This window comes from Bombina bombina, chromosome 3 (assembly GCF_027579735.1).
Source record: "Bombina bombina isolate aBomBom1 chromosome 3, aBomBom1.pri, whole genome shotgun sequence".
Classification (NCBI taxonomy): domain Eukaryota; kingdom Metazoa; phylum Chordata; class Amphibia; order Anura; family Bombinatoridae; genus Bombina; species Bombina bombina.
Window position 1 is genome coordinate 1,274,133,304 of NC_069501.1, and position 62,619 is coordinate 1,274,195,922.

At 42.2% G+C, this 62,619-nt stretch overlaps 1 protein-coding gene across 1 annotated transcript; it reads left to right on the forward strand.

Moving 5' to 3' along the window:
- Window positions 1–5,298: 5,298 nt before the first annotated feature.
- On the forward strand, window positions 5,299–48,722 carry RRM1 (ribonucleotide reductase catalytic subunit M1). Its single transcript, XM_053705664.1, has 19 exons — window positions 5,299–5,529; window positions 11,215–11,303; window positions 11,841–12,018; window positions 14,128–14,228; window positions 14,572–14,631; window positions 14,780–14,819; window positions 28,599–28,761; window positions 29,559–29,700; window positions 31,598–31,681; window positions 32,476–32,637; window positions 32,837–32,916; window positions 33,067–33,268; window positions 33,593–33,742; window positions 33,993–34,214; window positions 34,378–34,454; window positions 45,674–45,809; window positions 45,906–46,002; window positions 47,974–48,083; window positions 48,549–48,722. Exons 1-19 carry the CDS (start codon window positions 5,511–5,513, stop codon window positions 48,720–48,722), a joined length of 2,286 nt encoding a protein of 761 aa, XP_053561639.1. The 5' UTR covers window positions 5,299–5,510.
- Window positions 48,723–62,619: the final 13,897 nt, after the last annotated feature.

Sequence of the window (62,619 nt, forward strand, 5' to 3'; positions counted from 1 at the left end):
TATATATATATATATATATTAGCTAATATAGAAGTTTACAGGTTATTAGGGCTTCTGTGGTTTACACACTGTACATATATATATATTAGCTAATATAGAAGTTTACAGGTTATAATGGCTTCTGTGGTTTACACACTGTTCATATATATATATATATATATATTAGCTAATATAGAAGTTTACAGGTTATCAGGCCTTCTGTGGTTTACACACTGTACATATATATATTAGCTAATATAGAAGTTTACAGGTTATTAGGGCTTCTGTTGTTTACACACTGTACATATATATATATATATATATTAGCTAATATAGAAGTTTACAGGTTATTAGGGCTTCTGTGGTTTACACACTGTACATATATATATATATATATATATATATATATATATATATATATATATATATATATATATATATATATATATATATATATATATTAGCTAATATAGAAGTTTACAGGTTATTAGGGCTTCTGTGGTTTACACACTGTACATATATATATATTAGCTAATATAGAAGTTTACAGGTTATTTGGGCTTCTGTGGTTTACACACTGTACATATATATACAGGGAGTGCAGAATTATTAGGCAAGTTGTATTTTTGAGGATTAATTTTATTATTGAACAATAACCATGTTCTCAATGAACCCAAAAAACTCATTAATATCAAAGCTGAATAGTTTTGGAAGTAGTTTTTAGTTTGTTTTTAGTTATAGCTATTTTAGGGGGATATCTGTGTGTGCAGTTGACTATTACTGTGCATAATTATTAGGCAACTTAACAAAAAACAAATATATACCCATTTCAATTATTTATTTTTACCAGTGAAACCAATATAACATCTCAACATTCACAAATATACATTTCTGACATTCAAAAACAAAACAAAAACAAATCAGTGACCAATATAGCCACCTTTCTTTGCAAAGACACTCAAAAGCCTGCCATCCATGGATTCTGTCAGTGTTTTGATCTGTTCACCATCAACATTGCGTGCAGCAGCAACCACAGCCTCCCAGACACTGTTCAGAGAGGTGTACTGTTTTCCCTCCTTGTAAATCTCACATTTGATGATGGACCACAGGTTCTCAATGGGGTTCAGATCAGGTGAACAAGGAGGCCATGTCATTAGATTTTCTTCTTTTATACCCTTTCTTGCCAGCCACGCTGTGGAGTACTTGGACGCGTGTGATGGAGCATTGTCCTGCATGAAAATCATGTTTTTCTTGAAGGATGCAGACTTCTTCCTGTACCACTGCTTGAAGAAGGTGTCTTCCAGAAACTGGCAGTAGGACTGGGAGTTGAGCTTGACTCCATCCTCAACCCGAAAAGGCCCCACAAGCTCATCTTTGATGATACCAGCCCAAACCAGTACTCCACCTCCACCTTGCTGGCGTCTGAGTCGGACTGGAGCTCTCTGCCCTTTACCAATCCAGCCACGGGCCCATCAAGCTGGCCCATCAAGACTCACTCTCATTTCATCAGTCCATAAAACCTTAGAAAAATCAGTCTTGAGATATTTCTTGGCCTAGTCTTGACGTTTCAGCTTGTGTGTGTTGTTCAGTGGTGGTCGTCTTTCAGCCTTTCTTACCTTGGCCATGTCTCTGAGTATTGCACACCTTGTGCTTTTGGGCACTCCAGTGATGTTGCAGCTCTGAAATATGGCCCAACTGGTGGCAAGTGGCATCTTGGCAGCTGCACGCTTGACTTTTCTCAGTTCATGGGCAGTTATTTTGCGCCTTGGTTTTTCCACATGCTTCTTGCGACCCTGTTGACTATTTTGAATGAAACGCTTGATTGTTTGATGATCACGCTTCAGAAGCTTTGCAATTTTAAGAGTGCTGCATCCCTCTGCAAGATATCTCACTATTTTTGACTTTTCTGAGCCTGTCAAGTCCTTCTTTTGACCCATTTTGCCAAAGGAAAGGAAGTTGCCTAATAATTATGCACACCTGATATAGGGTGTTGATGTCATTAGACCACACCCCTTCTCATTACAGAGATGCACATCACCTAATATGCTTAATTGGTAGTAGGCTTTCGAGCCTATACAGCTTGTAGTAAGACAACATGCATAAAGAGGATGATGTGGTCAAAATACTAATTTGCCTAATAATTCTGCACTCCCTGTATATATATATATATATTAGCTAATATAGAAGTTTACAGGTTATCGGGGCTTCTTTTGTTTACACACTGTACATATATATATATATTAGCTAATTTAGAAGTTTACAGGTTATTAGGGCTTCTGTGGTTTACACACTGTACATATATATATATTAGCTAATATAGAAGTTTACAGGTTATTTGGGCTTCTGTGGTTTACACACTGTACATATATATATATATATATATATATATATATATATATATATATATATATATATATATATATATATATATTAGCTAATATAGAAGTTTACAGGTTATCGGGGCTTCTTTTGTTTACACACTGTACATATATATATATATATATATATATATATATTAGCTAATATAGAAGTTTACAGGCTATTAGGGCTTCTGTTGTTTACACACTGTACATATATATATATATATTAGCTAATATAGAAGTTTACAGGTTATCAGGGCTTCTGTGGTTTACACACTGTACATATATATTAGCTAATATAGAAGTTTACAGGTTATTAGGGCTTCTGTGGTTTACACACTGTACATATATATATATATATATATATATATATATATATATATATATATATATTAGCTAATATAGAAGTTTACAGGTTATTAGGGCTTCTGTGGTTTACACACTGTACATATATATATATTAGCTAATATAGAAGTTTACAGGTTATTTGGGCTTCTGTGGTTTACACACTGTACATATATATATATATATATATATATATATATATATATATATATATATATATATATATATATATATATATATATTAGCTAATATAGAAGTTTACAGGTTATCGGGGCTTCTTTTGTTTACACACTGTACATATATATATATATTAGCTAATTTAGAAGTTTACAGGTTATTAGGGCTTCTGTGGTTTACACACTGTACATATATATATATTAGCTAATATAGAAGTTTACAGGTTATTTGGGCTTCTGTGGTTTACACACTGTACATATATATATATATATATATATATATATATATATATATATATATATTAGCTAATATAGAAGTTTACAGGTTATCGGGGCTTCTTTTGTTTACACACTGTACATATATATATATATTAGCTAATATAGAAGTTTACAGGTTATTTGGGCTTCTGTGGTTTACACACTGTACATATATATATATATATATATATATATTAGCTAATATAGAAGTTTACAGGTTATCGGGGCTTCTTTTGTTTACACACTGTACATATATATATATATATATTAGCTAATATAGAAGTTTACAGGCTATTAGGGCTTCTGTGGTTTACACACTGTACATATATATATATATATATTAACTAATATAGAAGTTTACAGGTTATTTGGGCTTCTTTTGTTTACACACTGTACATATATATATATATATATATATTAGCTAATATAGAAGTTTACAGGTTATCAGGGCTTCTGTGGTTTACACACTGTACATATATATATATTAGCTAATATAGAAGTTTACAGGTTATTAGGGCTTCTGTGGTTTACACACTGTACATATATATATATTAGCTAATATAGAAGTTTACAGGTTATTTGGGCTTCTGTGGTTTACACACTGTACATATATATATATATTAGCTAATATAGAAGTTTACAGGTTATTAGGGCTTCTGTGGTTTACACACTGTACATATATATATATATATATATATATATATATATATATATATATATATATATATATATATTAGCTAATATAGAAGTTTACAGGTTATTTGGGCTTCTGTGGTTTACACACTGTACATATATATATATATTAGCTAATTTAGAAGTTTACAGGCTATTAGGGCTTCTGTTGTTTACACACTGTACATATATATATATATATTATCTAATATAGACGTTTACAGGTTATTTGGGCTTCTGTGGTTTACACACTGTACATATATATATATATTAGCTAATTTAGAAGTTTACAGGCTATTAGGGCTTCTGTGGTTTACACACTGTACATATATATATATATATATTATCTAATATAGACGTTTACAGGTTATTTGGGCTTCTGTGGTTTACACACTGTACATATATATATATATTAGCTAATTTAGAAGTTTACAGGCTATTAGGGCTTCTGTGGTTTACACACTGTACATATATATATATATTATCTAATATAGACGTTTACAGGTTATTTGGGCTTCTGTGGTTTACACACTGTACATATATATATATATATTAGCTAATATAGACGTTTACAGGTTATCAGGGCTTCTGTGGTTTACACACTGTACATATATATATATATTAGCTAATATAGAAGTTTACAGGTTATCAGGGCTTCTGTGGTTTACACACTGTACATATATATATATATTAGCTAATATAGAAGTTTACAGGTTATCAGGGCTTCTGTGGTTTACACACTGTACATATATATATATATATATATATATATATATATATATATATATATATATATATATATATATATATATATATATATTAGCTAATATAGAAGTTTACAGGTTATTTGGGCTTCTTTTGTTTACACACTGTACATATATATATATATATTAGCTAATATAGACGTTTACAGGTTATCAGGGCTTCTGTGGTTTACACACTGTACATATATATATATATTAGCTAATATAGAAGTTTACAGGTTATCAGGGCTTCTGTGGTTTACACACTGTACATATATATATATATATTAGCTAATATAGAAGTTTACAGGTTATCAGGGCTTCTGTGGTTTACACACTGTACATATATATATATATATATATATATATATATATATATATATATATATATATATATATATATATTAGCTAATATAGAAGTTTACAGGTTATTTGGGCTTCTTTTGTTTACACACTGTACATATATATATATATATTAGCTAATATAGAAGTTTACAGGTTATTTGGGCTTCTTTTGTTTACACACTGTACATATATATATATATTAGCTAATATAGAAGTTTACAGGTTATTTGGGCTTCTTTTGTTTACACACTGTACATATATATATATATATATATATATATATATATTAGCTAATATAGAAGTTTGCAGGTTATCGGGGCTTCTGTTGTTTACAAATGATCCTGTAACATGAGACAACTAAAGGGCGTCTGAGGTAACCAGCTGATGACAGAACAGTCATGCGCAGTGCAGCCTCTCAGCAGCGTAGGCCTCACGTAATGCGCCGCTATCGCTAAGGCGCTATAGTTACAGTGTTGACCCGCCCTGATGACGTCACGGCTGGAGTTCTTTGGCGCCGAATTTAATTGGTGTATATTCGCGCACTTTTTGTTAAGTTGTTTGAGAATCCGGCGGGACCCGGACAGCAGCACAGACAGCAAGACCCGGCCTGAGACCCTCATACAGCCGCCACTATGCACGTCATCAAGAGAGGTGACTGGTTCTCTGTCAGGGTCATTATGTAGTAACTGTCACCTAGTGTGCTCCTCTCATCCCTCAATATGCGAGTGACTGTCACCTCTATTCATTTAGTTTCTAATTCCTCTGTATCCCCCCCCCGCGTCCTCTGTATCCCCCCGTGTCCTCTGTATCCCCTTAGTCTGCAGTAGATCCCCGTGTCCTCTGTACCCCCTTAGTCTGCAGTAGATCCCCGTGTCCTCTGTATCCCCTTAGTCTGCAGTAGATCCCCGTGTCCTCTGTACCCCCTTAGTCTGCAGTAGATCCCCGTGTCCTCTGTATCCCCTTAGTCTGCAGCAGACCCCCCCTGTGTCCTCTGTATCCCCTTAGTCTGCAGCAGACCCCCGTGTCCTCTGTATCCCCTTAGTCTGCAGCAGACCCCCGTGTCCTCTGTATCCCCTTAGTCTGCAGCAGACCCCCGTGTCCTCTGTATCCCCTTAGTCTGCAGCAGACCCCCGTGTCCTCTGTATCCCCTTAGTCTGCAGCAGACCCCCGTGTCCTCTGTATCCCCTTAGTCTGCAGCAGACCCCCCCTGTGTCCTCTGTATCCCCTTAGTCTGCAGCAGACCCCCATGTCCTCTGTATCCCCTTAGTCTGCAGCAGACCCCCCGTGTCCTCTCTATCCCCTTAGTCTGCAGCAGACCCCCCGTGTCCTCTCTATCCCCTTAGTCTGCAGCAGACCCCCGTGTCCTCTGTATCCCCTTAGTCTGCAGCAGACCCCCCCGTGTCCTCTGTATCCCCTTAGTCTGCAGCAGACCCCCCTGTGTCCTCTGTATCCCCTTAGTCTGCAGCAGACCCCCGTGTCCTCTGTATCCCCTTAGTCTGCAGCAGACCCCCGTGTCCTCTGTATCCCCTTAGTCTGCAGCAGACCCCCCCGTGTCCTCTGTATCCCCTTAGTCTGCAGCAGACCCCCCCGTGTCCTCTGTATCCCCTTAGTCTGCAGCAGACCCCCCGTGTCCTCTGTATCCCCTTAGTCTGCAGCAGACCCCCCGTGTCCTCTGTATCCCCTTAGTCTGCAGCAGACCCCCGTGTCCTCTGTATCCCCTTAGTCTGCAGCAGACCCCCCCCGTGTCCTCTGTATCCCCTTAGTCTGCAGCAGACCCCCCCCGTGTCCTCTGTATCCTCTGTATCCCCTTAGTCTGCAGCAGACCCCCGTGTCCTCTGTATCCCCTTAGTCTGCAGCAGACCCCCCCGTGTCCTCTGTATCCCCTTAGTCTGCAGCAGACCCCCCCTGTGTCCTCTGTATCCCCTTAGTCTGCAGCAGACCCCCCTGTGTCCTCTGTATCCCCTTAGTCTGCAGCAGACCCCCCCTGTGTCCTCTGTATCCCCTTAGTCTGCAGCAGACCCCCCCCCGTGTCCTCTGTATCCCCTTAGTCTGCAGCAGACCCCCGTGTCCTCTGTATCCCCTTAGTCTGCAGCAGACCCCTGTGTCCTCTGTACCCCCTTAGTCTGCAGCAGACCCCTGTGTCCTCTGTACCCCCTTAGTCTGCAGCAGACCCCCGTGTCCTCTGTACCCCCTTAGTCTGCAGCAGACCCCACCTGTGTCCGCTGTATCCCCTTAGTCTGCAGCAGACCCCCCCTGTGTCCTCTGTATCCCCTTAGTCTGCAGCAGACCCCCGTGTCCTCTGTATCCCCTTAGTCTGCAGCAGACCCCCGTGTCCTCTGTATCCCCTTAGTCTGCAGCAGACGACCCCCCGTGTCCTCTGTATCCCCTTAGTCTGCAGCAGACGACCCCCGTGTCCTCTGTATCCCCTTAGTCTGCAGCAGACGACCCCCGTGTCCTCTGTATCCCCTTAGTCTGCAGCAGACGACCCCCGTGTCCTCTGTATCCCCTTAGTCTGCAGCAGACGACCCCCCGTGTCCTCTGTATCCCCTTAGTCTGCAGCAGACGACCCCCGTGTCCTCTGTATCCCCTTAGTCTGCAGCAGACGACCCCCGTGTCCTCTGTATCCCCTTAGTCTGCAGCAGACGACCCCCGTGTCCTCTGTATCCCCTTAGTCTGCAGCAGACGACCCCCGTGTCCTCTGTATCCCCTTAGTCTGCAGCAGACGACCCCCGTGTCCTCTGTATCCCCTTAGTCTGCAGCAGACGACCCCCGTGTCCTCTGTATCCCCTTAGTCTGCAGCAGACGACCCCCGTGTCCTCTGTATCCCCTTAGTCTGCAGCAGACGACCCCCGTGTCCTCTGTATCCCCTTAGTCTGCAGCAGACGACCCCCGTGTCCTCTGTATCCCCTTAGTCTGCAGCAGACGACCCCCGTGTCCTCTGTATCCCCTTAGTCTGCAGCAGACGACCCCCGTGTCCTCTGTATCCCCTTAGTCTGCAGCAGACGACCCCCGTGTCCTCTGTATCCCCTTAGTCTGCAGCAGACGACCCCCGTGTCCTCTGTATCCCCTTAGTCTGCAGCAGACGACCCCCGTGTCCTCTGTATCCCCTTAGTCTGCAGCAGACGACCCCCGTGTCCTCTGTATCCCCTTAGTCTGCAGCAGACGACCCCCGTGTCCTCTGTATCCCCTTAGTCTGCAGCAGACGACCCCCGTGTCCTCTGTATCCCCTTAGTCTGCAGCAGACGACCCCCGTGTCCTCTGTATCCCCTTAGTCTGCAGCAGACGACCCCCGTGTCCTCTGTATCCCCTTAGTCTGCAGCAGACGACCCCCGTGTCCTCTGTATCCCCTTAGTCTGCAGCAGACGACCCCCGTGTCCTCTGTATCCCCTTAGTCTGCAGCAGACGACCCCCGTGTCCTCTGTATCCCCTTAGTCTGCAGCAGACGACCCCCGTGTCCTCTGTATCCCCTTAGTCTGCAGCAGACGACCCCCGTGTCCTCTGTATCCCCTTAGTCTGCAGCAGACGACCCCCGTGTCCTCTGTATCCCCTTAGTCTGCAGCAGACGACCCCCGTGTCCTCTGTATCCCCTTAGTCTGCAGCAGACGACCCCCGTGTCCTCTGTATCCCCTTAGTCTGCAGCAGACGACCCCCGTGTCCTCTGTATCCCCTTAGTCTGCAGCAGACGACCCCCGTGTCCTCTGTATCCCCTTAGTCTGCAGCAGACGACCCCCGTGTCCTCTGTATCCCCTTAGTCTGCAGCAGACGACCCCCGTGTCCTCTGTATCCCCTTAGTCTGCAGCAGACGACCCCCGTGTCCTCTGTATCCCCTTAGTCTGCAGCAGACGACCCCCGTGTCCTCTGTATCCCCTTAGTCTGCAGCAGACGACCCCCGTGTCCTCTGTATCCCCTTAGTCTGCAGCAGACGACCCCCGTGTCCTCTGTATCCCCTTAGTCTGCAGCAGACGACCCCCGTGTCCTCTGTATCCCCTTAGTCTGCAGCAGACGACCCCCGTGTCCTCTGTATCCCCTTAGTCTGCAGCAGACGACCCCCGTGTCCTCTGTATCCCCTTAGTCTGCAGCAGACGACCCCCGTGTCCTCTGTATCCCCTTAGTCTGCAGCAGACGACCCCCGTGTCCTCTGTATCCCCTTAGTCTGCAGCAGACGACCCCCGTGTCCTCTGTATCCCCTTAGTCTGCAGCAGACGACCCCCGTGTCCTCTGTATCCCCTTAGTCTGCAGCAGACGACCCCCGTGTCCTCTGTATCCCCTTAGTCTGCAGCAGACGACCCCCGTGTCCTCTGTATCCCCTTAGTCTGCAGCAGACGACCCCCGTGTCCTCTGTATCCCCTTAGTCTGCAGCAGACGACCCCCGTGTCCTCTGTATCCCCTTAGTCTGCAGCAGACGACCCCCGTGTCCTCTGTATCCCCTTAGTCTGCAGCAGACGACCCCCGTGTCCTCTGTATCCCCTTAGTCTGCAGCAGACGACCCCCGTGTCCTCTGTATCCCCTTAGTCTGCAGCAGACGACCCCCGTGTCCTCTGTATCCCCTTAGTCTGCAGCAGACGACCCCCGTGTCCTCTGTATCCCCTTAGTCTGCAGCAGACGACCCCCGTGTCCTCTGTATCCCCTTAGTCTGCAGCAGACGACCCCCGTGTCCTCTGTATCCCCTTAGTCTGCAGCAGACGACCCCCGTGTCCTCTGTATCCCCTTAGTCTGCAGCAGACGACCCCCGTGTCCTCTGTAGCCCCTTAGTCTGCAGCAGACGACCCCCGTGTCCTCTGTAGCCCCTTAGTCTGCAGCAGACGACCCCCGTGTCCTCTGTAGCCCCTTAGTCTGCAGCAGACGACCCCCGTGTCCTCTGTAGCCCCTTAGTCTGCAGCAGACGACCCCCGTGTCCTCTGTAGCCCCTTAGTCTGCAGCAGACGACCCCCGTGTCCTCTGTAGCCCCTTAGTCTGCAGCAGACGACCCCCGTGTCCTCTGTAGCCCCTTAGTCTGCAGCAGACGACCCCCGTGTCCTCTGTAGCCCCTTAGTCTGCAGCAGACGACCCCCGTGTCCTCTGTAGCCCCTTAGTCTGCAGCAGACGACCCCCGTGTCCTCTGTAGCCCCTTAGTCTGCAGCAGACGACCCCCGTGTCCTCTGTAGCCCCTTAGTCTGCAGCAGACGACCCCCGTGTCCTCTGTAGCCCCTTAGTCTGCAGCAGACGACCCCCGTGTCCTCTGTAGCCCCTTAGTCTGCAGCAGACGACCCCCGTGTCCTCTGTAGCCCCTTAGTCTGCAGCAGACGACCCCCCGTGTCCTCTGTAGCCCCTTAGTCTGCAGCAGACGACCCCCGTGTCCTCTGTAGCCCCTTAGTCTGCAGCAGACGACCCCCGTGTCCTCTGTAGCCCCTTAGTCTGCAGCAGACGACCCCCGTGTCCTCTGTAGCCCCTTAGTCTGCAGCAGACGACCCCCGTGTCCTCTGTAGCCCCTTAGTCTGCAGCAGACGACCCCCGTGTCCTCTGTAGCCCCTTAGTCTGCAGCAGACGACCCCCGTGTCCTCTGTAGCCCCTTAGTCTGCAGCAGACGACCCCCGTGTCCTCTGTAGCCCCTTAGTCTGCAGCAGACGACCCCCGTGTCCTCTGTAGCCCCTTAGTCTGCAGCAGACGACCCCCGTGTCCTCTGTAGCCCCTTAGTCTGCAGCAGACGACCCCCGTGTCCTCTGTATCCCCTTAGTCTGCAGCAGACGACCCCCGTGTCCTCTGTAGCCCCTTAGTCTGCAGCAGACGACCCCCGTGTCCTCTGTAGCCCCTTAGTCTGCAGCAGACGACCCCCGTGTCCTCTGTAGCCCCTTAGTCTGCAGCAGACGACCCCCGTGTCCTCTGTAGCCCCTTAGCCTGCAGCAGACGACCCCCGTGTCCTCTGTAGCCCCTTAGCCTGCAGCAGACGACCCCCGTGTCCTCTGTAGCCCCTTAGCCTGCAGCGACCCCCCCGTGTCCTCTGTATCCCCTTAGTCTGCAGAAGACCCCCCCGTGTCCTCTGTATCCCCTTAGTCTGCAGAAGACCCCCCCGTGTCCTCTGTATCCCCTTAGTCTGCAGAAGACCCCCCCGTGTCCTCTGTATCCTCCTTAGCCTGCAGCACCCCCCCCCCCGTGTCCTCTGTATCCTCCTTAGCCTGCAGGACTGATCTGTTTCTCCTTTTTGCCTGTGATGTGAATAACTCATCTTTTCATGCAGTTTGTGTCCTCCCTTCTGTCATTTGCCTGTTACCCATCTACTGTCGGTTCATACAAATGTAAGCATACAGATGCCACAGCCTTTTTACTAAAATAAAATTTTTTATTTCTACTGCTTTATAGATGGGAGGCAGGAACGTGTTATGTTTGACAAAATCACTTCCAGAATCCAAAAGTTATGCTATGGACTCAACCCAGAGTTTGTGGATCCTGTAAGTATCACTGCTATTAAATGTATTCTCTCATCTGTAAGAAATCTAATACAGACTGTGTCCTCACAAGCTATCCTGCTACCTTGTTTAATGTTGTCATATTAAAACTTAGTTAATCTTTTTGTCAAATGTGTAAAAATGTGTACGCTATGCTTTAACTTTTATTGTATACTAGGTGATAAGCTTGCGCAGAGTGCAGTCTATGTGTAAAAAACAAACAAACCCCCCCCCCCCAAGCTATAGATACAAAAAATAAAAGTACAAATACCGAAAAAAATAAACAAAGCTATCCAAAATAATAAAATTATTTTTTTGTAATGCTTAGTTTGCCTTCGCTACATCCCAGTGGATTCCGAAAATGGCAGGTTAGTGAAATAATCCACCCTGCCATTTTCGGAATCCACCTGCAGCCAACATTCTGCGCTGCAATCATTCCTTTTGAGTATGCGTGCGCAACTGGCGACACCGGGCGCGTTACAAATGCAATTATAGTATAGATATCTTTTTAAATTAAAATCTTAAATATCTATTTTGTAGGCTCAGATTACAATGAAAGTAATCCAAGGTCTGTACAGTGGAGTAACAACGGTGGAGCTGGACACATTAGCAGCTGAGACAGCAGCGACACTGACAACCAAGCACCCAGATTATGCAATTTTGGCTGCTAGAATTGCTGTGTCCAACTTGCACAAGGAAACAAAGAAAATATTCAGCGGTAAGAAGGGAGTTGTTCAGACAGTGAATATTGTATCTCACAACTGGTTAGTGAAACAAGAAGAGTTTCACTGAAAGGTGTGCACTTCTAGCACTCTACTGCCCAGACTAGGGGCTTGTACTGTACAGAAATATTAAAACATAACTTATTTAGAGAATTTTAAAATATATTGAGAACACCAACATCATTCATACATTAAAATTCCAAAGAGAAAAACTCACAATTAAAGTGCTCTAGTAGGTCAATGGTTGATTTCACCGTGTTAGATATATAGTATCAATTCCTAGATACACTAAAGTATTTTGTTCCAATGCTCATATACATGGGTAGCACTTTAGAGGGTTGTAACTAGAATAACTATCCCACATAGTACTGTCTAGACAAATGGATGGACTGTGGTTCCATATAGGTTGCAAGTTGGACGGGAGGTCTGATGTGGTTTAATATAGATAGTATATAGATTTATGACAGAGTGGATAACTCAGAGTAAACTGTATAGATGGGTATATAAAAAATATACTTGGTATCCCACTGTATTACTGAGTAGAACAGTGTCTGTGCTCTAACATCAATCTATGTTCATGTATTTCTCCTTTACTCAATTGATATACATATATGAATGTTTAAGAGAGATGCGTACTGCTAGTGCTTATTATGATAGATTCAGTATTATATTATCAAGTGTGTTAGATTGTGTTACCACCATCCGACTATTGATGGTAAAATCACAAATATTTGTTATATTCATCAGTTAACATAAAGTGCATACCACTATTCTTATACATACATACTTGTATTTACATCAATTATACATCCAGTGAGATTGTCAATGCTCATTTAATTTTTCTTACGAAATGTACCTAAATGGACAGGTTACATTACCTGATAATATGAGCTTTGCCTAATTGTATAGATGTTATGAATTAGGTCAAACTGTATTATTAGGCAAAGCTCATATTATCAGGTAATGTAACCTGTCCATTTAGGTACATTTCGTAAGAAAAATTAAATGAGCATTGACAATCTCACTGGATGTATAATTGATGTAAATACAAGTATGTATGTATAAGAATAGTGGTATGCACTTTATGTTAACTGATGAATATAACATAAATATTTGTGATTTTACCATCAATAGTCGGATGGTGGTAACACAATCTAACACACTTGATAATATAATACTGAATCTATCATAATAAGCACTAGCAGTACGCATCTCTCTTAAACATTCATATATGTATATCAATTGAGTAAAGGAGAAATACATGAACATAGATTGATGTTAGAGCACAGACACTGTTCTACTCAGTAATACAGTGGGATACCAAGTATATTTTTTATATACCCATCTATACAGTTTACTCTGAGTTATCCACTCTGTCATAAATCTATATACTATCTATATTAAACCACATCAGACCTCCCGTCCAACTTCCAACCTATATGGAACCACAGTCCATCTATTTGTCTAGACAGTACTATGTGGGATAGTTATTCTAGTTACAACCCTCTAAAGTGCTACCCATGTATATGAGCATTGGAACAAAATACTTTAGTGTATCTAGGAATTGATACTACATATCTAACACGGTGAAATCAACCATTGACCTACTAGAGCACTTTAATCGTGAGTTTTTCTCTTTGGAATTTTAATGTATGAATGATGTTGGTGTTCTCAATATATTTTAAAATTCTCTAAATAAGTTATTTTAATATTTCCTTACAGTACAGGGCAGTAGAGTGCTAGAAGTGCACACCTTTCAGTGAAACTCTTCTTGTTTCACTAACCAGTTGTACGTTTCTATATTTGTGCACAAGCACCAACCCACAGAGATTAATTTAAGAACACAAGTGAGAGAATATACTGGAAGAACATCCAGCTTTCACTTTTCTAATTATTTAACGTAGTGGGGTTTGCCTACAATAGTGCCATTGCTAACTTGTTTCTAATATTGTATCTCAGGTTGAACCCTTGTCTGCTAGATATGAGTTGCTTTGTAACCCAAGCATTGGTCTATTGGCTGAAGTGTGGTGGAATGCACACACATGTTGGTGGTTATGCAAGTTACATTAATATGCATCTAAATATTGTTAAATTGTATTCTCTAGATGCTATGGAAGATCTGTATAACTATGTGAATCCACTGAATGGCTTGCATTCTCCTATGATCTCCAAGGAAACTCTGGACATTGTTTTGGCAAATAAAGATGTAAGTCACTAGTTGCTGGAGTGTGATGTCACTCTTGGTAGATCTTGCCTACTATAGGCCTGTGCCAGTTTAGTGGGGAAAATAAAGGTGTTGCCATCTACAGGGAATGAATCGGCATCCCAACTAAACTGTTCAGACCCAAAGTAGTTAAAATGGCTCTCGTAAGCTGTAGAGACCTGTTGGGTCGTGCAAGTGCTGCTGGACCAGCAAACCTCTGTTGCTCCTGAGAACTATTTAAAAACCTGTGTGGAGTTTAAACAGTCTTGCGTGATTAGTGCTGCGTTGGTTTGAGTTTATTTGCCTTAAATGATTATTTTTTTTTATTTTTTGTTCCCTCCCATAGCGTCTTAATTCCACTATAATCTATGACCGAGACTTCTCATACAACTTCTTTGGTTTCAAGGTAAGACATTTTTATGTTAAACATTCTTACTTGAGACTTTTAGCTGACTTGAAAATAGTTTTACGGACTTCAGTTACTGGTACAAATAAAGTGATTCTTTCTTTTGCTGAAGTAACTAACACTTGTAACTTATTGTTACTCCTTACAGACCCTGGAGCGATCCTACTTGCTAAAAATAAATGGCAAAGGTAATGTATGGTCTTCCCCTGCAGCCCAATTTTTAGGTTTATTTTCTAAATGGGGCTAAACAACATGATCTATTTTGTAGTTTAACAGATTCCGCAGTGCTAAGATTGCATAAAGGTTTATTTCCACCCCCCCCCCCTTTACTACAGTCTCTGCCTGAGCCTAGTTAAAAATTTAGATTTAGTGACCCACTACAGATAACTAATGTTATTAAGTCTTTCATGTTGTGGTAGTTTCTCCCTATAGCATGCAGAATTTATAATGCAACAAAGCATATTGGGTAGTGCTACGTACATTTTTAGCAGTACATTTACCCAAGTTTACAGCATACAGTAGTGTAAGATCTTCTAAACTAAGCAATCACATTGTTTTGTAATGATCGGAAGGTGTCATGACATTAAGCTCTTTCTGAACCAGATTTCTTCTTGTGAAATGTATTAAGATCTGGATTTGCACAGATCTTAGTGTGTTCTGCATTAAGATTGTTGCGAATGTTCTAAACCAGTTCAGATTCATGGACAGTGTAAATTTTACTCTCCTCTTCTGGTTGAGGGAGTGTAGTAAACAACATAATTTATGTAAGAACTTACCTGATAAATTCATTTCTTTCATATTAGCAAGAGTCCATGAGCTAGTGACGTATGGGATATACATTCCTACCAGGAGGGGCAAAGTTTCCCAAACCTTAAAATGCCTATAAATACACCCCTCACCACACCCACAATTCAGTTTAACGAATAGCCAAGAAGTGGGGTGATAAGAAAAAAGTGCGAAAGCATATAAAATAAGGAATTGGAATAATTGTGCTTTATACAAAAAAATCATAACCACCACAAAAAAGGGCGGGCCTCATGGACTCTTGCTAATATGAAAAATGAATTTATCAGGTAAGTTCTTACATAAATTATGTTTTCTTTCATGTAATTAGCAAGAGTCCATGAGCTAGTGACGTATGGGATAATGACTACCCAAGATGTGGATCTTTCCACACAAGAGTCACTAGAGAGGGAGGGATAAAATAAAGACAGCCAATTCCTGCTGAAAATAATCCACACCCAAAATAAAGTTTAATGAAAAACATAAGCAGAAGATTCAAACTGAAACCGCTGCCTGAAGTACTTTTCTACCAAAAACTGCTTCAGAAGAAGAAAATACAACAAAATGGTAGAATTTGGTAAAAGTATGCAAAGAGGACCAAGTTGCCGCTTTGCAAATCTGATCAACCGAAGCTTCATTCCTAAACGCCCAGGAAGTAGAAACTGACCTAGTAGAATGAGCTGTAATCCTATGAGGCGGAGTCTTACCCGACTCAACATAGGCAAGATGAATTAAAGATTTCAACCAAGATGCCAAAGAAATGGCAGAAATTTTCTGGCCTTTCTAAAACCGGAAAAGATAACAAATAAACTAGAAGTCTTTCGGAAAGACTTAGTAGCTTCAACATAATATTTCAAAGCTCTAATAACATCCAAAGAATGCAACGATTTCTCCTTAGAATTCTTAGGATTAGGACATAATGAAGGAACCACAATGTCTCTACTAATGTTGTTGGAATTCACAACTTAGGTAAAAATTCAAAAGAAGTTCGCAACACCGCCTTATCCTGATGAAAAATCAGAAAAGGAGACTCACAAGAAAGAGCAGATAATTCAGAAACTCTTCTGGCAGAAGAGATGGCCAAAAGGAACAAAACTTTCCAAGAAAGTAATTTAATATCCAATGAATGCATAGGTTCAAATGGAGGAGCTTGAAGAGCCCCCAGAACCAAATTCAAACTCCAAGGAGGAGAAATTGACTTAATGACAGGCTTTATACGAACCAAAGCTTGTACAAAACAATGAATATCAGGAAGAATAGCAATCTTTCTGTGAAAAAGAACAGAAGGAGCAGAGATTTGACCTTTCAAGGAACTTGCGGACAAACCCTTATCTAAACCATCCTGAAGAAACTGTAATATTCTCGGTATTCTAAAAGAATACCAAGAAAAATGATGAGAAAGACACCAAGAAATATAAGTCTTCCAGACTCTATAATATATCTCTCTGGATACAGATTTACGAGCCTGTAACATAGTATTAATCACAGAGTCAGAGAAACCTCTTTGACCAAGAATCAAGCGTTCAATCTCCATACCTTTAAATTTAAGGATTTCAGATCCTGATGGAAAAAAGGACCTTGAGACAAAAGGTCTGGTCTTAACGGAAGAGTCCACGGTTGGCAAGAGGCCATCCGGACAAGATCCGCATACCAAAACCTGTGAGGCCATGCCGGAGCTACCAGCAGAACAAACGAGCATTCCTTCAGAATCTTGGAGATTACTCTTGGAAGAAGAACTAGAGGCGGAAAGATATAGGCAGGATGATACTTCCAAGGAAGTGATAATGCATCCACTGCCTCCGCCTGAGGATCCCGGGATCTGGACAGATACCTGGGAAGTTTCTTGTTTAGATGAGAAGCCATCAGATCTATTTCTGGAAGTTCCCACATTTGAACAATCTGAAGAAATACCTCTGGGTGAAGAGACCATTCGCCCGGATGCAACGTTTGGCGACTGAGATAATCCGCTTTCCAATTGTCCATGCCTGGGATATGAACCGCAGAGATTAGACAGGAGCTGGATTCCGCCCAAACCAAAATTCGAGATACTTCTTTCATAGCCAGAGGACTGTGAATCCCTCCTTGATGATTGATGTATGCCACAGTTGTGACATTGTCTATCTGAAAACAAATGAACAACTCTCTCTTCAGAAGAGGCCAAGACTGAAGAGCTCTGAAAATTGCACGGAGTTCCAAAATATTGATCGGAAATCTCACCTCCTGAGATTCCCAAACCCCTTGTGCCGTCAGATACCCCCACACAGCTCCCCAACCTGTAAGACTTGCATCTGTTGAGATTATAGTCCAGGTCGGAAGAACAAAGAAGCCCCCTGAACTAAACGATGGTGATGTGTCGTAAAATCGGTTTAAAGATATTAATTGAGATATCTTTGAGTAATCCCTGCACCATTGGTTCAGCATACAGAGCTGAAGAGGTCGCATGTGAAAACGAGCAAAGGAGATCGCATCTGATGCGGCAGTCCTAAGACCCAACATTTCCATGCATAAGGCTACCAAAGGGAATGATTGTGACTGAAGGTTTTGACAAGCTGATATCAATGTTAAACTTCTCTTGTCTGACAAGGACAGAGTCATAGACACTGAATTTATCTAGAAACCTAAAAAGGTTACCCTTGTCTGAGGAATCAATGAACTGATTGGTAAATTGATCCTCCAACCATGAACTTGAAGAAACAACACAAGTCGATTCGTATGAGATTCTTCGAAAATGAGAAGACTGAGCAAGTACCAAGATATCGTCCAAATAAGGAAATACCAAAACCCTATTCTCTGATTACAGAAAGAAGGGCACCGAGAACCTTTGAAAAAAATTCTTGGAACTGAGGCTAGGCCAAACGGTAGAGCCACAAAACTGGTAATGCTTGTCTAAAAAGAGAATCTCAGACACTAAAAGTGATCTGGATGAATCGGAATATGCAGATACACATCCTGTAAATCTATTGTAGACATATAATGCCCTTGCTAAACAAAAGGCAGGATAGTCCTACAGTAACCATCTTGAATGTTGGTATCCTAACATAACGATTCAATAATGATAGATCCGGAACTGGTCTGAAGGAATTGACCTTCTTTGGTACAATGAAGAGATAAAATAAAACCCCAGCCCCTGTTCCAGAACTGGAACTGGCATAAATACTCCAGCCAACTCTAGATCTGAAACACATTTCAGAAATGCTGAGCCTTTGCTGTGTTAACTGGGACACGGGAAAGAAAAGAATCTCTTAGCAGGAGGCCTTAACTTGAAGCCAATTCTGTACCTTTCTGAAACAATGTTTCTGAAACCAGAGATTAAGAACGGAATTGATCCAAATTTCTTTGAAGAAAACGTAATCTGCCCCATACCAGCTGAGCTGGAATAAGGGCCGCACCTTCATAGGTACTTAGGAGCTGGCTATAGGTTTCTATAAGGCTTGGATATATTCCAAACTGGAAATAGTTTCCAAACTGATACCGCTCCTGAGGATGAAGGATCAGGCTTTTGTTCCATGTTGTGAGGAAAGGAACGAAAATGATTATTTACCCTGGAAAGAAAGGGAAAGCAAAGTTGACTTAGAAGACATGTCAGCATTCCAAGTTTAATCCATAAAGCTTTTCTAGCTAAAATAGCTAGAAACATATACCTGACATCAACTCTAATGATATCAAAAGATGGTATCACCAATAAAATTATTAGCATGTTATAGAATAATAATAATGCTATAAAATTATGATCTGTTACTTGTTGCGCTAAAGCTTCTAACCAAAAAATTGAAGCTGCAGCAACATCCGCTAAAAATATAGCAGGTCTAAGAAGATTACCTGAACATAAGTAAGCTTTTCTTAGAAAGGATTCAATTTTCCTATCTAAAGGATCCTTAAATGAAGTACTATCTGCCGTAGGAATAGTAGTACATTAGCAGGAGTAGAGACAGCCCCATAACCTTAGGGATTTTTGTCCCAAAAAAACTAATCTGTCAGATGGCACAGGATATAATTTGCTTAAACGTCTAGAAGGAGTAAATAAATTACCCAAATTATTCCATTCCCTGGAAATTACTTCAGAAATAGCATCAGGGAGATTAAACACTTCTGGAATAACTACAGGAGATTTAAAAACCTTATTTAAACGTTTACATTTAGTATCAAGAGGACCAGAATTCTCTATTTCTAATGCAAATAACACTTCTTTAAGTAAAGAACGAATAAATTCCATCTTGAACAAATACAAAGATTTATCAGCATCAACCTCTGAGACAGAAACCTCTGAACCATTATCAGTATCAGAATGATGATGTTCATTTAAAAATTCATCTGAAAAAAGAGAAGTTTTAAAAGACTTTTATGTATACTAGAAGGAGAAATAACAGACATAGCCTTCTTAATGGATTTAAAAAATAAAATCTCTTATGTTATCAGGAACACTCTGAAAATTAGATGTTGGCGGAACAGCAACAGGTAATGTAACAGTACTAAAGGAAATTTTATCTGCATTAATAAGTTTGACATGACATGCAATACAAACAACAGCTGGAGAAACAGATACCAAAAGTTTATAGCAGATACACTTCGCTTGGTAGCTCCAGCACTGGGCAGTGATTTTCCTGAAGTATCTTCTGACTCAGTTGCAACGTGGAACATCTTGCAATATGTAAAAGAAAAAAACAACATATAAAGCAAAATTGATCAAATTCCTTAAATGACAGTTTCAGGAATGGGAAAAAAATGCCAGAGAACAAGCTTCTAGCAACCAGAAGCAATAAATGAGACTTAAATAATGTGGAGACAAAAATGACGCCCATATTTTTTAGCGCCAAAAAAGACGCCCACATTATTTGGCGCCTAAATGCTTTTGGCGCCAAAAATGACGCCACATCCGGAACGCCGACATTTTTGACGCAAAAAAAGTCAAAAAATGACGCAACTTCCGGCGACACGTATGACGCCGGAAACAGAAAAAAAAATTTTGCGCCAAAAAAGTCCGCGCCAAGAATGACGCAATAAAATGAAGCATTTTCTGCCCCCGCGAGCCTAACAGCCCACAGGGAAAAAGTCAAATTTTTTAAGGTAAGAAAAAATGATTGAAACAAATGCATTTAACCCAAATATGAAACTGACTGTCTGAAAAATAAGGAATGTTGAACATTCTGAGTCAAGGCAAATGTTTGAATACATATATTTAGAACTTTATAAACAAAGTGCCCAACCATAGCTTAGAGTGTCACAGAAAATAAGATTTACTTACCCCAGGACACTCATCTACATGTTTGTAGAAAGCCAAACCAGTACTGAAACGAGAATCAGCAGAGGTAATGGTATATATAAGAGTATATCGTCGATCTGAAAAGGGAGGTAAGAGATGAATCTCTACGACCGATAACAGAGAACCTATGAAATAGACCCCGTAGAAGGAGATCACTGCATTCAAATAGGCAATACTCTCTTCACATCCCTCTGACATTCACTGCACGCTGAGAGGAAAACCGGGCTCCAACTTGCTGCGGAGCGCATATCAACGTAGAATCTAGCACAAACTTACTTCACCACCTCCATCGGAGGCAAAGTTTGTAAAACTGAATTGTGGGTGTGGTGAGGGGTGTATTTATAGGCATTTTAAGGTTTGGGAAACTTTGCCCCTCCTGGTAGGAATGTATATCCCATACGTCACTAGCTCATGGACTCTTGCTAATTACATGAAAGAAATAAGGAGTTATTACCATCCACCTATACTAAATATTTCAATACTGCAGTAATGGCTACAGAAAAGATATGTAAACTAGACATCAGAAGAAATCGCCTTAGTAAAAACCAAGCCCTTCAAGGGTGTTCAGATTATCAACTTTAAAATAAAATTAAGCTTTAATTTGTGAGGTTGTTAACATCCAAGACAACATAGGTCAGTTTGATTTTAGTTGCTAAACTGCCACTTGTAAAATAACAAATGTAAGCAGTTGACTTTGTTTTTTCTTTTTCACACCCTCACATCTGTCTGTATAAATTTTAAATGCCCCTTTCTTAAAGTGAATGTAAAATTCCATTATTCAGTACCCGTTTTTAAAAAAAAATAGGGACACTTTTCATTCATGAAAGTTTACATTGCAGCGTATTTTTAGAAATACCCGGTTTTTTTTCTTCAGTAAACCTGGATCGCTGTTCCTCTGCCTTAAAGTAAATGTAAATTTTGATGCTAAAGTGCCTGTTTTTTAAAAACAAAGGCACTTTAATTCATCAATTTACATTTCCCTCCTGTTGAGAAAAATTACCCTTGACTTGACAGCTTCTTCAGGTCGTCGCAAGACCTTTCTGACGTCAAACGATGGTATGGTCATCTGACAATCATGCCCCCCCCCCCCCCCCCCCGGGGGAATCTGTCATATTCAACGCCGTGATTGGAGGAAGGCCTGATTCATCATTTTAGAGCCAGGAACAGGCTTGCGGAGGAAGCTGGAGCGGCTGTCAAGATGCAAAGGTATTTCTTTTTTTAAAACAAGTCCATGGATCATCTTAATTACTAATGGGATATTCACCACCTGGTCAGCAGGCGGCTGCAAAGAGCACCAGAGCTGTTAAATAGCTCCTCCCTTCCCTCCCACTCCAGTCATTCCCTTTGCCTACGTTAGTGATAGGAAGTGGTAAAGTGAGGTGTTATATAGTATAGATTCTTCGATCAAGAGTTTATTATTTTTAAAGTAGTGCAAGATTGTGCTGCTTTTGTTCTTGGGTGTAGCCGTAGTCCATATCAGTCTCTTCAGTGGAGCTTTGGTGACTTTAAAGCAATAGGAACTTGTGGGACATAATTCTCACTGCGCCTCCCATATTAGCATGCTGCCCTATCTTCTATAGCCTGAGGTAGATTTACTCAGACTTTTATTTCTCCACAGGTCGATGTTAGGAATAGGACCTCTCAAGCCTGTGAGCTGCCTTGGCTGTCAGGCAGACGTAAGCTAAGTGCTACCTTTTTTATTCTGGGGACAAGTGGGCACTTTTATTATTCAATAAACTTAAACATACAAGGCTCAATTGACAGGTGCTCTTTGTGTTTCGGACATGAGACTCTCTCTCTCTATATATTTATTTATTGGGCTGGGAGTTAAGCTCATGTTGAAAAATGTTTGGTTTTTCCCAACATTTCAAAGTAAAATAAGCCGTTTGGGAGACAGAGCAGTAACGTCCACGATGGGCGGGGCTATCTAGTTTGCACGCTTCCTGTATCTGCGTAGTTTCTGAGACATATCTTCCTTACCAGAAGCAGCTGAGGAGCGTTTTCACTAGAACCGCATGGTTTTTTTCATATAAGCAGCCGTTTCATTTTTTTTTTTTTTTTTTGATCAGGATGGTGTCGCTGAGTTAACGGATCGATCTACAAGAGGGGATAGTAAATCCGGTTGGCAGCAACTCTGCTGAGGCGCCTACCTGAGGTGTAATGGTGTCTAAGTATAAATGTTATATGGCATAACTGGGTAATAAAAGTTAGTTTTAAGTTTAAAGCCACGGTAAAAAAAATTCTATACTTTTTTTTTTTTTTTTTTTTTTTTTTTTTTTTTTTATCATTTTAAGTCTCTAATTCATAGTTTGACACAGTTGGGTAAAAAAGTTACTGGTTTAAATTTAAAGGCACAGTAACGTATATCTTTTATTCATTTGGTGTTTTAATTTATACATAGTGATCAGCATGGAACAAGAGGCCTTGCAAGATATTACTTGCTCCTTATGTTTGGATGTTAATGTGGAACCACATGTCCCTTTCTGTCCCTCATGTATTGAGGACCTTAGCTTACAGGGAAAAAAATTTCTGAGCAAAATCGGATGCTGTCCAAGAGTCTGACGAGGGTCAAAGCCGCAGCTTTCTCCCCAAGCGTCCCAAATTTTACTGCCCACACAAACAGTGCCCTGCACTTCTGCTCTAGCGCCCGCTGGAGTTACTTTAAGAGACATAGTTTCTCTCATGTATTCTGCAATCTCTGATGCTTTGTCTGCTTTTCCAATGTTACAGGGCAAGCGCTAGAGGAAAACCAGACATTCAGTAAGTTCTGATGCAGTTGTTGCAATTTCAGAGGTACCCTCCCAAGGACACGAAGAGGGGGGAAATCTCAGATTCAGAAAGTGCTTTGCCTCTGATGGATTCGGAGGTTGTAACTTTTAGATTTAAACTAGAACACCTCCGCCTGTTGCTTAGGGAGATTTTTGGTTACTTTGGATGACACTTAACTCCACAGTTGTGGTTATCCCTGAGAAGTCTAGTAAATTGGACAGATACTTTGAGGTTCCTTCTTACTCGGACGTATTTCCGGTTCCAAAGAGAGCTTTGGAGATTAAGGAATGGGAGAGACCAGGCATTCCCTTTTCTCCTATTTTCAAGAAGATGTTTCCCATAGCTGACTCTTTTGGACGCTTGGCAAACAGTTCCTATGGTGGAAGGGGCTGTTTCCACCTTAGCCAAGAGAACTACTATTCCCATAGAGGATAGTTGTGCTTTCAAGGACCCTATGGATAAGAAGTTAGTGTCTACTTAAGATTTATGTTCACCAGAGTTTGCAATGGCAGCCAGCTGCGTGCATTGCTACTGTCACTAGCACGGCGGCCTATTGGTTTGATGCTCTGCCTGAGTCTCTCAGGACAGACTTCCTTGGAAGAGATCCAGGACAGGATAAAGGCTCTGAAGCTTGCCAATGTCTTTATTACGGATGCTTCCCTACAAATTATTAAACTGGGAGCTAAGATTTCAGGTTTTTCTTTTCTAGCCCGCAGAGCTTTATGGTTGAAGCCTTGGTCTGTGGATATGTCTTCCAAGTCTAAGCTTCTGGCTATTCCTTACAAGGGGACGACCTTGTTTGGACCTGGCCTAACTTAAATTATCTCTGATATCACGGGAGGTAAGGGTCATCTTCCTCCAAATAAGATAAACAAACGGAAAAGACCACAGTAATATTCATTCCTATTAAAACTTCAAAGGAAATTCTTCCTCCTCTAAGCCGGAACAATCTAAACTGGCATGGAGACCTAACCAATCTTGGACTAAGGGAAAGCAGTCCAAGAAGCCTGTTATTGAATCCAAGACAGCATGAAGGGCATGCCACCGATCCGGGACCGGATCTTGTAGGGGGCAGACTTTCCTTCGCTCAGGTTTGGGTTCAATATGTTCAGGGTCCCAGGGATACAAACAAGAGTTCAAAAGTTTTTCTCCCGGAGGCAGGTTACTACTTTCAAGGTTATCTGCAAACCAGATAAAGAGAGCAATGTTCTCACATTGCTTAAGAGACCTCTCTGCCCTGGGAGTGATTGTCCCTGTTCCATTACTGGAACAGGGGCAGGGTTTTTATTCCAAACCGTTTGTGGTTCCCAAAAAAGAGGGAACCTTCAGACCAATTTTAGACCTAGAGTCTAAACAAATTTCTAAGGGTTCCGTCCTTCAAGATGGAAACTATTTGTTCCATTCTTCCCTTAATCCAGGAGGGTCAATTTATGACAACTGTGGATTTAAAGGACGTGTACCTACATGTTCCGATTCACAGGGATCATCACGGGTTCTTAAGGTTTGCCTTCCAGGACAAGCACTTCCAGTTCATGGCTCTTCATTTCGGGCTGGCCACTGCTCCACAGAATTTTCACAAAGGTTCTGGGGTCTGTTGGCGGTCCTTCGGGTCGTTGGAGTGGCGCCTTATCTGGACGATATTCTAGTCCAGGCTCCATCTTTTCAGCAAGCAAGATCCCACACCGACATAGTGTTATCTTTCCTGAGAACTCACGGGTGGAAGATAAATTTGGAAAAGTTCCAGACACAAGGGTCACCTTGGGAACCATAATAGACTCCCTGTCTATGAAGATTTTTCTGACTGAAGTCAGGAAATCAAAGATTATTGATACTTGCCTAGTCCTTCAGTGCATTGAGTTAATCAGGCTGATGGTAGCGGCAATGGACATCATCCCGTTTGCTCGGTTCCACCTCAGACCTCTGCAGTTTAGCATGCTCAGACAATGGAACGGAGACTGTGGACTTGTTTCCTCGAATAACTATGGACCAGGAGACAAGGGACTCTCTTCAATTGCGGTTGTCTATGGATCATCTCTCCCAGGGAACCTGCTTTCGCAGACCATCTTGGGTGATTGTGACAACAGACGCCAGCCTTCTGGGGTGGGGAGCAGTCTGGGGCTCCCTAAAGGCTCGGAGTCTGGACTCAGAGTCTGTTCCTCCTATAAACATTCTAGAACTGAGCGTGATCTACAATGCTCGCCTGGCCTCAGCCATGCTCCAGTTTATCAGGTTCCAGTCAGACAACATCACTTCAGTGGCTTACATCAATCGGGGAGGAACGAGGAGTTCCTTAGCGATGAGAGGTAACGAAAATAATCCAATGGGCGGAGGCTAACTTGTTGCCTATCAGCAATCCACATCCCAGGGGTGGACAACTGGGAGGCGGATTTCTTGAGCAGGCAGACTTTTCATCAGGGGTAGTGGGAGCTCCATCCGGATATGTTCTCCAACCTTATTCTCAAGTGGGGTCAGCCAGAATTGGATCTCATGGCATCCCGACAGAATGCCAAGCTCCCAAGATACGGGTCAGGGACACCCAGGCAGAACTGATAGATACTCTGGCTGTTCCTTGGAACTTCAGTCTAGCATACCTATTTCCTGTTTTTCTTCCTCATGTAATTGCTTGAATCAAACGGGAGAAGGCCTCGTTGATCCTCATTGCACCGGCCTGGCCTCGCAGGATTTGGTATGCAGATCTGATGGGAGACAGCATCTCTGCCGCCTTGGAGACTTCCGTTGAGGAAGGACCTTCGGATTCAAGGGCCCTTCCTTCACCCAAATCTAGTTTCTCTCTGAAGCTGACTGCTTGGAGATTGAACGCTTAATTTAATCCAAGCTGGAATTTTCTGATTTGTTCGTAGAGACCATGATTCAGGCTTGTAAGCCTGTGACTAGAAAGATTTACCATAAGATTTGGTGTGAATCCAAGGGCTACTCATGGAGCAGAGTTAGGATTCCTAGAATTTTGTCTTTTCTCCAAGAAGGTTTGGAGAAGGGTTTATCGATGAGTTCCCTAAAGGGTCAAATCTCTGCCTTATCCATTTTGTTACAAACGTCTGGCGGATATCCTAATGTACATTCATTTTGTCAGGCCTTGGTCAGGATCAGGCCTGTCTTCAAACCAGTTACTCCTCCATGGAGTCTTAATTTAGTTCTCAAAGTTCTTCAAAGGGCTCCGTTTGAGCCTATGCATTCCTTAGATATTAAGTTGTTATCTTGGAAAGTTTTATTTCTTGCTGCTATTTCTTCTGCTTGTAGAGTATCAGAGCTCTCCGCTTTGCAGTATGAGTCTCCTTATTTTATTTTCCATTCAGATAAGGTGGTTTTACATACAAAACTAGGATTTCTTCCTAAGGTTGTTTCTGATCTGAACATTAATCAGGAGATTGTTGTTCCTCTGTGTCCTAATCCTTCTTCTCAGAAGGAACGACTTTTGCACAATTTGGATGTGGTCTGTGCTTTAAAGTTTTACCTGCAGGCGACGAAGGACTTTGATCAGTCTTATTTGTGGTTTTCTCAGGAAAATGTAGGACAGAAAGCTACGGCTACTTCTCTTTCTTTTTGGCTGAAGAGTATCATACGTTTTTGTATATGAGACTGCTGGACAGCAGCCTCCCGAGAAGATTACGGCCCATTGCACGAGGGCTGTTGCTTCCTTATGGGCATTCAAAAATGAAGTTTCGGTGGAACAGATTTGCAAGGCTGCAACTTGGTCCCCTCTGCACACTTTTTCAAAATTCTACAAATTTGACACTTTTGCCTCAGCTGTGGCCGTTATTGGGAGACGGGTTCTTCAAGCAGTGGTGCCTTCCGTTTCGGTGCTCCGTCTTGTCCCTCCCGTATCATCTGTGTACTCTAGCTTGGGTATTGGATCCCATTAGTAATTAAGATGATCCGTGGACTCATTGTGTCTTAAAAAAGAATTTATGCTTACCTGATGTATTTCTTTTTTGACACGATGAGTCCACGGCCCACCCTGTTCTTATAAGACAGGTTGGTTATTATAAACTTCAGACACCTCTGCACCTTGGCTTTTCCTTTCTTTCTTTAAAGGGACAGTCTACCATAGAATTGTTGTTGTTTTAAAAGATAGATAATCCCTTTATTACCTATTCCCCAGTTTTGCATACGTTATATTAATATACTTTTTACCTCTGTGATTACCTTGTATCTAGGAACCACCTTCCAGCCCCCTGGTCACATGACACTGACTATTACCTATTGTCTTAAATTTAGCATTGTGTTGTGCTAAATCTTAAATAACCCCCTGTGCCTGAACAGTTATGCATTCTATATGGCCCATGTGTACTTTCTGTCTTTGTGTTGAAAAGAGATTTAAAAAGCATGTGATAAGGGGCAGCCCTCAAAGGCTTAGAAATTAGCATATGAGCCTACCTAGGTTTAGTTTAAACTAAAAATACCAAGAGAAAAAAGCAAATTTGATGATAAAAGTAAATTGGAAAGTTGATTAAAATTAAGTCCTATCTGAATGAGTTTTAATTTATACTAGACTGTCCCTTTTAATTTCTGTCGAATGACGAGTGGTAGGGAAGGGAGGAGCTATTTAACAGCTCTGCTGTGGTGCTCTTTGCCGCCTCCTGCTGACCAGGAGGTGAATATCTCATTAGTAATTAAGGTGATCCATGGACTTCAGTCTAGCATACCTATTTCCTCCGTTTGTTTTTCTTCCTCAGGTAATTGCTAGAATCAAACAGGACAGAGCCTCAGTGATCCTCATTGCACCGGCCTGGCCTCACAGGATTTTGTATGCAGATCTGGTGGAGATGGCATCTCTGCTGCCTTGGAGACTGACGTTGAGGAAGGACCTTCTGATTCAAGGGCCCTTCCTTCACCCAAATCTAGTTTCTCTCTGAAGCTGAATGCTTGGAGATTGAATGCTTAAAGAATTTCTAAAATACGCTGCAATGTAAACTTTCATGAATGAAAGTGCCCCTGTTTTTATAGTATTTTTAAAAACTGGGCACTGATTCATGAAAATTTACATTCATTTGAATGTGATCCTTCCCTAGGGCAACCTATGGGTTAAATTTTGGTTTTATTAGTGACTAAAATTAAGACTGATTCCTACTTGGATTCTTTTGTTTTGTGTAACTGCTCTGTGACTGAATCATGTAATACTTGTCTCTTTGTACAGTGGCTGAGCGTCCCCAACACATGCTGATGCGTGTATCAGTTGGTATCCACAAGACTGACATAGAGGCTGCTATAGAAACCTATAACTTGCTGTCTGAGAAGTGGTTCACCCATGCCTCTCCTACACTCTTCAATGCTGGCACAAACCGGCCTCAGCTCTCCAGGTATGTGATCTTGGTTTAATCTCCATTATAGCCTGCATTATGCAGTATCTGCAAGTTACAACTTCACTGCTGAACAGTACCTGAATAAACCTTATTTCTGCATTTTATGCATTTTACTGCATTATTGGATGTTGCTGCAGTTCTGATCTGAGTGATCTGAATTGTAATTGCAGAAAATGCAGCATGTCTGTAGAAAGAACAGGAATCCTGCAGGGACTTTTAGCACTGACAATGCTGCTCCACATCAGGCTGTGCTCTTTAAACTACTTTTGTCCTGGTTGCACTAAGTTTTTAAGATTGCAGCCAGAGTGAAGCCCTGTTTGAAGAAAATAATCAGAACTGCTTTGTAAAGCAGCAATGCATTGATCGGCCGTTAGGGATTTATTTTCAACCCTAGCCTTTCCTGGTCTACAAAGCTGAATTCTGGATGTATGATGTTCTTGTGAGCAGTGCACCTTTTTAATTGTGGTGCTAGACCAAGATCAGAGGAATCAGATTTATTATTTAGACATTTTATAAACTTATATATTTTCTCTGCAGTTAATTTGCAATGCCTTTTTCAGCTGCTGTAATAATTAAACTTTATATGGAGAATAAAGTAATTTAATAAACTCATTGCAATTGAGCTAGTGATTTAAGTGTAATCGCCTAATTTAAAATTGAACTTCATTATTTTGAAATGACCTGCAGAAAAATGTTCACTACAGAAATCGCATTGCATAAAATAAGAACTTATGCATCTGGGTTTATTTTATAAATCTCAGTGAAATATTGTAATATGTATTTTGTTCCCTTAGCTGTTTCCTGCTCTGTATGAAAGATGACAGCATTGAAGGAATTTATGACTCGCTAAAGCAGTGTGCTCTGATCTCCAAATCTGCTGGGGGTATTGGTCTAGCAGTTAGCTGTATTAGAGCCACCGGTAGTTACATTGCTGGGGTAAGTGTTAAATACCTGTGTGCAGTAAAATATAGCGCGTGTCCTCCCAAAGGCACAGACTTAAAGGGGTAGGAAAAGCAAAAAACATGCAGGATTTAGATAGAGGATGTAATTTAAAGAGACTTTTTTTTTTTTTTTAATTCATTTGTATTTTTAAATGTGCTTTGTTCTCTTGTTATCCCTTGTTGAAAGTATATGCACATATCCTACATTAGTGGGAGCTAGCTGCTGATTGGTGCCTGCACACACTTGTCTCATGTGATTGGGTAACTAGATTTATCAGCTAGCTGCTAGTAGTGCAATGCTCTCCTTCAGCAAAGCAAAACGAGAGACTGAAGCAAATTTTATAACAGAAGTAAATTTGAAAGCTGTTTAAAATTGTATGTTCTGTCCAAATCATGACATAAAATGTTGGTGTTTCCTGTCCCTTTAACTTTAAAATGCATAGCACTGAATTTTACTGAACATGCTAATAGCACTTTATACCAATGGTGGTTAAATACCCAGAATTCAGTGACTAAGGGAAATGCTATACACATTTTATTTATTTACTATTTAAAAAATAAGCCATAAGGTAAAGAAGTTGCACTTTCACCAAAGTGATCACATGCCCTAGTGGCTAACTACAGAATTGCTAGTGTCAGTTATATGGATACATTAACAGTGCTAACCTTTGTATTGCACATGAATCCCTAGAGTTTACTCGCATACCTAAGTATTTTGTCATAAGTTATCATCTCTAACTATTTGTCACCTTATAGAGAATCCAGTCTATCGACTGGGCCTTACACAGCTCGCAAATGTTACTAAACATTCACTAAAATGCACTGAATAAGCATCACCTTTTGCCACTTTCAACGTAGGTTTATGGTATTAAACACATACATTTCATGTAATTTTGGGGGTTTGAAGGAGTTAAGGAAGCTGAGATTTGAGGGTTTTTATTTACTCTATTTAGTGTCCCTGTACTTCCTAGTGTGTGGGTCTAAGGGATGTCACCGGGTCCAAATGTGGCAGTCACTTAGATGCCTGTTAAAACAACTCTGGATAAATATTTCAATCGGTAATGTGTAAAAAAAAAAAAATTTTTATTGATCACACCATTTTCACATGTTAAGTGTCTCAATACAAATACTTTGTGTATTCATTCTAATTAACCGAATCCTTTGATGCTCCCATTCTCAGCTAGCTATTGTCTTAGTGTTGTGGATGAAAATACCACAGATCCTTGACTTTTGGGCCATATAACTAATCCACCTCCATTGTCTTAGCTTTGCCCATGTGTATTTAGGTGTGCATTCTATACCTCGCAGAATTAAATTGGAACACAGGGTTAATTGTGTGTTGGCTGATACATGGTGGTTATCCACACTAATGGCATTGGGTGCTTAGTGACCATGTCAGCCACTGTTAAATTCAATATTTTGCATATACAAAACTACATCCAGTGGGTGTAAGTGCTTTAGGACTGGAGTTGGCCAGTCCTGACCAAGTCCTATGTGGTGTGTGTTTTTTTTTTTTTTTTTTTTTTTTTTCTTCTCCCTGCAAAAAAACAAGTTCTGATGCTTTCTTACTGGAGAGGGAATCCTTAAAATCAGGGCTGTTGGTGATTAGGACAGGAGTTGACCAGCCCTGGTGTAGGTCATGTAGTGCAAATCAAAGTCCTGCCTATCTCCACTTCAAAAGGATGGAGGTTCCCTTTAATGAGGTGTACTAATTTGGTTACAAGACCACGTGACCTTTTGTGTAATGGACTCTCATGTCCAAAGAGAACCCATAAATGTGGTAAACCTGCCTTACGTGAATCTTGAGTTGGTGTGATCATGTCTAACAAGGGCAAACCTTTATTTTCTATTTGTCTGGCCTGTCTCAGACTAGCTCTTTTCTTTTTAAACAGACAAATGGTAACTCAAATGGTCTGGTACCAATGCTGCGGGTGTACAACAATACAGCTCGTTATGTGGATCAAGGTGGCAATAAGGTTTGTATATTTGCTTCCCAAATGATTACTTTTTGTGTGGGGGTATTTTTTTTTAAATAATTTGGTTTAATGGTCAGTTTACCATAATTACTTTAGTATTGATTACTCATTACAAAAATCATTAGTTGATAACTTAAAAATGTGCATTAGATTTGACCAAGTCTTACAAAACGGGTACGTTTGGTATTTTATTTGTTGCAGTAGTGCTAGAATTGGTGTAAGAAGTTTTATCTTTTAAAGGTATAGAGAACTCAAATCTTGTGCTTCAGAGCATACTATTTAAACATGTACTTCTAAAATCAAATTTGCTTTATTACCATGGTATTTGTTTAGATACCTAGGTAAGCGTCTTAAGCAATATATGGCAGAAATGGTGTGGCCATATAGTGCTCCTAAGCTTACATCCCTGCTTTTTTAACAAGCTACCAAGAGAACAAATACAATTTGGTAATAGAAAGTTGTTTAAGATTGCATGCCCTATGTTACGTCTATCTGAATCAGATGGTTTTGGGATTCTTTAAGATAAATGTATTTGTACTCCACATGTTTTTATTTGGTAGCAGGGTCCTCAAATCCTAAGTTGCTGACAAAATGCGATGATGCATTGAAAATATAGTGGGGTAGCTAGTCGAAGATGTGCCGAAACAAAAATTCCTGTTTTAAACACTTAGGGGATTGTGTGGTCTGTGTAGCTCTTTAGTGAGTTTGATATTGCTAGTTAAGACTTGTTTTCTTAACTATTGCAAGACCCAGGTGCTTAACAGCTCGGCTGTTTTACTTGTATCTCTCTACAGCGACCTGGTGCTTTTGCCATCTATTTAGAGCCCTGGCATTTTGATATATTTGATTTTCTGGATCTGAAGAAAAACACTGGAAAGGAGGAGCAACGAGCCAGAGACCTGTTTTATGCCTTATGGATTCCTGATCTATTTATGAAACGTGTGGAAGCCAATCAAGTGAGTTTTTCCTGAAGGAGTGAGCAACAGATTCAAATTAATAAATGCTAGTCCTTTATATAGCATTTCTTGTAAAACAGATCTTCTGTTCAGTGAAACTTACTGGTTATAGTTAAAAAAATAACATATGCATGTAAACTTTTCAGCCACTTACTAAACCTCCTGTACAAGCAGCTCCTTAATCTCTGTTACCTTCCAGGACTGGTCCCTAATGTGCCCCCATGAGTGCCCAGGCCTGGAAGAAGTCTGGGGAGAGAAGTTCGAGGAGCTGTATGAAAGGTAAGATCTAATTTTTGGGATTTCCCTTCAGGGACTATGTGCACTATCCATTCTCAGAACATACTCTAATGCAGTTGCATATAACTACTTCCAAGTAGCATCAATGAACGTGTACTGATTTTTTTTTTTTTTTTTTTTTTTTTTTGTCAGGTATGAGAAAGAGGGGCGTGCTCGCAAAGTGGTTAAAGCCCAGGCAGTCTGGTACGCTATTATAGAGTCTCAAACAGAAACTGGAACCCCCTATATGCTCTACAAGGACTCCTGCAACCGTAAGAGCAACCAGCAGAACCTGGGAACCATTAAGTGCAGTAACTTGTGCACCGAGATTGTGGAGTACACCAGTGCCAATGAGGTGGGTGATCCTCCAAATATTACATATTTGTTCAGTGAAATAAGTGTAGTGAATATGGTGGGACCAGGACTTATTTTATAATCTAGTTAACTTGTGTTAACTGTATAAGATCTATATCTTAATCATGTACCTGCTGCTACAGTTGTACTTTTATCTAAGAATTCACATCTATTCTATATTACTCTAGGTACATTGGTGTTCCATAATCTATCTGTACTGGCCATCCAGATAAAACAAATGTAAATCTTCAAAAGAATGAACACGGCTGACTTTATAAGACATCTCATTGGCTATTTTAAATCTTTGATTATTGTACCTCTGCAGGTTGCTGTATGTAATTTGGCCTCTCTAGCCCTAAATATGTACGTGACTCCTGATCGCACCTATGATTTCAAGAAGCTGGCAGCTGTAACCAAAGTTATTGTGAAAAACCTGAATAAAATTATTGAGGTCAACTTCTACCCAGTACCAGAGGTAAGTAGTTGAATTATATATAGCCTATAAATTGGCAAACAATTGGATTAGATGCTGTCTAAATTCAGGCTTTTAGACCAGAATGTAAAAAAAATAATATCTCTATCTCTATCATTATCATCATCTCTATCTCTATCATTATCATCATCTCTATCTCTATCATTATCATCATCTCTATCTCTATCATTATCATCATCTCTATCTCTATCATTATCATCACAGTGCTGACTTAAACTTTCTCATTATACAGGCTGAATACTCTAACAAGAAGCACCGTCCCATTGGTATTGGAGTTCAGGGCTTGGCAGATGCCTTCATCCTCATGAGATACCCCTTTGAGAGTGAGGCAGCTCAGTTACTGAACAAGCAGATATTTGAAACTATTTATTATGCTGCATTGGAGGCAAGCTGCGACTTGGCCAAAGAGCTTGGTCCTTATGAGACCTATGAAGGATGCCCAGTTAGCAAAGGAGTAAGTGCCAACATGCCAATTGCACTACAAATTTGTTAGTAATGGATGTATTAACCACTGCTATGGGATAAATCAATGTAAATAAAGTCTGGTTGCCGTATTATCTGCATAAAGTGTTACAGCAATAACTTGTTTAAATATTGCTTCTACTGTCTTTCTTTAGGTACTGCAGTATGATATGTGGAATGTGACACCCACAGACCTTTGTGACTGGGCACGTTTAAAAGAGAAAATTGCTAAGTGAGTACATTATGCACCTTATTTACTTTTCTTTCCTAAGAGATGGTGAGTCCACAACGTCATCAATTACTAGTGGGAATATCACTCCTGTCCAGCAGGAGCAGGCAAAGAGCACCACAGCAAAACTAAGTGTCACTCCCCCTACCCACAATCCCAATCATTCTCTTTGCATCTTGTAAGCTGTTGTCCTGCCTGACAGCTGGAGTGCAGTTAAGTGCTTTGTCTTCTAGTTTGGAGACATTACACTTAGGACTGCAATTTCTGGGGACATTGTATATCCTTGGGTTGGGATATCTACTGGCAGGGGGCAGGCACTGGTTCATTTGTGGAGACTAAGGGGTTAATGTGAAATCTAACCTTTTAATTCATGGCTCTTTATTGAGGGTAGGTGTTAAACTATTGCAGAGCATTCTGTGGGAGTAACGGTTTGCTTCACTTTAGAAATAAGTGATTTTACCATCCCATACATTTTTTTTGTTTTTTTTTTGTTTGATGCCTAGTATCCTAAAACTGCGGCTTTTTTTTTTTTTTTCTGGCACGCTTGCAATTGTTGCTGGCTGGACGGTCATGTGACCCGCACTTTCCACTTTTAGATGTTAGCGGAGCGGTTTCTTCTGACATTGCTAGTCTTCTTATGCATAAGTGTCTCAGGCTGCTGTGCTAGGGGAATCAAAGCTTTGACGTTAGGAAGCTGGTAAGACACCTCAGTAGAAGCTAAGGTGTAGAGGTTCCTGTTAATAATTTTTGTTTAGCTGTCCCATTATTCCTGATTTTGAGAGGCTGTGCATTAAAAGGGCTGTAACCTCTTCAAAACAAAGAAAATCTAATACTGTCCCTTTAAAAAATAAAGTCAAGCGTTTAAAGGGAAGAGTCATGGATAATGTAGCAAGACTGTTTACTTGTCTAAATGTTTACTGTGCCTGGAGGCGCAAATTGTTTTGCCCATGCAATTCTGTTCTACATGCTTAAATAAAACACTGCTTAATAAAATTGTTGCTCTCTGAGCCGAATGTCTCCCAGGATGATGCTGTTCAGGCAATGCACAGCTTTCTCCTCAATCGTCCCCAGCTTCAATGGTGTGACATGCAGTGCCCTGCGGCTCCTCTCAATCTCCTGGAGTTTATTTCTCTGCAGAAATTGCTGCACAGTATCTTCAGCGGCTTGTCTGCTTTCCTATGTTAAAGGGAAAACGCAAGAGGAATATTAGACTCGGGTAGTAAGGGTCCTGTGCCATCTCCAGCTACTCTGGTTGCTCTTCCTCATAAGTCTGAGGATAAGTCCGTAGCTTCTGAGGGTGAAATCTCAGATTCGGACAGTATCATTCCTTCACTTGATGCTGAAGTTGTAACCTTTGGATTTAGGCTTGAACACCTTTTGTTTATTAAAGGAGGTTTTGGCTACTTTGGACGACTCCGACCTGCCTGTCAACCCTAAAAAAATCAAGTAACTTAATACTTTTAATGTTCCTGACCGTTCTACGGAGATTATTGGTATGGGAGAAGCCAGGGATAGTTTTCCCATCTCCTGTTTTTAAAAATGTTTCCTGTTGTTGACTCCATCAAAGATTAATGGCGTACAGTGCCTAAAGTAGAAGGGGCCATTTCTACTCTGGCTAAGAACTACTATTCCTATAGAGGAGAGCTGCTCTTAAAGGGACACTGTACCCAAATTTTTTCTTTTGTAATTCAGAGAGCATGCAATTTTAAGCAACTTTCTAATTTACTCCTATTAATATTTCTTCCTTCTCTTGCTATCATTATTTGAAAAAGAAAGCATCTAAGCTTTTTGGTTTCAGAACTCTGGACAGCACTTTTTTATTGGTGGATGAATTTATCCACCAATCAGCGCAAGGACAACCCAGGTTGTTCATCAAAAATGGGTCGGCATCTAAACTTTCTTGCATTTCAAATAAAGATACCAAGAGAATGAAGAAAATTTGATAATAGGAGTAAATTAGAAAGTTGCTTAAAATTTCATAGCTCAATCTGAATCTTTGGGTACAGTTTCTCTTTAAGGATCCTATGACAAAACGATGGAGGCTTATTTGAAGAAAATGTATGTTCATTAAGCCCTTAAGTTGCAACCGGCCGTTTGTATTGCCACAGTGTCTAATGCGGTATCTTATTGGTACGATGCTTTGGTACAATGCTTTGTTGGAGTCTCTTCTAGTAGAAACTCCTTGGAGATCCAAGACAGGATTAAGGCTCAAGCTAGCCAATCCTTTATTTCTGATGCTACCATGCAAGTTATTAAAACTAGGAGCCAAGATATCTGGCTTCTCTGCTTGCTCGTAGGGCATTGTGGGCTGAAATCTTGGTCAGTGGATGTTACTTCTAAGTCCAAGCTTTAGCTCTTCCTTACAAGGGAAAAAACTTGTTTGGCAGAAATAATCTGACATTACTAGTGCAAAAGGGTCTTTTCTACCACAAGACAAGAATAGACCTAGAAGGACGTCAAAGTAATTTTCGTTCCCTTCGTAACTCCTAAGGAAAGTCTTCCTCTTCCAAGCAGGAACAGTCCAAGTTGTCTTGAAAGCCCAATCAGTCTTGGAACAAGGGGAAGCAATCAAAGAAACCCGCAGCTGAGTCTAAGTCAGCACTGAAGGGTTTGCTCCCTGTCTGGGACTAGGATCAAGGGGGGGGGGCAAACATTCTCTGTATTATCTAGCTTGGGGTATGAGATGTCACAGATCTTGGGCTGGTGGACATGTCTCCGGGTTTACAAAATAGAATTCAGGTCTTTCCCTCCCTGGGGCATGTTTCTTCTCTCAAGATATCTGCATACCAGATAGAGGCATTCTTGAATTGTGTTCGGGACCTTTTCTTACCTGGGGGATGATGGTTCCGGTTCCCGTAAGGGAACAGGGTCTGGGGATTTTATTCAAATCTGTTTGTGGTTCCCAAAAAGAGGGAACTTTTCGTCCTATTCTAGACTTGGGCATCTAAACAAATTTCTCAGGGTGCCATTCTTTCAAAATGGAAACCATTCGGTCCTTTCTTCCCTTGGTACAAGAGGATCAGTTTCATGACTAACAGACCCTGAAGTATGCGTATTTTCATGTTCCCATCCACAGGGATCATAAAGTACCTGAAGATTCGCCTTTCTAGACAAATACTTTCAGTTTGTGGCTCTTCCGTTTTTTAGCCTGCTACTGCTCTCCAAAATTTTTTCAAAGGTTCTGGGGGCTCTCTTGGTTGTGTTCAGAGCTCGGAATTGCAGTGGCACCCTACCTGGACAACATCTTGGTTAAGGTGCTATCTTTTTCAACAAGGCAAACTCTCTCATACAGAGATCTTGTCTTTCTACGTTCCCATGGATGGAAACTGAATCTTGAAGTGTTCCCTTGTGTTCCAGCTACAAGGGTGGTTTTCTTAGAAAAATTTCCATAGGTAATCTATTATGGTTCCCCGAGGGTAAGAAAATCAAAAATTCTTGCCTCTTTGAGTCACTGATGGCCGTACAGTAGACTAATGTATGGAGGTAATTGGTCTGATGGTCGCCTTCATAGACATCATTCCCTTTGCTTGATTCCCCTTTGAGAGCTCTGCAGTTATGCATGCTCAGACAATGGAACAGGGACCATTCAAATCTGGAGTAGTCTAGATCAGTCGACCCCGAGACACTCCCATGGTGGTTTTTTTCAGTAGCATCTGCTCGGGGCACATGCTTCCGGAAACCTTCCTGGGTTGATTTGTAACCACGAATCTGGGCTGGGGAGCAGTCTGGTACTCTCGTTAAAGGCACAGGGACTATGGACTCGGGGAGGAGTCTGCTCTCCCCATAAATATCTTGGAGTTAAGAGCGATTTTACAATGCTGATAGCTTGGCCTCAGTTGTCCTTAGCCAGGTTATCAGGTTCCAGTCAGACTATCACCTCAGTGGTTTACATCATCCACCAGGGAGGAACTCAGAGTTCCTTAGCCATGAAGGAGGTGGCTCGGACTTATTCAGTGGAAGGAAGCTCACAATTTATCTGCCCATCCACATTCCAGGTGTGGCAACTGGGAAGTTGACTTCCTGAGCAGAAAACGGACATTTCATCCCCGGGGATGTGGGGCACTTCATCCGAAGGTGTTATTCAGGTTAACCCTCTAATGTGGGGAATGCCAGAGTTGGATCTGATGGCGTCTTGGCAGAATGCCAAGCCTTCCAAGGTACGGGTTCAAGGTTGATTAGATCCACAGGCCGCGCTGACAGATGCTCTGGGGCACCTTGGGATTTCAGTCTGGCATACCTGTTTTCCTCAGTTTTGCCCTCCATCCACGAGTCATTGCTCGTATCAAACAGTAGAAAGCGTTGGTAATTCTAATAGCTCCTGCGTGGCCTTGCAGGATCTGGTATGCAGACCTAGGGCTGCCTCATAGGAATGACCTAACTCGGGGGTCCATTTCTTCATCCAACTCATTTTCTCTGAAGATTGAATGCTTAGTTCTGTCTAAGCGTGTTTTTTCTGAGTCGGTCATTGAGACCATGATTCAGCTCACAAGCCTGTTATTAGCAAGATTTACCATAAGGTATGGGCGTAAATACAAGTTAGTTCAAATCTAAGGGATATTCTTGTAGGCGGGTCAGGATTGCTAGGATTTTCTTTTCTCCAGGAAGGTTTGGAGGGACAGGATTGTTAGCCCATATCTATTTTGTAGTATATAAGTATTTGGTGGATGTGCCAGATGATCAATCCTTTCGTCAGGCACTCGTGTCTGTTGCTCCTCTTGGATCCTTAACCTAGGTTCTTAAAGCTTTGCAGCGATGCTCCGTTTGAGCCATTACATTCACATATATAAAGTATCTGGAAGGTTTTGTTTCTTATTGCTATTTCTTCTGCACGGAGAGTCTTGTAACTATCAGGTCTTGCAGTGTGATTTGCCTTATCTTTCATGCTAAGGCGGTTCTTCGTACTAAATTGGGTTTCTTCTTAAGGTGGTTTCTGATCCGTATGATCCGTTTTGCTTATGAGACTGCTTGACAGCAGCCTCCTGAGAGAATAACGGCTCATTTCCCCTAGGGTGGTTTCGTCTTGGGCTTTCAAAATGAAGCATCTGTGGAACAGATTTGCAAGGCTGCAACTTGGTCCTCTCTGCATACATTTTTAACAATTTGATACTTTCTCCACATAGGTGTGTCCGGTCCACGGCGTCATCCTTACTTGTGGGATATTCTCTTCCCCAACAGGAAATGGGCAAAGAGCCCAGCAAAGCTGGTCACATGATCCCTCCTAGGCTCCGCCTACCCCAGTCATTCTCTTTTGCCGTTGTACAGGCACAATCTCCACGGGATGATGGCTTAGAGTTTTTTTAGTGTTTAACTGTTAGTTTTTTATTATTCAATCAAGAGTTTGTTTATTTTGAAATAGTGCTGGTATGTACTATTTACTCAGAAACAGAAAAGAGATGAAGATTTCTGTTTGGTATGAGGAAAATGAATTTTAGCAACCGTCACTAAAATCCATGGCTGTTCCACACAGGAGCTGTTGAGAGCAATTAAACTTCAGTTGGGGGAACAGTGAGCAGTCTCTTGCTGCTTGAGGTATGACACATTCTAACAAGACGATGTAATGCTGGGAAGCTGTCATTTTCCCTATGGGATCCGGTAAGCCAAGTTTATTAAGATCGTAAATAAGTGGCTTCACAAGGCTTATTAAGACTGTAGAACTTTTTCTGGGCTAAATCGATTCATTATTAACACATATTTAGCCTTGAGGAATCATTTAATCTGGGTATTTTTGATATATTAATATCGGCAGGCACTGTTTTAGACACCTTATTCTCTAGGGGCTTTCCCTAATCATAGGCAGAGCCTCATTTTCGCGCCGGTGTTGCGCACTTGTTTTTGAGTGGCATGACATGCAGTCGCATGTGAGAGGAGCTCTGATACTTAGAAAAGACTTTCTGAAGGCGTCATTTGGTATCGTATTCCCCTTTGGGCTTGGTTGGGTCTCAGCAAAGCAGATACCAGGGACTGTAAAGGGGTTAAAGTTAAAAACGGCTCCGGTTCCGTTATTTTAAGGGTTAAAGCTTCCAAATTTGGTGTGCAATACTTTTAAGGCTTTATGACACTGTGGTGAAAATTTGGTGAATTTTGAACAATTCCTTCATGTTTTTTCGCAATTGCAGTAATAAAGTGTGTTCAGTTTAAAATTTAAAGTGACAGTAACGGTTTTATTTTAAAACGTTTTTTGTACTTTGTTATCAAGTTTATGCCTGTTTAACATGTCTGAACTACCAGATAGACTGTGTTCTGAATGTGGGGAAGCCAGAATTCCTATCATTTAAATAAATGTGATTTTATGTGACAATGACAATGATTGGCCCAAGATGATTCCTCAAGTGAGGGGAGTAAGCATGGTACTGCATCATTCCCTCCTTCGTCTACACGAGTCATGCCCACATCAGAGGCCCCTAGTACATCTAGCGCGCCAATACTCCTTACTATGCAACAATTAACGGCTGTAATGGATAATTCTGTCAAACATTTTAGCCAAAATGAACACTTATCAGCCGTAAGCGCGACTGCTCTGTTTTAGATACTGAAGAGCCTGACGACGCTGATAATAATGGTTCTGAAGGGCCCCTAACCCAGTCTGATGGGGCCAAGGGAGGTTTTGTCTGAGGGAGAAATTACTGATTCAGGGAACATTTCTCAACAAGCTGAACCTGATTGTGATTACGTTTAAATTTATGTTGGTAACATCTCCGCATTCTGCTTAAGGAGGTATTATCCACTCTGGATGATTGTGACAAGTTGGTCATACCAGAAAAATTATGTAAAATGGACAAGTTCCTAGAGGTCCCGGGGGCTCCCAGAAGCTTTTCCTATACCAAGCGGGTGGCGGACATTGTTAATAAAGAATGGGAAAGGCCGGAATTCCTTCGTCCCTCCCCCCCCATATTTAAAAAATTGTTTACTATGGTCGACCCCAGAAAGGACTTATGGCAGACAGTCCCCCAAAGGTCGAGGGGAGCGGTTTCCACTTTAAACAAACGCACAACTATACCCATAAGAGTATAGTTGTGCTTTCAAAGATCCTATGGATAAAAAAATTAGAAGGTTTACTTAAAAAGATGTTTGTTCAGCAGGGTTACCTTCTACAGCCAATTTCATGCATTGTCCCTGTCGCTACAGCCGCATGTTTCTGGTTCGATGAGGCTGATAGAAGCGGTCGATAGTGATTCTCCTCCTTAATGAGGAGATTATGGACAGAATCAATTGCTCTCAAATTGGCTAATTCTTTCACCCTAGACGCCACTTTGCAATTGGCTAGGTTAGCGGCTAAGAATTCTGGGTTTGTTATCTTCTGGAATTCAAGGGGCTTCCCCCAAGGGGGAGGTTCCACAGGTCTCAGTTGTCTTCAGACCACATAAAAAGACAGGCATTCTTATCATTGTGTATGAAGACCTGTTAAAAATGGGAGTGATTCATCCTGTTCCATTAAGAGAACAAGGGATGGGGTTCTACTCCAATCTGTTCATAGTTCCCAAAAAAAGAGGGAACGTTCAGACCAATCTTAGATCTCAAGATCTTAAACAAGTTTCTCAAGGTTCCATCGTTCAAGATGGAAACCATTTCGAACTATTCTTCCTTCCATCCAGGAAGGTCAATTCATGACCACGGTGATTTAAAGGATGGCTATCTGACATATTCCTATCCACAAGGAACATCATCGGTTCCTAAGGTTCGCATTCCTGGACAAGCATTACCAGTTCGTGGGCGCTTCCTTTCGGATTAGCCACTGCTCCAAGGATTTTCACAAAGGTACTAGGGTCCCTTCTAGCTGTGCTAAGACCAAGGGGCATTGCTGTAGTACCTTACTTGGACGACATTCTGATTCAAGCGTCGTCCCTTCCTCAAGCAAAGGCTCACACGGACATTGTCCTGGCCTTTCTCAGATCTCACGGATGGAAAGTGAACGTGGAAAAGAGTTCTCTATCTCCGTCAACAAGGGTTCCCTTCTTGGGAACAATAATAGACTCCTTAGAAATGAGGATTTTTCTGACAGAGGCAGAAAAACAAAACTTCTAGACTCTTGTCGGATACTTCATTCCGTTCCTCTTCCTTCCATAGCGCAGTGCATGGAAGTGATCGGTTTTGATTGGTAGCGGCAATGGACATAGTTCCTTTTGCGCGCAATTCATCTAAGACCATTACAACTGTGCATGCTCAGTCAGTGGAATGGGGACTATACAGACTTGTCCTCCGAAGATACAAAGTAAATCAGAGGACCAGAGACTCACTCCGTTGGGGGCTGTCCCTGGACAAACCTGTCACAAGGGATGACATTCCGCAGACCAGAGTGGGGTCATTGTCACGGACCGACGCCAGTCTGATGGGCTGGGGCGCGGTCTGGGGATCCCTGAAAGCTCAGGGGTCTTTGGTCTCGGGAAGAATCTCTTCTACCGATAAATATTCTGGAACTGAGAGCGATATTCAATGCTCTCAAGGCTTGGCCTCAGCTAGCGAGGGCCAAGTTCATACGGTTTCAATCAGACAACATGACAACTTGTTGCGTACATCAACTATCAGGGGGAAACAAGGAGTTCCCTAGCGATGGAAGAAGTGACCAAATCATTCTATGGGCGGAGTCTCACTCCTGCCACCTGTCTGCTATCCACATCCCAGGAGTGGGAAAATTGGGAAGCGGATTTTCTGAGTCGGTCAGACATTGGCATCCGGGGGAGTGGGAACTCCATCCGGAAATCTTTGCCCAAGTCACTCAGCTGTGGGGCATTCCCAGACATGGATCTGATGGCCCTCTCGTCAGAACTTCAAAGTTCCTTGCTACGGGGTCCAGATCCAGGGATCCCAAGCGGCTCTAGTGGATGCACTAGTAGCACCTTGGACCTTCAAACTAGCTTATGTGTTTCCCGCCGTTTCCTCTCATCCCCAGGCTGGTAGCCAGGATCAATCAGGAGAGGGCGTCGGTGATCTTGATAGCTCCTGCGTGGCCACGCAGGACTTGGTATGCCAGATCTGGTGAATATGTCATCGGCTCCACCTTGGAAGCTACCTTTGAGACGAGACCTTGTTCAGGGTCCGTTCGAACATCCGAATCTGGTTTCACTCCAGCTGACTGCTTGGAGATTGAACGCTTGATCTTATCGAAGCGAGGGTTCTCAGATTCTGTTATCGATACTCTTGTTCAGGCCAGAAAGCCTGTAACTAGAAAGATTTACCACAAAATTGGAAAAAATATATCTGTTGGTGTGAATCTAAAGGATTCCCTTGTGACAAGGTTAAGATTCCTAACGATTCTATCCTTCCTTCAAGAAGGATTGGAAAAAGGATTATCCTGCAAGTTCCCTGAAGGGACAGATTTCTGCCTTGTCCTGTGTTACTTCACAAAAAGCTGGCAGCTGTGCCAGATGTTCAAGCCTTTGTTCAGGCTCTGGTTAGAATTAAGCCTGTTTACAAACCTTTGACTCCTCCTTGGAGGTCTCACTTAGTTCTTTCAGTTCTTCAGGGGGTTCCGTTTGAACCCTTACATTCCGTTGATATTAAGTTTATTATCTTGGAAAGTTTTGTTTTTAGTTGCAATTTCTTCTGCTAGAAGAGTTTCAGAATTATACTGCTCTGCAGTGTTCTCCTCCTTATCTGGGTGTTCCATGCAGATAAGGTGGTTTTACGTACTAAACCTGGTTTTCTTCCGAAAGTTGTTTTCTAACAAAAACATTAACCAGGAGATTATCGTACCTTCTCTGTGTCCGAAACCAGTTTCAAAGAAGGAACGTTTGTTTGCAACAATTTGGATGTTGTTCGAGCTCTAAAATTCTATTTAGATGCTACAAAGGATTTTAGACAAACATCTTCCTTGTTTGTTGTTTGTTTCCGGTAAAAGGAGAGGTCCAAAAAGCAACTTCTACCTCTCTCTCTTTTTGGATTAAAAGCATCATCAGATTGGCTTACGAGACTGCCGGACGGCAGCCTCCCGAACGAATCACAGCTCATTCCACTAGGGGCTGTGGCTTCCACATGGGCCTTCAAGAACGAGGCTTCTGTTTGATCAGATATGTAGGGCAGCGACTTGGTCTTCACTGCACACTTTTACCAAATTTTACAAGTTTGATACTTTTGCTTCTTCTGAGGGCTATTTTTGGGAGAAAGGTTTTGCAAGCCGTGGTGCCTTCCATTTAGGTGACCTGATTTGGCTCCCTCCCTTCATCCGTGTCCTAAAGCTTTGGTATTGGTTCCCACAAGTTAAGGATGACGCCGTGGACCGGACACACCTATGTTGGAGAAAACAGAATTTATGTTTACCTGATAAATTACTTTCTCCCAACGGTGTGTGTCCGGTCCACGGCCCGCCCTGGTTTTTTAATCAGGTCTGATATTTTATTTTCTTTAACTACAGTCACCACGTGACCATATGGTTTCTCCTATGCAAATATTCCTCCTTAACGTCGGTCGAATGACTGGGGTAGGCGGGAGCCTAGGAGGGATCATGTGACCAGCTTTGCTGGGCTCTTGCCATTTCCTGTTGGGGAAGAGAATATCCACAAGTAGGATGACGCCGGTGGACCGGGACACACCGTTGGAGAAAAGTAATTTATCAGGTAAACATAAATTCTGTTTTTGCCTCGGTTGAGGCTTTCCTTTGGGAGTAAGGTTATTCAAGCAGTGGTGCCTTCTGTTTTAGGTCTGCCTGTTCTCCCTCCCTAGTCATCTGTGTCCCTCTAGCTTGGGTATTGGTTCCCACTATAATTGACGGTGTGAGCTCACCATATCTTAGGGAAAGAAACAAAATTTATGCTTACCTAATACATTTCTTTCCGGATATGGTGAGTCACGACCCCACACTTAAAAGGTGTAAAGGTGCCGGAGGTTTAGTAAAAAAATAACTGTCTTAAGTTTCTGTTCCTTTTTTCCAATTTCCTTCAGTCGACTGTCTGGGGATTGTGGGTAGGGGAGTGACACTTATCAGCTTTGCTGTGGTTCTCTTTGCTGCCTCCTGCTGGCCGGAGTGATATTCCCACTAGTAATTGACGTTGTGTATTTGCCAAATCCGGAAAGAAATTTATCAGGCAAGCATACATTTTGTTTTTCTGTCTACAATTAAGTGCTGCCACTAAAATAAGCACCATTGTGAATATTCTATAATTTCTATTGTGTGCTTTATAATGAGCATGTAAAGTGGTTAATATAGAATTGTTGCAATCTAAAGATGTGTAGTTTGCCTTTTTCCCATTAAAATTAAGACTTGGCTTAGGCTTCCATTTTTATTTCAGATACGGTATTAGAAACAGCTTGTTGATGGCACCTATGCCCACAGCTTCCACTGCACAAATATTGGGTAACAATGAGTCAATAGAGCCCTATACCAGCAATATCTACACACGCAGGGTACTATCAGGAGAGTTTCAGGTGAGATTTAGTAAATGGCCAAATGTGTTTCTTTGGTACTGCAAGGCTTTAATCATTTTTGCTTACACTGGGGGCTTCTGGTTTTCTTTTTGTCAGATTGTGAACCCACATTTACTGAAAGACCTAACAGAAAGGGGCTTGTGGAATGAAGAGATGAAAAATCAGAATCATTTCTCTCAATGGTTCCATTCAGGTAAGTTGCTTTTTTTGTGAAGGCTAATTGTGCTGTTGTCCCCTTTGCTGCCAGAAAGTTTGATCCTAGCATGGTTATAGCTATCTTGTATTCAAGGTGTTGTCTCTGCTTTTTCTTGCGGGTGCCAAACAGAAAGTAGAATATATAAAGTGACGGTAGTGTCTAACTTAGAATATATAAAGTGACGGTAGTGGTCTAACTTAGAATATATAAAGTGACAGTAGTGTCTAACTTAGAATATATAAAGTGATGGTAGTGTCTAACTAACTTAGAACATATAAAGTGACGGTAGTGTCTAACTTAGAAATAGTCTATCAACTGTCTGATATCTGAAACATGAGTGAATATTTTGGTGTTTTATGTCCTTAACTCTACTACTACTGGGGGAGAAATATTCTATGGCTGGGAGAAATGTGTTAATCTGTTAATTGGTTTGAAATATCTGATGCATTATCATGAACTAGTTTAATATATTTTAACTACCGATATGTTCCTGAGATTCCTGCTGATTTGAAGGAGCTGTATAAAACTGTGTGGGAGATATCTCAGAAAATGTTAATCCAAATGGCAGCAGATAGAGGGGCCTTCATAGACCAGAGTCAGTCGCTGAATATTCATGTGGCAGAGCCCAACTATGCAAGCTGAGCCAGTATGCACTTCTACGGGTGGAAGCAGGTAAAGTCCAGTACAGCATGATTTATGTTTCAACAAACCCATGGGCCAAAGTGTATATAATAGATATAGATTCTATTTCTCTCCCTAGATTTTGTACAAGGCTAAGCAGCTGTTTTAGGAGTTTGGTGTCCGATCTTACTTATTCAATTTTTGGATACTTGTTAAACTTATTAAGGCTTTGTGTATTGCATTAAAATACAGCATGTTACACTAAATATTAAGCATTTGCTTCTGTTGTGAAGTCACTGATAAATAAGCACCCTTTGCAGTTTTCTGCTTCATACAACTTGCATTGTTTTATAGCAATAATGATATGCAGTATGCTTAGTCATGTTAAAGGGACAGTATACACCAATTTTCATATAACTGCATGTAATAGACACTACTATAAAGAATAAGATGCACAGATACTGATATCAAAATTACAGTATAAAACAGTTTAAAAACTTCGAAGCTCTCAGTTTAGCTCTTTTTAAAAGTTAACTGGCAAGCCCACTGCAAGGTGATAATAAGGACACCCCCCCCCCCCTTCCCCCTTTGGCATATGAAAAAGACACTTTACACAAACAGGAGCAAGCTGGAGAAGGTATCTGTCTGTATTCTCCTAAAACTTTGGGGCTTAGTCTGAAAATCAGAGCAATGTTATTTAAAAATAAGCAAAACGAAATTTAAAAAAACAAAACTTTATGGGCTAAATCATCTACAAAGACATTTATGCAAAGAAAAAATAAGTGATGTCCCTTTAAGTGTTTATTGGATTGCTGGACCATGCGAAGTCGGTTCATGCACACTGCTGCATTAACACATTTTGTTCACAATAAGAGTCTTAAAAGGACATGAAACACTTTCCTTTCAAATATTCTAAGCATTTCAATTTTACACATCCCAATTTTACTTGTCTAGTTTACTTCATTCTCTTAGTATCTTTTTGTCTAAAAGCATACCTAGAGTAGGCTAGGTCAGATGTTCAGCCTCCAATCGGCATTGCTGCTCCTATGTCATTTGGCTTACTCAATGCGTTCGAACTAGATCCCGCTGCTGCATTTTGCTCCTTCAAGAAAGGATATCTAGAGAATGAGGCACATTTGATGGTAATCAAGGTTGTTTTTTGTGATGCTCTATGAATTGTCTTGTCCCTTTTTTTTTTTTAAATGATTATCAAAGGAAGCATGTGATAAAATTATAAGTTAGAAATTTCAATTGCTCAAGAAAAGTAGTAAACAAATTCCTATATAGCTACAGTCTCTTCAGAAAAAGCAAAATTGCCTTTTTTCATATTTTTTATTTTTCACATAGCCATATTTGTTTTATCAGATTCTTGCATGGCAGGAAGCTTTATCATTTTCATTTCCTTGAGCCTTAATCATGGCCTGTACCACTTTATGGTTGCATCCGTTATTGCTCCAGTAAAAGTAGTGTTAGTGGGTTAACTATCGAACGATGGTTAAAGGGACAGTAAATTCAGACATTCATTAATAGAAGACCTTTAGACAGCATACCATTTTAAACAACTTTCCAATGTACTTATATTTAATTTGCTTCAGTTATCTTCTGAAATGTTTATCTAGGAAAACTCAGTAGCAGCAAAGAAACTTAGGTTCTAGCTGCTGATTGGTGGCTGCATATATATATTGTCATTGACTCACTTATGTGAGCAGTTAAAGACCAGTAGTGCATTGATGCTCCTTCAATAAATGATATAAAGAGAATGAAGAACATTTAGGATAATACAATTTTAAACTACTTTCCAGTTTACTTCTATGTTCTACCTAAATCATGACAAACATTTTGGGTTTCATGTCTTTTTATTGAGACAAGGAAAGGGATTGTGGCAACAAAACTTCTCTCTATGCTTTGATTTTATTTTTTAGGGTTTGAAAACTGGAATGTATTATCTGAGGGACAAGGCCGCTGCTAACCCAATCCAGTTCACTCTTAATAAGGAGAAGCTAAAGGATAAGGACTTTGGTAAATGGCACAGCCACACAGGAGGAGAAAGAAAAGAACAAGGCTGCTATGGTTTGTTCACTGGAGAACCGGGATGATTGTCTCATGTGTGGCTCTTAGTGCCGTTGAGGCCCAAGATGTTCTGGGCTAGTAGATCAGAGACATTAAACAGGAAGCTTTACTGACCGTTTTAATGCATTTATCGGGTATTAGTGGCTTTCCACTTTTTTTTTTTTTTTTTTCTATACAGCCACTTTCTTGTATTAATGGTCTTTGTGCCTAAACAGCCTCCTGTTGTATTAATGCAGTATCTGTAAGGTGAGTGTGGTCTCCAAGCTGTCTGTCATGCTGTAGTTGCAAACTAATTTTTCTAGTAAAAAAAAAAAAAAGCAAAACTTTGTATTTCCTTGAGTGGTGTGGGGGAGCAACATATATTGTCTATCAAGGGTGTTAGTATGTATAAATGAACTGCTCTAATATTTTACATGGTGTTTGCAACCCTCTTGCAGCTCCTAAGTAGGGAACCGAGAAAGTCACTTATTTTGCATGTGTTAAGATACTTAACCTTCCCGATTATCTTGTGACAAGAGTATTTTGACCAGTGCATCATGCTCTAGTGACCCGTGTGTGCATGTACTGTATTTCATAAGAAAGATATAGCCTGGATACACGATGGAATGCTGCACAGCGCATTTTCTTATGAACCCAAAGTACCTTAACCATAAACATTTGATGCTTGTTTTTAATATCTGTTCCTGATTCCACTGGGGCAATCTGCTTTGGGCTTCACTCTTTTCCAAAGTTGGAGTTTCTCTATAAAGCAAAAACCACACAAACTTTTTCAGTCTTTCTTTAGTGGTCTTGATTGCAACAATATTTATAACAGTTATAGAAATAGCAGTGCAAAGATAACAGCAACTCAAGAGTTAATGGGGATCGTACACACTAATTTACATATAACTGTGTAATCTACTATAAAAAGAATATGCAGATACTGATATAAAATCTTTTAAAAACTAAGAGCTCCCAGTTTAGCAGTGTAATGTTATGCTGACACTCACTGAAAGGGGCTGAGAAATATGGAAGAGCAGACCCTCTTCCCCTGCATATGTAAAGACCCATTACGCAACCAGGAGTCTGGTAGATGGTATAACAGTTAAGTTTGGGGGCTTGGTTAGGATTTGAAAAATCTGCAAAATTAAAAATAAGCAAAACTATATACATTGTTACAATGGGCTATATAAATGGATCTACAAGACATTCATGGCAAAGAAAAATCTAGTTTGATCACTTTAATTTAAAAAATATTTTTCTTTAAATTGCATTGAGAGCCCACAAATGCATTTTTAATTACTAGTGGGAATGCAATACTGCTTTAAGTATCCCTCCCACTTCCCATAATACCCAATCATTCTTGGCCTTCATATATCTAGGAGTTGTGCGAAGATTGGTGCTCTTAATATTTTTCTTTCTAATGGCATGGAGAGGTCCATGATTCCATTCAATTACTGTGGAATTCAGCTCCTGGCCACCAGCAGGCAGCATACACCCCAGCAAAGCTTAAGTATCCCTCCTACTTCACATAATCCCCCCAGTCATTCTTTGCCTGTGTATATCATGGAGGTGTGAAAGTTGTTTTAAGTCCAGTTTCCCTGCAAGTAAGGAGGATTGGGGAAATGCTGTGTCCATGTAAATCCTCTTTAGTAGTTATTTTGGCTATTAGCTGTTGGGAGGACGGCTGGGTAGTCCTTGCTTTTTCCTCCAACAATTTATGCTAACCAGGGTTGGTTACTCCTGCTTTTCTTTCATCTTCAGGTCCCTGTCAGTCTGGATCTGTCAGACCTGAGATGTGGTGTCTGCCCTGAAGCTCCTCAGGTAAGTGCTTTTTCCCTTCTAGGGAAGAAGGCTCAAGCACTGTGTTGGTTAAAATTCCTCCTTTTAGACCCTGAGGGTTAAGACTTTCTTTCTAATGACACGATGAGTCCACGGATCATCATTAATTACTGTTGGAATATCACTCCTGCTCAGCAAGAGGCGGCAAAGAGCACCACAGCAAAGCTGTTAAATATCACCTCCCTTCTATCCCACCCCAGTCATTCTCTTTGCCTACGTTAGGGCAAGGAAGTGGTAAACTTAGGTATTAATTTTTTTTTTTTTTTTTTTTTTTTAACTCTTGATTGAAGAATCTTTTACTAAGTAGTACAAGATTGTGCTGCTTTGTTCTGGGGTGTAGCAGTAGTCCATATCAATCACTTCAGTAGAGCAGGGGTGGCTTTAGAGCAATGGGAACTTGTGGGACATAATTCTCACTGCGCCTCCCATATATTATTGCTGCCCTAACCCTGAAAACCTGAGGAATATTTATTCAGGAATTTCTTTTTCTTCACAGGTCCATGTGGGGGATAGGACCCCTCAAACCTGGTGAACTGCCTTTGCTGTCAGGCAGTCATATGAGGTAAGTGCTATGTTTTTTTACAAGATACGAGTCCACAGATTTCATCCTTGTGGGATATCGCCTCCTGGTCAGCAGGAGGAGGCAAAGAGCACCACAGCAGAGCTGTGTATATATAGCTTCTCCCACTCCAGTCATTCTCTTGCCCGTGTTAGTGATAGGAAGAGGTATAGTGAGGTGTTTAGATTCTTCAATCAAGAGTTTATTTTTTTAAAGTGGTGCCACTGAGGTGCGGTGACTTTGGTGCTAGGGGTGTAGCCTAGACCAGATCAGTCTCATCAGTAAAAAAGAAGGCATTTGGTGGCTTTAAAGGCAATGGGAACTTGTGGGACATAATTCTCACTGTGCGCCTCCCATACTGTGAGTGCTGGCCTTTCTGTGATGGCCTATGCTGCATTTAACTCGGGCTTCATCTTTTGCAGGACTTCAGGAGGGACCCAATGGACCTCTGAACCCTGCGTGTGGCTGTCCTGTCGGGCAGCATGAAAGGGAAAGTGCAGTCTTTTTTCTCTTGTAGTGTTTCCAGTCCACGGATCATCCATTACTTTGTGGGATATTCTCCTTCCCAACAGGAAGTTGCAAGGATGATCACCCACAGCAGAGCTGCTATATAGGCTCCTCCCCTCACTGCCAAGATCCAGTCATTCTCTTGCAACTCTTAACTAAGATGGAGGTCGTAAGAGGACTGTGGTGTTTTATACTTGATTTATTCAATCAAAAGTTTTGTGTATTTTAAATGGTACCTGAGTGTACTGTTTATCTCAGCCAGCATTTAGAAGAAGAATCTACCTGCGTTTTCTATGATCTTAGCAGAAGTAACTAAGATCCTTTGCTGTTCTCACATATTCTGAGGAGTGAGGTAACTTCAGAGGGGGAATAGCGTGCAGGTTTTCCTGCAATAAGGTATGTGCAGTTAAAATATTTTTCTAGGGATGGAATTTGCTAGAAAATGCTGATACCGAAGTAATGTAAGTAAAGCCTTAAATGCAGTGATAGCGAATGGTATCAGGCTTATTAATAGATACATACTCTTATAAAAGTGTATTTTAAAACGTTTGCTGGCATGTTTAATCGTTTTTTACATATGTTTGGTGATAAAACTTATTGGGGCCTAGTTTTTTTCCACATGGCTGGCTTGAATTTTGCCTATAAACAGTTCCCTGAGGCTTCCCACTGTTGTAATATGAGTGGGAGGGGCCTATTTTATTTGTTCATTTGACTAAACTAACGGCTAAGAATTCCGGATTCGCCATCCAGGCGCGTATGGCGCTATGGCTTAAATCCTGGTCAGCTGACGTGACGTCAGTCTAAATTACTCAACATTCCTTTCAAGGGGCAGACCTTATTCGGGCCTGGCTTGAAGGAAATTATTGCTGACATTACTGGAGGAAAGGGTCATACCCTTCCTCAGGACAAGGCCAAATCAAAGGCCAAACAGTCTAATTTTCGTGCCTTTCGAAATTTCAAGGCAGGAGCAGCATCAACTTCCTCCGCTTCAAATCAAGAGGGAACTGTTGCTCATTCCAGACAGGCCTGGAAACCTAACCAGTCCTGGAACAAGGGTAAGCAGGCCAGAAAGCCTGCTGCTGCCCCTAAGACAGCATGAAAGAACGGCCCCCTATCCGGAAACGGATCTAGTGGGGGGCAGACTTTCTCTCTTCGCTCAGGCGTGGGCAAGAGATGTTCAGGATCCCTGGGCGTTGGAGATCATATCTCAGGGATATCTTCTGGACTTCAAAGCTTCTCCACAAGGGGAGATTTCATCTTGCAGAGGTTATCTGCAAACCAGATAAGGGAAAGAGGCATTACTAAGCTGTGTGCAAGACCTCCTAGTAATGGGAGTGATCCATCCGAGTTCCGCGGACGGAACAAGGACAGGGATTTTATTCAAGATCTGTTTGTGGTTCCCATAGAAAGAGGGAACCTTCAGACCAATCTTGGATCTAAAGGATCTGAAGAACAAATTCCTCAGTTCCGTCATTCAAAATGGAAACTATTTCGGACCATCCTACCCATGATCCAAGAAGGGTCAGTACATGACCACAGTGGGACTTAAAGGATGCCTATCTTCACATACCGATTCACAAAGATCATCGGTTCCTAAGGTTTGCCTTCTAGACAGGCATTACCAATTTGTAGCTCTTCCCTAGCGGGTTGGCCACTGCCCCGAGAATTTATTACAAAGGTTCTGGGCTCACTGTCTGGTGGTTCTAAGACCGGCGAGGGCATAGCGGTGGCTCCGTATCTAGACGACATCCTGATACAGGCGTCAAGCTTTCAAATTGCCAAGTCTCATACAGAGATAGTTCTGGCATTTCTGAGGTCGCATGGGTGGAAAGTGAACGTGGAAAAGAGTTTCTCTATCACCACTCACAAGTCTCCTTCCTAGGGACTCTGATATTTTCTGTAGAGATTGAAATTTACCTGACTGAGTCCATGTTAATCAACTTCTGAATGCTTGGCCGTTCCTACATTCCATTCCACGCCCGTCAGTGGCTCAGTGCAATGGAAGTAATCGGCTTAATGGTAGCGGCAATGGACATAGTGCCATTTGCGCGCCTGGCATCTCAGACCGGCTGCAGATTATGCATGCTAAGTCAGTGGAATGGAGATTACTCCAGATTTGTCCCCTCTACTAAATCTGATCAAGAGACCAGAGATTCTCTGCTCTGGTTGGCTATCTCTGGTCCATTTGTCCAAGGGTATGACCTTTCGCAGAGCCAGATTGGTGACGATTGTAACAGATGCCATCCTTATCTAGGTTGGGGCGCAGTCTGGAACTCCCTGAAGGCTCAGGGATTGTGGACTCAGGAGGAGAAACTCCTCCCAATAAATATTCTGGAGTTAAGAGCAATATTCAATGCTCTTCTAGCTTGGCCTCAGTTAGCAACACTGAGGTTCATCAGATTTCAGTCGGACATCACGACTGTGGCTTACATCAACCATCAAGGGGGAACCAGGAGTTCCCTAGCGATGTTAGAAGTCTCAAAGATAATTCGCTGGGCGGAGTCTCACTCTTGCCACCTGTCGGCGATCCACATCCCAGGCGTAGAGAACTGGGAGGCGGATTTCCTAAGTCAGACTTTTCATCCGGGGGAGTGGGAACTCCATCCGGAGGTGTTTGCTCAACTGGTCCATCGTTGGGGCAAACCAGAACTGGATCTCATGGCGTCTCGCCAGAACGCCAAGCTTCCTTGTTACGGATCCAGGTCCAGGGACCCAGAAGCGACGCTGATAGATGCTCTAGCAGCGCCTTGGTTCTTCAACCTGGCTTATGTGTTTCCACCGTTTCCTCTGCTCCCTCAACTGATTGCCAAAATCAAACAGGAGAGAGCATCGGTAATCTTGATAGCGCCTGCGTGGCCACGCAGGACCTGGTATGAAGACCTAGTGGACATGTCATCCTTTCCACCTTGGACTCTGCCTTTGAGACAAGACCTTCTAATACAAGGTCCTTTCAATCATCCAAATCTAATTTCTCTGAGACTGACTGCCTGGAGATTGAACGCTTGATTTTATCAAAGCGTGGCTTCTCCAAGTCAGTTATTGATACCTTAATACAGGCACGAAAGCCTGTCACCAGGAAAATCTACCATAAAATATGGCGTAAATATCTTTATTGGTGTGAATCCAAAAGTTACTCATGGAGTAAGGTTAGGATTCCTAGGATATTGTCCATTCTCCAAGCGGGTTTGGACAAAGGCTTATCAGCTAGTTCTTTAAAAGGACAGATCTCTGCTCTGTCTATTCTTTTGCACAAACGTCTGGCGAGAAGTTCCAGACGTCCAGGCTTTTTGGTCGGGATTTGGTTAGGATTAAGCCTGGTGTTTAAAACTGTTTGCTCCCCTCCGTGGAGCGTAAACTTGGTTCTTAAAGTTCTTCAGGGACTTCCGTTTGAAACCCTGTCATTCCATTGATATTAAACTTTTTATCTTGGAAAGTTCTGTTTTTGATGGCTATTTCCTCGGCTCGAAGAGTCTCTGAGCTATCTGCCTACATTGTGATTCTCCTTATCTCTTGTAGTGGTATCCAGGTCCACAGCCCGCCCTGTCCTTTTAAGGCAGGTCTAAATTTTAACTAACTACAGTCACCACTGCAACCCTATGGTTGATCCTATCGTCGTCTTGTTTCAGTCGAATGACTGGATATGGCAGTGAGGGGAGGAGCTATATAGCAGCTCTGCTGTGGGTGATCCTCTTGCAACTTCCTGGCCACAAATAATGGATGATCCGTGGACTGGATACACTACAAGAGAAATAAATTTATCAGGTAAGCATAAATTATGTTTTCTCTACGGGACAGTGGGGTTGTTCAGCACTTCTAGGGGAATCGGGGGCTCTGTTTGTGAAGAGCTTTTTTCCCTGGCGATGTTCAGTTCATTGGGCCATGCTCGTCTGGGGGGACTCCTCACAAGGCCCTCAGTGACAGCGATTTTATTATACTGGGGTTAACAATGGTGTTGAACGTTGTCAGTCTAAGGTGTCCCAATGGTTAGCAATGCAATGGTTAGCGGCAATGGGAAGGCACGCAAATAAAGGTTGAGTGACAGTTTTTTATTTTTCGTTTATACGTGTGATTTATTTTCTCCCGGTGTCGCTCTCTGAAGGGTAATGGTGACCGGGAGCTCGAGTAAGGTGACTCCCACGATGGGCGGAGTTGTCTTCCCGCCGTTGGTTTGGGCTTTTTCCCCAGACAAGGCACATTCAATCGGAGTGCAGGGGGATGAAGTGCGGGTACGCCCACGAAGGGCGGAGCTCTATAGTTGCGCTCTCCCTCCGTTTCGAGTGTGATTGTACTGGAGGGAGAGTTTGGTGCTAATTGTCCTCACGCAATTTTAAGTAAGGTCAAACTTTAGTGTTAAAACGAGAGCTCTGTCGAGTCTGTAGGTTATACTTTTTCCTCCAGTACGATTAAGGAGGTTAATGTGTGGAATGCGGTTATGATGCGATCCTCCATGTTCCGGTTCTTCCAACAAGCTTTGGACTCTTAGACACCACAGTATAATAGCTGAGGTCCAGTAGACCAGTAAAGTGGTTTCTCTGGCTATGGTCAGATCCGTGCATACATATTGATAGAGGGACAGTTGGCAACTTAAGAGAGGAGCACGCGAAATAAAGATTTAGGTTGCTTTACCATTTAAAGGGACAGTAGACATAGTCTCAGCTTTATGAAGGCTGACCTATGGTGATGTTTATCATAATATGTTCATTCTCTTGATTTAGCTCATCCTTTGTATCTCAGGATGTTATATAGGGTACTTTTAATATTTTAAAGAAACAGTACTGCTTTGTGTCAAATTATTCCACTTCTAAAGCTTTTGCTCTTAGGGGGTCTTGACTCCGGTGAATCCATGCCACTTTTTTTTCTCACTATGGTGGGTCTAGGATTTTTATGGCCGAATGCAGTGCTCTGCGGTTCCTTGCAGATTTTATATGGAATTTGTGGCACATGACATCGCTTGTTTCATGTTAGCTATGTGTGTTAACACTTTAATTGGATTGTTTTCTGCACAACAGAAATAAGGAGTCCTTTTTTTTTTTTTTAATATATATTGGTGTTTTCCACTTTTTCTTAGACCTTCTCTTAGATATTACAATTGAGGAGTATGTTGACAATGGTCATGTTACCACATTTCTACAGTGTCCACAACATATTAGGGCCCACATGGTGTACTTTTGTGGTCTAGTTTGGGGACTTGCAAGCTGGAGTTTTTGCATGTTCAATTCCACATGCTACTGCAGTGTCTTTCTCCTGTCCCTCATGCATTCTGTGTTTTATTAACAGGTGGAGGGCTCGACTATTTTCTAGTATGACTAGTAATTATAAGAAAGCAAGACTGGATTTCCTATATTTCATAAGAAATACCCATCTCAGCTAAGGAGGCTGGATAGTCATTGTTACGGTTACCCTTAGTCTCGCTGAGAGATGGACCGCTTAGTAGCCTGGATCCCTATTGCTAAAGAGGGGAGAAGCTGCTTTCCATAGTATTCTATATGAGTCTCGCAAATATAGAATAATCTCCCTTAGCTGCAGTACAGCTAGGATACCCTTCTGCCCACAAAAACGAGTCAACGCTGCGATTGAGGGTCAAACAAGAACTCAGGACTGGGATGCCCAGCCTGCTTTTTATTAAGGTTACATGCACACAGGGCACTCCCAGGGGGAGAGGGGGGGAAGCACAAAATCCCCATCACACATTTAGATAGAGAGCACTGTCCTTTGACAGGCCACAATAGGATTACAGTACTTAAGATAACAAGTTTACAAGTTCATCTTATCAATTAGCAGTCTGGCTCCAGAGGTGATTAGACAATAGTTTCTAAAAGCTGAAAAAAAAGAGTTAACTCTTTATGAAATGATACTTGTTACGGTTTTCTTGGAGCCCTTCTTAGGCGCTGGCTTGCTGGTTCAGGCATTGCTGCTGGGAAATAAGCTCTTCACAACAAAATAACTAATGCTTCTGTAACAGTGCTCCCTTTCTGTGGAACACTCTGGCAGACACGGTCTGACCCCTTTTCGGGGCAGACTAAGGCTGTCCAGACCGCTGGTTATGCGGGGCTGAGGTCGGTTTGTCTGGACAACCCGTCGGCGTTGCCATTCTGTTTCCCAGGTCTGTAAGTAATGGTGAAATTGAAGGGTTGCAACGATAAGCTCCAACGTAATAGCCTGCCGTTATCTCCAGAGACCCGGTTCAGCCACACCAACGGGTTATGGTCGGTGACCAGAGTGAACTCCTGACCATATAAATAGGGAGTCAATTTCTTTAATGCCCACACCAAAGCCTAAGCACTCCTTTTTCGACCGCTGCATAGCTGACTTCGCGGGGCAGGAGCTTCCGGCGGATGTAGGGCAACTGGATGCTGCCCCTCCATCTTCGCCTACTTGGCTGAGGACGGCTCCCAGCCCGAACATGGAAGCATCTGTATGGGACGATAAAACGGTTTGTTAAGGGCTGGGCCGGGCGCCATGGGGGGGGGGAGGACACGGAGCGTTAATTAGAGCATTTTTGAGAGCCTGGAAAGCCGTTTTCACAGTGGGGGAGACCACAGGACCTTCGAGTAAGTTCTTCTTGGTCAAGTCTAGTTCATCATGGGTTTGGCAAGTGTGCTGTAGTCTGGTACAACCGTCTATATACCCTCCGTGCCCAGGAAGGCTAGGACCTGAGTCTTAGTGATGGGGGTGGGCCAATTGGCGACAGCTTCTATTTTGGCCGGCTCTGGTCGCTGTTTTCCACACCCCACCCGGTGACCCAGGTACTGTACCTCGGCCATCCCAAAGTGGCATTTCTCTGGCTTCATGAGTCAGGCCAGCAGCCCGGATCTGATCCAGAACCATTCCCACATGAGCTAAGTGGTCCTCCCAGGACTCACTGTGGATCGCTATGTCGTCCAGGTAGGCGCAAGCAAAACTCTGGAAGCCATCCAGGAGCCTATCCACCAAGCGCTGGAATGTAGCTGGGGCATTCTTCATCCCAAACGGCATTACCCTAAACTGATATAAGCCGAATGGGGTGACGAATGCCGACTTGGGGATAGCCTCCGGGGCCAGGGGAATCTGCCAGTAACCTTTGCAGAGGTCAATAGTGGTCAGGTAATTTCCCCTGGCTATACGATCGAGTAGCTCGTCTACCCTGGGCATAGGGTAAGCGTCCGTCACGGTATTTTCATTGAGCCTCCGATAGTCTACGCAGAACCGGGTGGTCCCATCTTTCTTGGGCACCAAGACAACTGGGGAGGCCCAGGGACTATCGGAGGGCTCAATTACCCTGAGCTGGAGCATCTCATCGATCTCCTTCTTCATTCCTGTCCTAACTGCTTCGGGGATTCGGTACGGAGCCTGGCGCAAGGGAGCTTGTCCCGGAGTATCTACCTGGTGGGTGGTTAAAGTAGTGTACCCTGGCTTCGGGGAGAAGGTGAGGTGTTTGGACTGGAGGAGTTGGTTGAGCTGCTCCCTTTCAGTGGGGCTAAGTCGGTCCCCTATCTGAACCTGTGCCACTATACCTGTGGGGAGGCTCTTTTCTAATAGGTCTGGAATGGGTAAACTGTCGGGGTCTTCCTGAGGGGAACAACATACGGCCGTCACGTTCTCTGGTCGCTCAAAATATTCCTTGAGCATGTTTACATGGAATGTCTTTCTAAGATTGTTGTCGTGGCAGCTAGCTATCACATAAGTGGTGTCTGGTGCGTATTAAGGGGGCAGCTAGCCATGAAATGCCCTGGTTGCTTGCATCGGTGGCAAGTCGGTCTGGGACGCTCAGAGCTGTTATTGGGTGGTCCTGAGTGTCGGACGGGCCCTGTGGGCACCGGGGCTCGGAATTCAGCACGAGGGGGTGCACGGTAAACCTCTCTGGGTTCGACCCGTACTGGAGCTCGGTAGTTCATGGGTTCGTGAAGACGGGAGTCATAATGTTCATCGGCCAATTTGGCTGCTTCTTCTAAGGTAGAAGGCCGCCTGTCTCGCAGCCATTCCTTCCCTTGCTGTTCCATGCCATTATAAAAAATGTTCTAAGAGAAACAATTGTAAAATTTCCTCCCCAGTCACCGCTTTACATCCGCTCAGCCAGTGATTTGCCGCTCTCCGCATTCGGTGCGCCCATTCCATATGGGTATCGTTAGGCTTCTTTTCCGTGCCCCGAAACTGTCGGCGATACGTGTCCGGAGTTACAGCGTACCGTCGCAACAGTGTCTCCTTAACTAGCTCATACTGTGTCACTTCCTCAGCACCCAGAGTACGAAAGGCTTCCAGGGCTCGCCCGGATAGTTTCCCAGACAATATCGTGGGCCACTCTCTGTTGGGAATCTGGTGCAGGGCAGCATGTTGCCTGTTCGAAGTCCGCCAGAATATTCATCAATCCCGTCTCGCTCTCTAGTAAGGGGTCGAAATGCCGCATAGTGGTATCTTGGGCCTCCCAGCATTTTCGACAGGGATGATTACCTTGCGGGCTTCAGCATTGCGGTGTGCGTTCGCTAGGTTGAGTTTCGTGGGCTCGAGTCTCTCGTATATCCTCGTCCGCCTCTGCCATCAACTGCTGTACCAATTCCATGGAGGGGTTCGGCCCGTATAATGAAGGGCCTTTCCCGAACAATCCTGGTTTTTTCGTCACTAATCGTGGTCGGTGTTTCCGCCATTGGTGAAGCTCTGATCCAGTTTGGTCAATTCTGCGATCAGCTCTCGTCCTCTGCCGGTTGCGGCGTACCCCCCTCTGCTTTCAAGGTAAATCCTTTAGGGGTTGTACGCTTCAATTTTTCGTAAGCGCTCTCCATCCGTTCTGTACCTCTCCTAGGAAATCCAGGAAAATCCCGGCCGCTGCCAGCCAAATGTTACGGTTACCCTTAGTCTCGCTGAGAGATGGACCGCTTCGTAGCCTGGATCCCTATTGCTAAAGAGGGGAGAAGCTGCTTTCCATAGTATTCTATATGAGTCTCGCAAATAAGAAATAATCTCCCTTAGCTGCAGTACAGCTAGGATACCCTTTGCTTGCCCACAGAAAAACGAGTCAACGCTGGCGATTGAGGTCAAAACAAGAACTCAGGACTGGGATGCCCAGCCTGCTTTTTATTAAGGTTACATGCACACAGGGCTACTCCCAGGGGGAGAGGGGGGGGAAGCACAAAATCCCCCATCACACATTTAGATAGAGAGCACTGGTCCTTTGACAGGCCACAATAGGATTACAGTACTTAAGATAACAAGTTTACAAGTTTCATCTTATCAATTAGCAGTCTGGGGCTCCAGAGGTGAATTAGACAATAGTTTTCTAAAAGCTGAAAAAAAAGAGGTTAACTCTTATGAAATGATACTTGTTACGGTTTTCTTGGAGCCCTTCTTAGGCGCTGGCTTGCTGGTTCAGGCATTGCTGCTGGGAAATAAGCTCTTCACAACAAAATAACTAATGCTTCTGTAACAGTCATTCCTGGGGTTAGATTGGCTTTAAGCTGGGCTATGAGACTTGCTACTTCCTTAGAGGGTAGTTGCTTCCCTCAAAGATTCAGAAAGGGTTGTACTCCGGGGCTTCCAACCACTTTCAGCTGTCTACTTTCTTAACCATCACTAGAGCGACGGCAATTTGGCTGCTGTGCTTTTTCAGTTAAGTCCTATGGATAAATCCAGGATAGGATTAAGACTTATGAGTTTGCTAAATTCATTTTACTGATGCTTCTCTGCAGCTCACTGAATTTTGCTGCCGTTCAAATTTTAAGTGGAACCCCGCCTTCCTCTTCTAAACAGGAAGGTATCTAATCGCAAACCAAATCTACCTGGAGACCAAACCAGTCTTGGATCAAGGGTAAACAATCCAAGAAACCTGCTGCTGCTCCCAAGTCAGCATTTTGGGTTGGCCCCCGATCTGGGAACGGATCTAGTAGGGGGCAGACTGTTTTTCTTCATCCAGGATGAGAGATGTTCCGGATCCCTGGACATTAGAAATAGTGTCTCAGGGATACAAGCTGGAATTCAGAAATTCTTCCCCTAGAGGAAGGTTTCTTCTCTCGATTGAAAGGAGAGATGGTACTAATGGTACTACTAGGGTGGAATGGCAAGGATGCTAATATAAATACTTTATTGATCTAAACAATTTATAGATACAATATAATATAGTAATGAGCAGGGGTGCTATGAACTGTATGTAGAACAAGAGTGAATCAGTCATTGACTGACACAAGTGTACATATGTGAAGCACTCACATTCCTTTTAGGCCTAGTTGGATAGATAGAGCTAGGATAAAGTAGGGGAGGGGGGGGGAGTATGTATAATTAAAATTAATCTTTAATAGGAACTATTTTAAAAAAATGGTGTTTCACATACACACAAAAAGAACAACTTAAAAACACAAGGGAATTGAGGTGTTGTGTTGCAGAAATATAATGGTCAATTCACTATCAGTAAAAATGATGATCATAGATTCTAACCTAGGATGTCATTAAGCCATAGTTAGTATATATGGAAATAATGCTTCACTGGTGAATTAACTGTTAACTGGAGACCTCCTTATAAATAAACTCTTAAGTATTGGGTCTAAAGAGAAGTAATCTCTAGGTATAAAGTTGCAATTAAACTAATTGTCAGGGAGTATAAATCCAGTTACTGAAAATTTAATAGCACATATATATTTTAATTCAGGATATGGATATTCAAAATAGATAGATGTGAATAATATTTATGTAACATTCAGCTTAAGCTAATATCATATGATTTACAGCAGGTGTTACTTATATAGTTATATCCTTAAATTATATTCGCTATACTGTATATAGATGCATTAATGCAACCAATACAGTTATGAGGATTATACTATTATACAAGACGTTAAATAACATATCTATATAGATAGTAGGTATAGATATTCAGAGCATACTAATAGTTCATATAGGGAAAGCTTAGGTAGTAAGATACGGTCTTAGCTATTATTGAGAACGACTTAAATGGTGTTATATAAAGAGGAATATTATATAATTAGTAACGTATTAATCTAATTCCTTAAGCTAATGATAGTTACGATCTATGGTCAGCGTGCTATCCTTCAATATTGTATTGCAGTGATGTG

Excerpts from the sequence above, each read along its gene's own strand:
- RRM1 (XM_053705664.1), top strand. Across the intron at positions 34,215-34,377 it reads GATGCCCAGTTAGCAAAGGA|GTACTGCAGTATGATATGTG; the intron begins GTAAGTGCCAAC and ends GTCTTTCTTTAG. Across the intron at positions 48,084-48,548 it reads TTGCATCCGTTATTGCTCCA|GGTTTGAAAACTGGAATGTA; the intron begins GTAAAAGTAGTG and ends TTTATTTTTTAG.